This window comes from Marmota flaviventris, chromosome 10 (genome assembly GCF_047511675.1).
Source record: "Marmota flaviventris isolate mMarFla1 chromosome 10, mMarFla1.hap1, whole genome shotgun sequence".
In the NCBI taxonomy this organism is placed as follows: domain Eukaryota; kingdom Metazoa; phylum Chordata; class Mammalia; order Rodentia; family Sciuridae; genus Marmota; species Marmota flaviventris.
In genome coordinates this window covers 36358548-36422546 of record NC_092507.1, presented here as the reverse complement: position 1 = coordinate 36422546, position 63999 = coordinate 36358548, and the positions used below count along the sequence as shown (strand labels likewise).

General features: G+C 40.8%; 2 protein-coding genes and 1 pseudogene across 2 annotated transcripts; 2 read left to right on the top strand and 1 right to left on the bottom strand.

The window, feature by feature from the left end:
* Positions 1-7709: 7709 nt before the first annotated feature.
* Positions 7710-17686, top strand: LOC114084155 (cytochrome P450 4A11-like). The gene is made up of 12 exons (XM_071618732.1): positions 7710-7898; positions 9137-9278; positions 9935-9979; positions 10469-10596; positions 12439-12560; positions 12921-13075; positions 13484-13590; positions 13677-13867; positions 13969-14102; positions 14961-15025; positions 15171-15247; positions 17518-17686. Exons 1-12 carry the CDS (start codon positions 7710-7712, stop codon positions 17684-17686), a joined length of 1524 nt encoding a protein of 507 aa, XP_071474833.1.
* Positions 17687-22052: 4366 nt separating this feature from the next.
* Positions 22053-38831, top strand: LOC114084154 (cytochrome P450 4A11-like). The gene is made up of 12 exons (XM_071618731.1): positions 22053-22241; positions 23485-23626; positions 30860-30904; positions 32196-32323; positions 33221-33342; positions 34051-34205; positions 34630-34736; positions 34823-35013; positions 35115-35248; positions 36149-36213; positions 36362-36438; positions 38663-38831. Exons 1-12 carry the CDS (start codon positions 22053-22055, stop codon positions 38829-38831), a joined length of 1524 nt encoding a protein of 507 aa, XP_071474832.1.
* A 17674-nt stretch (positions 38832-56505) lies between these two features.
* LOC114094035 (mitotic spindle assembly checkpoint protein MAD2A-like) lies at positions 56506-57155 on the bottom strand (annotated as a pseudogene).
* Between the last annotated feature and the right edge of the window lie 6844 nt (positions 57156-63999).

The following is a 63999-nucleotide window of genomic DNA, read 5'->3' as shown; positions in this document are numbered from 1 at the left end:
AAGCAAAGAAGAAAGAAAGAAAGAAAGGCAGGGGGTGGATGGATGAGGTGGTGGTGGAGAGAATGGGATTTATAGAGTTCTGCATAATTTCATAGTTATTTTGATCTTCATGCCTAATTTTAAATTTCTGTGAGCACCCTTATTTTGTTTTCATTTTGGTTGCTCACATGTGTGGATAATGAGTAAGTTTAGGCACACGTGGACGGCCTCCCTTTGGGGAGTCCAGCCAGTTATTGTGGTTTTTTCTTGTGAAAAAATACACTAAAGATAATTTATGACTTTTAGGGATCATTCTAACTCCCCAGACCTCTTCTTGGGACTTAAAAATTGCCTCTCTGCACACACTGTCTCAAGCCTTGGCTGAAATGTTCCCATCCTCCAGTTAGCCGTCACTGAGCAGACTTCTCGACCCCACATCGCTCCTCACTGACTAACCTGATTCTGAGACAGGCAAGCTAGGTTTCAGTCTGCTGAGTTGAACAGACATAACAGAAAATTAGGAGTCAAAAAGTGGACCCAGTCTTCAGGGCTATGGAATGAAGCAATCTCCAGGAGATGGGAGGCTGGGAAGTCAGCTCAGCCTCCTGAGGCAGAAGGAACAAGGACGGCAAAATCAAACCCAGAATGACAGTCTGCCCTGTTCTGAAAATGAATTTGGTGCCTTCCCAGATGGTGGTGAGGGGGCAACACCTGTGTAGCATACTCGCTAAAGTAACCTAAAGTTATCTTCACCTTATTAGCATGATAAAAACCACACCCCAAGAGGAGACTAAGACGCAATGAGGCAGGCATTCCTTGAAGAGGCTTGATGAAGACAAACATGGGTGCAACTAAACCACCCCCTCCATGGGATAAAATCAAGGGAATGGGTTCCTGCCTACCTTCCAGATGCCATCTAACCTGAACACCATTGTCCTTTGAGCCAGCCTGACACTCTTGGTCAACACTACATCTCCCTCTTGCTTCTGCAGAAGCCCCCAGTGAAGAGCCTTGGTCCTGTTATACTGTCCATGTGCCTGATTATTCTGGAAGAGAGCACAAGAACCCATCATGCCCGGAATACTTTGGTGTCCAACACCCACCCCTCTTCAGAGATCCCAATGGTGAGCTCCAATGGCAGAGATAGTTGACCCGGACCTACCTTCAACTGACCAACCTTCAGCATTTAATCGAATAAGTGAGCAATTCAGCCTTGCTAGGGTGAATCATAAACATCACATTCCACCCTTGGCAAGTTGTCATTTATATACATCTCCATAAACTTACTAAATTTGAAAATAAAGATTTGCTGTATAACCTAACAACTCTGAATGGTGCCTTTATTAAAAAATGGTTATACAAGACAGTAGAATTCATTTTGATATATTTATATAAGTATGGAATAGATCTTATTTTAACAGGACCCCATTCTTGTGGGTGTACACAATGGTGGGATTCACTATGTTGTATTCATAAATGGACATAGGAAAATTATTTCAGATGTATTCCACTGTCTTTCCTTTTCCTATTCTCCTGCCCTTCCCTTCATTGTCTTTGTCTAATCTACTTGAACTTCCATTCTTCTCCAACCCCCCTAACTGTAGGTTAGCTTCCACATATCAGTGAAAACATTTGACTTTTGGCTTTTGGGGACTGGCTTATTTCACTTAGCATGATAGGCTCCAGACTCATCCATTTACTGGCAAATGTCATTAAATCATTCTTCTTAATGGCTAAGTGATACTTCATTTGTGTGTGTGTGTGTGTGTGTGTGTGTGTATCTCACAGTTTTTTTTTATCCATTCATCTGTTGAAGGGCAAGGGCACCTAGGTTGGTTCCATAGCTTAGCTTTTTGTGAATCGTGCTACTATAAACATTGATGTGGCTACATCACTGTAGTATGCTGATTTTAAATCTTTTGGATATATACTCCATACCATTCTCTAGGGTGGTTGCACTAATTAGCAGTCCCACCAAAAATGTATAAGTACACCTTTTCCCCCACATTCTTGCCAACATTTATTATTAGTCTTGATAATTGCCATTCTGAATGGAATGAGATGAAATCTCAATGTAATTTAGATTTAATTTCCCTGATTGCTAGAGATATAAAACATTTTTTCCATGTATTTATTGACAATTTGTATTTCTTCATTTGAGAAATGTCTCTAGTTCTTTTACCCACGTATTAATTGGGTTATTTGGTATTTTGGTGTTAAGTTTTTTAGTTGTATATTCTCAATATTAATGCCCTATCTGAGGAGCAGGTGGCAAAGATATTCCATTATGTGGGATCTCTCTTCACAGTCTTGATTCCTTTTCGGGGCACAAGTTTTTTAATTTGATGTCATTCCACTTATTAATTTTTATTTTATTTCTTGTACTTGAGGAGTCTCATTAAGGAAGTTGGCTCCTGTGTCAACATGTCAGAATGGTGGGCCTACATTTTGTTTTAGCAGGTGCAGGGTTTCTGGTCTAATTCCTAGGTCTTTGATCCACTTTGAGTTGAGTTTTGTGAAGGGTGAGGGATGGGGTTAAATTTCAGTCTACTACATATGAATTTCCAGTTTCCCCAGCATCATTTGTTAGAAAGTGTATGTTTTCTCCAATGTATGTTTTTGGCACCCTTTTCTAGTATGAGATAACTGGATTTGTGTGGGTTTGCCTCTGTGTCTCCTATTGTGTTCCATTGGTCTCAATGCCTGTTTTGGTGTCAATACCATCTCTAATATATCTATGTAGTATAATATGAGGTCTGGTTTTGAAGCCTCCTGCTTTACTGTTTTTTTTTTTTTTTGCTAAGGATTGCTTTGGCTATTCTGGGTCTCTTATGTTTCCAAATGAATTTTATACGGCTTTTTCTAGTTCTGTGAAGAATGTCATTGGTATTTTCATGGGTTTACATTGATTCCATATAGTGCTTTTGGTGGTATGGGCATTTTTAGAAATTTAGTTTTTTTAAAAGTTTATAACAAAATGAGAAAATACATGCTGGAGACTTTAATCTTAAAACTCTGTTATATTTAAATTTTATATTAGATGTGTGCTCATATTATTACATTTATATCAATAGACAATAATATGTTAAGAAGAGGTACTGTCGGGCATGGTGGGGCATGCCTGTAATCACAACAGCTCCAGAGGCTGAGGCAGGAGGATTGCGAGTTGAAAGCCAGCCTCAGCAAAATCGAGGTGCTAAATGAAATCCAAAATAGGGCTGGGGATGTGGCTGAGTGGCTGGGTGCTCCTGACTTCAATCCCTGGTACCCTCTGCCCCCCAGAAAAAGAACAGATACTAGTAGAGTTGAGGAGGAGGATGGGGCAGGGAGGAGTAGGACTGAAAAACAAAACAAATAAAGAATATATTAAGAAAATAACACTTATTTGAATAGCATTTATTCCCAGTGTACATCAATTTAAGTGCTAAATTAAGCACTTAAAAACTAGTAAATTGGCAATCTCCTTGACAGATAAGGAACCCTGCTCTTAGAGAGGTTAGATAACTTGCTTAGGGCCATATGGCTTGTAAGTAGAAAGGCCATGAGGATTGGCCCTATGGCAACCTTGTTCCCTCAGGCCATATTTTATAATTACTTGTTAGCACATTGTTTCTCAGAACATGTTTAATCCCGTGATAGAAGCAGGCCCACAGCCTATCAGGAACCAGGCAACTTATACAACCCAGTTCACTTACATATGTTCCAATTCACTTTTTATCTTGCTCCCATGTATATCCTGAGCTCCAACTATGCCAAGAAAGCGCTGAGTAAAACACGGATCACAGAACATTAATACACAAAGCTTGTCTCATCATCTGCCTTTGACAATATTAATTCTGCTTATCCAAGAACATGGGAGGTCTTCCAATCTTCCAAGGTCTTCTTCAATTTCTTTCTTCTGAATTTCACAGATTTCATTGAAGAGATCCTCCGCCTATTTTCCCCAGAAGATAAGGCAAAGCCAGTGGATGATGTTCACTCCTCCCTTTGATATTCTATGACCTTCATAGTGTGAAAACCTACCTGTGCAGAGCTTAGGTGTAGCCATTTCAGAGGGACAAGAAAGATGAGGTCCTTCCCTTTAATTTTAGGCCGAAGAGGGAAAATAGGCAAGTAGACAGTTAAGTGTAATTTTCACAGACAGCAGAAAGTGCAGAAAGGAAATAAAGATGCTGTCACCAGAGAGGACCTGCTTGAACAGGGCAATATGGGAAGGCTTCTAGTTGGAGAGGATGTTTAAGGTGAACCTGGAAGGATGATACGGTCTGAGGGGGTGAAGAGTCATGGAAGAGCACTCTGGGGCAGGGAAGCCAGCACAAAGGCTCTGGGGTGGGAAGGCTCTTGATGTCTTTTAGGAGCTGCCCATGAGGAGACAATCATCTGAGAACAGGTTGGAAAGACCAAAGGGGGGTCTGCAGGACAGATGCTAAACTAAATAAATAAACTCAAGTAGTAGAAAATGAGGAGTTAGATTTGATATGATGCCCTTGACTCTGACACTTCTTTTGTGACTTTGAGAAAATCAATTAGCGTCTGTGTGCACTAGTTCTCTTGTCTGTAAAATAACATTAGCAACACCTGGTAAACTGAGGCACAGGTATGCTTTGCAAAGTCTAAGCACTGTACAGATATTTGTGAAGCTTCTCTGTGTGCCAGCACTGCGCAGGGTGCTGAGGTGAAGGAACCTCACTTTCTCAGACTAGCTGTGTCTGTCATGCCAGGGAGAAGAGGAGGTACAGAACGTCCCCAGCTGATAAAAACAGAAACAAAAACAAAAACATGAGAGTTCTTTTCGTGCCTTTCATCAGTTGAGAAAAGTAGCAAACATTTAGTTTTCAAAAATGTTTGGCTGGAATATTCAGCCTTCGTATATGAATAATTGTGAGAAATGTAAAATGGCATCACCATCAAACTCAACTTTATGAGAATTCTGAAAGTAGGAAGGGCCTGGGGTAAACTATGCACAAGAGTACCTGTTCCAAGCTGCCACCTCAGGATCCATGGCCTCTTCCTCTGCTTACCTTCACTTTTAAACTGAAACCAGGAAGCACCCAGAAACATTAAGAAATATCAACTTATATTTTAAAATGTGGCATCCAAACATTAAATTTGTTGAAAGACTGAAAGAATAAGAAGGATGATGAGCTAACCAGTCCTAAGTTACTCCCTCTCTCACTCATCAAATCAGAAAGTATTAACTGGGCATCATCAGTATGTGCGGGTCTCTTCCTCATGCTATGGGGAAAATCAGGAAATACAATGTCTAGTTACAACCCTCTAGGAGTCTTTGGTTGGGGTGTACATAAAGAAAAAAGATTGCAAAAATATTTACTGGTGAGAAATCTTCACATGCCAAACACAGTTTGACTGACACCTCAGATCACACCGCACATGTAGCTCTGTATTCTGCTCTTGTCACTTATTTTGTAATCATTGTTCATATCCTGCTAAATTCTCCATCAGAATCATTTTCAGTGACAAGGATCTAGCCTCATGGTTGGCCCTGTACCTTCTCACAAAGGGTCCTTGTGTAGAGAATCTTGCATTTGTGCCAATATGTGGAGTAGATCATCTGCCATGTGTTTGTGCTACATGGAAACACTGAATGAACATGGTGGACAAGAAATACTCCCTGCAATGTTGGGGCATGCCCTAGAACTGTCCCTCCAGCTAATTATTAAATTCACTTTAAGGGTCAACAGCAATGTCTTTGGGTCTCAATGGCCTGGGATAGAATCCTGGCTGTGCTTTGGACCAGCTGGTTGAACCTGGGCAAGAAGCTAAGCCCTTTCTTCCTTAGGTTTCCCATCTGTACTATGAGATGTTTTGTTTTTAAAAACTGTTTTTAGGCTTGTTGGGAAAGAAAGCAGGTAAAGATTTGATCATTACCCTGAACACCAAGTGCTCACTACTCTAAGACCTAAGAATGGAAAGGAATGAGGGAAATGAGGAAAAAGTTGAGAGAAATGTGGTGTGAATAGTTACATGCTCCTCTGCCCTTGGGTGCTGAGAGGACACAGGATCAGAGGACAAAGAGAAGAACTGTGCCTCTTCTTAATTAATGAATCACCCATCATGATGTCAGGCAATGAAGGAGGTGGTGGAAAAAAACATGTGGATGAGTGAAGGGGTCAGGCCAGAAGGAACCTTGCAGCTGCTGGGAGAGCCAGCTTCCCCCGGATTCTTCCTGAAGTATCTTGTGCTTTACTCTCTGAATCCTGCATGTTTGGTTTGATCTTGGAGAATTATGAGAAGTGAGAGTAAGGGTCTTCAAGATGTGAACCTTCCCTAATTCCCCATGGTGTGTTGGAGACTGATCTTCCAGAGGCCACCCACCCTCAGGTGGTCTCCTATTCCTTCCCCGACACCCTGTTCTTCTTAGTGTTTTCCTCACCTGGTGGACATTTCATTGCTCCACTATAGCTTTATCCCATTTTCCTATACTGATGTCATTTTCTTCATTTACTCACAAGACAGCGAGGCTGAGAAATTTTCTTGAAATTGTTGAAAGACTGAAAGAATGAGTTGCACTCAAGTGTAATTGGGAAAAAGGATTAATAGCCTTCTTACAAGGAAGACACTGAACTCAGAGAGGATAAGTTGCCAGGCCTCAGTCTCCGGAGTCCCTCTGCAGTGCTCCACTCAGAGCGTGGTCACTCTCTATACAGTGGATAAGGAGAGACTCGGGGAATATTTCTGAAGCAGCTGGGACTCACACACTGGAGTTGAACAGTTGGGCTCAGATTTGGTTGCCAATAAGAAAGGATTCTAATCCCACCACCCACTTTCTTTGATCATTTTCCTCTGAACACCTCATGTTACGTCTTTGGAATAATAATTTTTTCATCAAACTGAATGTTTGATGGATTAGGCTAGGAATTTCTTCAAGTGTGAGTTATTGTGTCTTCTTTACATAGCTTGACCCACTAACTACTTCCTATCCCATAGTTGGTACTCAAAACATATTTGTGTGCAATAAGGAGTAGGGAAAGTGAGTCTGTGCATGGCCTTTGCCTCTATCAACTGATAAGACTTTGACCTCACTGTTTCCCAAGGTGGATCTTTCAGGTTAATCAGTTCTAGAGTCAGGTCAATTTCTGTCTCACCCTGCTCCCTCCCACCTGTGGGTAGAGCAATCATCCCAGACTTAGGCAGGGCTGGTCAGGGTATCTTAGTGACTGTGAGGAACAGTGAGTGATATAGAAGCTTCTGCACCATGAGTGTGTTAGCACTGAACCCCATCATTTGTTTTGAAGGCTCTTTTCCTCTGAGCATTCAAAGCAGGTGATGGGGGTCAGTGCTAAGCCTTCCATTTACCTCTCTGTAATAATAAACTTTTCATTATTAAATAATGGCAACAGCACAACACAGCCACACCTACTAAATGTTAGATTAGTTACCTCTGAAATTCTCAAAGTCTGGGTTCAGGTCTGTTCTTTAAGCAGCTCTGGAATGCAACTAGCATGCAGCCTAACACATAGTTGGTGCCCAACAAGAATATGTCATCAGTATGGAGAAGGGGAAATGGGTGTGTGCATGGCTATTGCCTCTGTCCACTGATAAGGTTTTGACCTCACTGTTTCCCAAGGTGAAACTTTCAGGTTAATTAATTCTGTACACTGAGATCAAGCCCTGCCCACACAGTTCACTCTACCACAAGTGGGTGGGACGTTCCTTCCAGACTTAATCAGTGACAAAGGGACAGTGAGTAATACAGAAGCTTCTGCACCATGAGCATGTCTTCACTGAGCCTCACCAGATTCCCGGGCAGCATCTCTGGGCTCCTCCAAGTGGCCTCGCTGCTCAGCTTGCTTCTGCTGCTGTTCAAGGCAGCCCAGTTCCTCCTGCGCAGGCAATGGCTGCTCAAAGCCCTTCAGCAGTTTCCATCTCCACCATCCCACTGGTTCTTTGGCCACAAGGTAGGAAGAAATGGGAAGGGGAGTAGGAGGGAAGGGAGACTGCAGCCCAAAGACTGGCCAGGAAGTGCACAGGACAAAGCCTGTTGCAGGCAGGACAAAGCCTGTTGCATGCTCTAGGCATCTGAGGAACACCCAGATTACCTCTCAGGCTTGGCCCCTTCCAGCACCAGGAGCTCACTCCTTTAAAAGAAGCCTGTCTTGCTGTTACTCACCTCTGTCACTCACTCTATCACCATGCAGATCTGACATCTGTCCTTGCAGCCTGGCACCTTAGAGGACTGTTGTTTGTTCTTCCTGAGTCTTTTCTTCTCAAGGCCAAGCACACCTAGACTCCTCAAAGATCCTCCATCTCAGAACCAGCCTTCTACAGTCTTTCCTGCCCCATTCACAGACTAGGATACTCTTTGTCTGGTCCTGAGTTTGCTCTGAAACACAGATATCAGTGTGATGGAGTCACTATCCTGAGGAGATCATTCTGGGATAACAAAGGGCAAGAATATCAGGACGTGTCAGGACACAGGGAATCAGCTACCTCTGCTCAGGTGGAGGGACCAAATGGATAGGTTTGCCCCCAACTGAGGATGTCTCTAGAATGTGTGTTTTGAGGGGCAAATATATGTCATGGGTATAGGAGACAGGAATGGCAGCACATTTTTTTTTTTTTTTTTTTTTTTTTTTGCTGGTGAGGGTGACTGGTTTTAGTGTTAACCTCCAAACAAGATTTGTTTATCTCTCCTTCAAAGCACCTTGAATGTGAGGTCGTTGGGATTTGGGCACACCAACACTGTCTTGTACCCCAGTGCCCAGAGCAAAGCCTTGCACCTTGTGTAGAGTCAGAGGAAGGAGAGAAAGGAAGAGCCTGAGGGCAGTGGAGGGAGGGGGTCAACTTCCTGCACTTCCAGCCCTGAGGGAGCACACAGAGCATGATAAAGGGCAGCAGGGAGAGAAGCTCTGCTAGGGATTGTGCTCTGAACACACTCAAGAGGAGGTGGAGGATGTCCACACAGACAGCTGAGGCTCTGACCCCCACAGCTCTGCTGAGGCACACAGCTCTATTCTCCAGGGCCACAGGATCCAGCTTAGGGCAGCACACGTAGGTCAGCAGAAACAGTTCCAAAATCCTGAGTTCTGCTGAAAGATCCAGAAATATGTCCTGATGGTTATGCTGCCCTTCACTACAGTCCCTAAGCCAGAAATAAAAGATGATTTTTAAAACATTGTCTTTCCCCTAATATCAGATCCCAAAGGACCAGGAGCTACAATACGTTCTGAAGTGGGTTAACGAGTTCCCGTGCGCCTTCCCACAATGGCTGTGGGGCAGCAAAGTGCGCGTCCTCCTCTATGATCCTGAATACATGAAGGCCATTCTGGGGAGATCAGGTGAGAGTGAACCCCCTCTCAGCAGGTTCAGTTTTTCTCTTTTGAGATCATATCTGGGTCTCTGAAAGTCCAGGCAAATTGGGAATTCATAAGTCGATGTGAATAATCTACCTACTGCTTTCCCTGGATACACCTACTACATGGGCAATAGTACTTACTTCATAGTGGACATTAAAATAGCTTGTGGCACTATTTTTTTGTCTTTTTCCTGTCTTTTTTAAAAACAAATTGAGATAATCAGTGAGGTATATGAGTTGTATCTATTGAGGTGATTTGTTAGGTATATTGACTGTATCTGAGAATCAAACTTCATATCCAAGTGACCTTGGTTTGAAACCTCCAATTTCCCCCGTTTAGATAATAAGCTCTCTAAGCCATCACTCATTGTTAAAACACCCCAAGGCTCAATCATATTCTGTGGCATTGAGAACAGCTTCTTATTGTAGTCGTGCTGGTCCAAGGAGCCTGTCTTCCTGAGCCATTTTACTGTCTCAACAGAGACAGAATGGGATGGGAGGCAGTGGGAGGTGACATGGGACAAAATGCCAATTGATAGTCATCAGTCACTTATGACAGCCCATGGCCTCAATCACAATTGCCCTGGGTCTGTATTATTTGTTTGCTGTTTGTAACTAATCCCATTACTTAATTTTCAGATCCAAAAGCTCGGAGTATATACAGACTTGTGGCTCCCTGGATTGGTATGTACATCTAAGAGTGGGCACTCTGAAATTAAGGTTGGCAAAATCTCTCTCTCTGATTCACAGAGGACAAGAGTTGATGAGCCACTACTGTGATTGTCCCTAAATGAAGCTTCATTTCTTTTAATCTATCCAGAACCCCATCCCTTCTGCAAGCTCTTGTGAGTCCTCCTGAGGCTCACTCCTTCCATGTCTCCTTCTAGATACCTCCAAACAGTCTCAGCCTGACATGGACTTGGGTACCTCTTTTTCCTGCCCACAAATCCTTTCTGCTTCTTCTTTGCAGCTGTCATAATCACATCAGATACACCAGCCCAACTGGGAAATTCATATTCCCAAAAAGTTCCAGTCATTACTGTCTTTGTCCAAAGAAATTCTGCCCTCTGGGTTCTCTCCCCCAAGAGTTCCACTATTTGTCTATCTTAAATTGTCCCCACTCTCCATCTCTCATTGCCCACTGACTGATGCACACAACCATATATGACCCAGGGTACGGTTTGCTCCTGTTGAATGGGGAGACATGGTTCCAGCACCGCCGGATGTTGACCCCAGCCTTCCACTATGACATCCTGAAGCCCTACGTGGGAATCACAGCTGACTCTGTCAGAGTGATGCTGGTGAGTCTCTCTCTTTCATTCCCATTCACTCACTCAAGGCCCACACTCAGATTCCACAGCCTAACAGCCATCAAAAACAGTCACATGGAACAACAATCTCAGGCCATTACTGTGAGAGTCAGTTCTTCAAAAGTTGAAGGAGCAGAGTGGACCCGAAAGCAGGATATAGTCACTTCCTTATGGTCCAAGGCAGACAGCATCATGGTGGATATAGACTCCTCTTCATACTTCCAAGTTTTCAGCACAGTGAACTGCAGGAGGAGTTGATCCAGCTTAGCACTGCCGATCCCGGGGTAGGATTCTCTCAGGGTGGAGTTGAGGGCTTCCATGTGGACTTGAGTGACCCATGTATTGATATGGACACCAGGTCCACATCTCACAGTGAACCTGCCCCTCCATCACATCCATCTGAACTCAGATGAATGATCTGACAGTGCTCAGCAACTTTTCTTTTTTTTATTGGTTGTTCAAAACATTACAATGCTCTTGACATATCATATTTCATACATTTGATTCAAGAGGGTTATGAACTCCCATTTTTACCACGTATACAGATTGTAGATTCACATTGGTTACACATCCACGTTTATACATACTGCCATACTAGTGTCTGTTGTATTTTGTTGCCTTTCCTATCCCCTTCCTATACCCCCTCCCCTCCCCTCCCCTCCCATCTTCTCTCTCTACCCCATCTACTGTAATTCATTTCTCTCTCTTGTTTTTTTCCCTTTCCCCTCACATCCTCTTATATGTAATTTTGTATAACAATGAGGGTCTCCTTCCATTTCCATGCAATTCCCCTTCTCTTTCCCTTTCCCAACCACCTTCATCCCTTTTTAAAGGTAATCTTCTTCTCATGCTCTTCCTCCCTGTTCTGTTTTGAGTTGCCATCCTTATATCAAAGAAGACATTTGGCATTTGTTTTTTAGGGATTGGCTAGCTTCACTTAGCATAATCTGCTCTAATGCCATCCATTTCCCTGCAAATGCCATGATTTTGTTATTTTTTAATGCTGAGTAATATTCCATTGTGTATAAATGCCACATTTTTTTTTATCCATTCATCTATTGAAGGGCATCTAGGTTGGTTCCACAGTCTAGCTATTGTGAATTGTGCTGCTATGAACATTGATGTAGCTGTATCCCTATAGTACGCTCTTTTTAGGTCTTTGGGGAATAGTCCGAGAAGGGGAATAGCAGGGTCGAATGGTGGTTCCATTCCCAGCTTTCCAAGGAATCTCCATACTGCTTTTCACATTGGCTGCACCAATTTGCAGTCCCACCAGCAATGTATAAGTGTACCCTTTTCCCCACATCCTCGCCAGCACTTGTTGTTGTTTGACTTCCTAATGGCTGCCATTCTTACTGGAGTGAGATGGTATCTTAGCATGGTTTTAATTTGCATTTCTCTGATTTCAGCAACTTTTCTTGAAGGATAATGAAAAGAATTATTTTCAATATGTGGCTCGTGAGTCCCAGAGGTTCAATTTGCTTAACATTATCTTGTCCTCATATTTGGTATTCTGTTAGTTTTTAAGTTTAGGTCATGAATTTGAAACCTAAAAAGTGTCTCAGGGGCTTTCATCAATCGAATGGTCAGAAGTGATTGCCTAAAATTCTAAATTTAATAATCTATTATGTAAATGTTTGTTTCATTTTGTAATACAAATTTCTGAGAAAGAGGCAGCAGAATACAAATATTTGCTTGAACTCTTCATTTGCGAAAATTCATGTGACCCTGAGATTCAGGAAAGAATACTTGGAGATGCAGGGAAAGAGAGTAACCTAGTTAGCACAGGCCTTCTGAGGAACTGAATAGGGTAATGACCTTCTTCCTCCCCAGGACAAATGGGAGCAGCTTATTGGACAGGACTCCCTAGAGATTTTTCAGCATGTCTCCCTGATGACCCTGGACACCATCATGAAGTGTGCCTTCAGCCATCAGGGCAGTATCCAGCTGGAGAGGTCAGTGCCAAACTGACCTCTTGTTCTAACTAACTGGTATAAATTTACCCCAGAGTCAGTGATGCCTCTTGAATGCTCATAAATAAAATGGGAGATTCTTATCCTGCTCCTAGGCCAAGCCCTGATCCCTGACCAGACCCAAACACGCCCCAGCCATAGGTCCTTGGTTCCTGCATGGGGTAGAAGTCTGGTTATCATGCCATCTTCTAAAGTCCCAAAGCTCATAAGAGATGTAACACAGATACAAGGTGTACCTCAGTGTTGTCTGTCCACAGCATTAAAGGAATCTCCCAATAGAAGCCACACTACTTCCAGTCATGTGGCTCCACAATCCAATCTGTTCTGCAATCTCTCCATCAGGAATTCCAAGTCCTACATTCAGGCTGTTGGGGATCTGAACTACCTGTTTTTTTCTCGTATGAGGAATGTCTTTCACCAGAACGACACCATCTACAGACAGACCTCTGATGGCCGCTTGTTCCACCATGCCTGCCAGCTTGCCCATGAGCACACAGGTTCTGTCTCTAATCCTGTCTACTTTCCTTTACCAGGTTCAGTCTAAGAGGTAGGGCCATGGCCCCTGAGACAGAGGCAGTGCACCTGCTAACCATGGAAAGAAACTAGGACACCCTTATGTTGGCACTATCCTACTGCAAGTGTTAGGAGCTGAGATGTTAGTGTGTCAGGTACAGCACAATGCCAGTATCATCACTTAAGCAGTGTTGAATGAGACCTATCCCACCAGCATTCAACAGGGACTCCCATGGAAGGTCGGCCTGCATCAGATGGTGCTAGACTCCCACACACCCACTCACCTGTGCATCCTGAGCTCCACAGGACACCCAGATTGTCATAGGGGTAAAATGGCTTATTAGGGGTTGTTGTAACTGTGTATTTGCCTGGTAACTCCTATCCTGGGACAGATCAAGTGATCGGGCAAAGGAAGGCTCAGCTGCAGAATGAGGGAGAGCTGGAGAAGATCAGGCAGAAGAGGCACTTGGATTTCTTGGACATCCTTCTGTGTGCCAAAGTGAGTATGTGGTGGGTGGAAAAACCAGAGGCTTTGCCTAGGAGAGGGAGGGACAAACCCTGCTCTCTCATCCATGGCCTCCCCAGATGGAGAATGGGAGCAGCCTGTCTGATGAGGACCTGCGTGCCGAGGTGGACACCTTCATGTTTGAGGGCCATGACACCACAGCCAGTGGTATCTCCTGGATCTTCTATGCTCTGGCCGCACACCCTGAGCATCAGAAGAAGTGCAGGGAGGAGGTCCAGAGCCTCCTGGGGGACGGAGCCTCCATCACCTGGTGAGTGAGAGCTCAAGAGGTGGGAGAGCCCTGCCTCTGGTAGGGAGAAGGTGCTGGTCTTCCTGGGCCCTGCCTGCCTCTCAGGATGGCCTTCACCTCAGGGACCACATGGACCAGATGCCCTACACCACCATGTGCATCAAGGAGGCCCTGAGGCTCTATCCACCAGTACCAAGTGTGAGCAGAGATCTCAGTAAACCTATCACTTTCCCTGATGGACGCTCCCTACCCAAAGGTATGACCTTTCTATACTTACCCATTCACTCTCTAAGGAAACAATGGATGAGAGATCCACCTGATTTTTAGTTTTTATTAACTTTTCTCAGTCTCCCTTTCCTCCTCTATAGAAAGCATAGTTACTCTGAAATTTTGATGAGTCTTACGAAATGCGGGATTTGGAGCTTGAAATCAGAAAAAAATGTCAACCTCTAGATTAATATCAGCCTCCAGATATTATCCTTGTGATTATCAGTACTTGAGAAGAGCAGGGTAGAGAAAGAATCATACAGAGTTGAGAAGATATATATATATAAATGCCTCAAGGCAAATGAAAGAGATCATGAAAGCCCATGTTACAAGTCAATGTGGTCCTTGGAATGTAAGGATTGGTCAGGATCATAGAAGGGAGAAGCTGATATTCCTGCCCTGTTAGGAAGCCACCCATTGGCTCACCCACCATTGTGTCTGACCATTGCTCTGGCACATGCCAGCTATGTGAATATGAGAAAGATAACCTCACTGAGACTCCAGTATCTCATATGAAAATGGGTGTAGACCAGTGTATTCTGAAGGGCACTCATGAGGGTTGGTTGAGAGCATGTCTACTCTCCACAGTTTCATGGAAGGTATTGGATGGCTGTGTGTTGTCACTTCATTTGGTGTAAGCAGTGAGTCTCCAATATTTTCTTGTTCTTATTCCTAGGCTCACAGTTTTCTTTCCTTACTGTCACTCAGATGCTTTGTAAAATCATTCTACTCAAAGTGACGATTTCGGGACCCATGCAACTTATGTGTGCATGTTTTCTGCTGTTTGAGAGACCAGACCTATAGCCCAGTAGGGTAATTAGTCATCTGTCTCCTAACTGTCCCACAGGTTTCATGGTCACACTCTCCATTTATGGCCTTCATCACAATCCGAAGGTGTGGCCAAACCCAGAGGTAGGAGGCCTTGTGGGGAGGGAAGGGGATGATTTGTCATGACCAAACCCTCTTCTTGCTCCCACATCTGTGGATCATGTCCCACCATGATTGGAAAGCAGGGACTTGATCCCAACTTGTCCTGGCCCTGCTGCTCTCTCTGCAGGTGTTTGATCCTTCTCGATTTGCACCTGGATCTTCTCGACACAGCCACTCCTTCCTGCCCTTCTCAGGAGGATCAAGGTGAGATGTCCCCTGAGTGCCAGTGGGGTGGGGAGAACGGAGAGTCTCTGTTCAAGACCCAATATATTGATTCCCTAGTGTTTTTTAGGCTTCTTCACGTAGGCCCTTGTTTGTTGGCTTTTGTGGGTATAAGTTGTTGTGTGTTTGTGCCTGTGCCCCAAAGACAGGACACACTGTGGAGAGTTTGACCCACTGCCCTACCCAAAGGCCAACCATCTGGTGAGTTAAACACCAAAATAATAGAAGTTTGGACCACAAGTTTCATTGTGTCTTGGTGTTTTATTCGTTTGGATTATGAATTTTCAGAATTAGATTTGCATATACAATTTACATTTCAGGTGCTTGGTTTCCTCAATTCTCAAGTATCTTAAGAGGTAGATTTCTCTTTCTTCCACATTTTCTATGAACTCATCCCTTTTCTGCTTAATTCCTCAGTGGGCACTTGATGAATCATTGAAATATTCCCATATATTTAGAATTACACCTTGTCGTTCTTACTGTAAAGCTGTCCGTATAGAGTTTGCAGTCTGTTGTACAGGGGTGGACACCAATGAGTGTGATTTCAAGAAGTTTTGGCTTCTGCCCTCCAATTTTTGGTCTCATATTAATATTCACAATGGGTGTTCATGTTCCCAGTCAGCAAAATTCTACATTTGGAGAGGGATCTCTACACAAAATCCATGGTATAGGATGAGGAAGCTAAATGCCTCAGAGAAAACTCACTATTCAGGCAACACAGAGCACATACTGTCGTACACTCAAAAACACACCTGAAGTTGCAGTTGAGCTGGACAGGCCATGCCAAAGGGGCTGTTATGAAAGCCCGGCAAGGCTACAGGAATCAGCCTGTGAAATACACATTACCATAAACCTACTAAATTGATTAGTAGGATGATGTTGCTGAGTCAAATATCTGTGAATTTTACAATGCTGAATCAAATTTCATAGAACAGGCATAAAATAAAATTGTCCATGGAGAAATCATGTATCTTAGATAAAATTTATTCTGGAATTGATAACTTCCTATTAGATACTGGCTACAAATTATGGCACTTACATTGGAGGACAGGAGACTATAAGGTAGCTCAGTTACTAGGTAGGAATTCTCTGAGTGTCCAAATGCATTTCATTTTTACAGTTCAATTAATCTAAGTTATATGAAAGTATTAAAAAATTGTGTGTCTCTGTGCCAAGTCCTGTGCTCTGAGGCAAGTGTCTGCTCTCTGTTCAGTGAGAACAGAAAGGTGTTGTTCAGAATCAGACAACTGCAATTGAGACAAATATCACTCTTTCCATAACTTTTTCACTTTCTCATCACTCATTGAACATGATGCAAGTTTCTTTGTCCCTGGCACTGTTGGAGGCCATTGGTTGTGGTGGCTACTTGAATAAAACACTGATGGTAGCTTGGGAGAGAGAGGGACAGCCAGCAGAGGGTTAAGGGTCATCTGGCCATTGTCCTGAGCCTCGAGGATGTTCAGGCAGAGTAGAAGGAGGACATCCTCAGCAACCTCAAGAATATGAGTGGAAGCAGGAAGTGGGGCTGGACAGGTGAGAGGTGGGTGAGGCAGTAGCCCACAGAGGGTGTACAGGGAGGTGAGGCCTTGGATACTGCCCTTACTGGTGGAGGGCATGGGAGTAAGGAGGGAGGGGAGTCAGGGAGACCAGTGAAGCCAGGAAGAAGAGACTGAAGATGGCAAGAGGGATATTTCTGGAGTACAAGTCTAGAGATGCTGGTGGATGCAGGCTGGAGCCTGACCACTGGGTGGGAGGCAGATGGAATCAGAGCAAACAGATCCCCAGCACAATGTCCTAATAAGATGATTCTGACATCTGATTCTGCCATCAGAATCCTTTGACGCCAGAGATATGATCCCGGGGAGTGTGGTCCACACATTCCCATGCAGTCCAGACCAGTGATAACCACGCTGATGAACCAGAAACCATCAGTAGAGAGACTCAACTAGCCAATGACTTATTCTTAAAATGGAAAGTGTTATTAGAGTTGATTGTTCAGTGTGCTAGCCTTACCTTACCTTAGCAGAGATTTCATGTCTATGAATGTAGAAGTGGGGTCAGAGCTTTCCATAGATGAGTAGGGCCTTGTCAAAGGGCAGGAGAGTGTGAATCCAGGCTAGAAGCAGAGGTGTTTGCCACCTCTAATTAAAGGAGGTTTCTGAATCTTTGCTCTTATCAGGAGCACAGGGTTCAAGGCCTCCCTAGCTCAGAGTGGGGCCTGAGACCACTTTCTTTGTCTCTGCCTGGTTCAGGAACTGCATTGGGAAACAATTTGCCATGAATGAGCTGAAAGTGGCCGTGGCCCTGACTCTACTTCGTTTTGAGCTACTACCAGATCCCACCAGGGTCCCTGTACCCATGTTACTCCCTGTGATGAAGTCCAAGAATGGAATCCACCTGCATCTCAGGAAGCTCCAATAATTCTGGTGGAAGAGAGGACATGTCTGCAGGCCAGCTGCTTGACATTTTGTGTTTCTGTCACCTGTTCTTGTACACCTTCCATTGCCCCCAAACTGCTTTCAATCTTTTAATCTGCCCTTCTCCCACATGCCCGCTCTCCTGCCTCCTGTCCTATCTGTTGGCCCTCTGTCTCTCACCTAACCCCAGGCTCCCTACCTGCTTCTTTTTCTATCTGTCTCTCACCTGCCTGTATCTCTGTCCCCTGGTCACCTGCCTGCCCACCACCCTGTCTGTCCTTTACCAATCATTTTCCCTTGTGCTGCTTGTCTGTCCATCTGAGTTTACTACTGTTCTATAAAAAATGACAACAACCTCAGTTGGCTTTGTATGACAGAAATGTAGTTCCTTTTGGTTCTGAAGATCAGAGTTCTAACATGGATCCATTGTGGTGTACCCAAGGTCATTGGAGTACCACAGCACATCCAGGGCCATTGGTGTGCCTCTTCCTTTTGTCATTTCCATTACTTGGAGCTGCATTGCTGGGCTTCAGGACCCATGGTCAATATTCAAATCCTGCAATACCTTTAAATCTCTCTACTTCTGTCTTCACATCAAATCTTTATCATAAGGACCTTTTTGATAACAATGTGCCTACTGTGTTATTAAGACATGATCATAGTTCTCCCAGGGAGTTGAGGATGTGTACATAAATGAGCCATTATTCATCCTAGCATACTTCCTTCCTGATTGTCACCCAATCTGTCCATGTATATCTCTCCTGAAAATCTATTATATAAACCTTTTCTTCTCTCCCTCCTGCCATAAAGTTCACAAATTTTTATGAAGTGTCTGCCTTCCCTTGAAAGGAAATGGAGAGAAAAGAGATGGATGAATGGGAAAAAAGAAGAAACAGGTACCTTCTGATGAAGTGGCACCCCCTTTCTCCACAGAAAAGCCCTCTTCACCATGGCTGATATTAGGAGTGTCAGCAAACAAATCTCTGCAAAAGAGTCCAATGTAGATAAACTTCCTATTTTCGTGTCGCCCTGTTTTACTTGGCCACTGGCTGGGAAGATACCAGCACTCCAGGTGCTGGACACCCCCTTACTAGTTTTTCACAAACAAATCCAGTATAGTACTTTGTAGAACTGTGCAAACAAGACCTCTGGCCTTGATCTGGGCTTCACAGAGATGTCTATATTTTTAAGAGAAGTTACCAATTGGGCTCCATGGTAACAGCTGGAAGGGGGAGGAAAGAAAGGGGAGAAGCTCTCCCCTTCTCAGGTGTTGAAGGGTTAACTTGCCCAGAACAGTGAAAAAAAAAGCTGCTTTTATGTGAACTTCTGCAGACTGTGAACTTCTGAGCCCCTCCCCTTACATGCTGGGTATAAAACTCTGAAACTCCCTGAACTCGGGGTTCAGGGGATTGATTGATTACAGCAAAAGCTGTGCTCTCTGAAACCTGGCTGCAGCCAAATAAAACTGTTTCCTGTTATCTTTGGTGCCCTGCCTCATTTGTCCCTACAACACTGAGGAAGGAGAAGATGACATCTGCCTGGCCAGATGCATGCCCACGTACTCCAGGTGGCCTTGTTCCTGGGACCCCCTGATGTCCCTTAACTGCCCATGGGTTCTGTGCAGCTGATCTTAGAACTCCCTTGTAGTATACAGAAGCTCACATCTGTTGGGGTAAGAAAACAGGCCTACATTTTATCCAAGAGTTACTACTCCTCAGGTCTTCTAAATATCACCAAGATAGACCCTGAACTGAGCAGCAATGCCACATGGTGGTGCCCTGCACCCTGAATGGCCATCCCCAAACCAATCCTAGCCTATTGACTGGAAACCATAGACTGAGGTCTGTTTGTAGTGTGACACCACCTTCTGTTCTCTAAATAGGCTTCTCCCCGGGTGGGGTGGGGTGGCCAGCAGCCAGGGTCCTCCTCTCAGGTTCCTGGTTGCCCTGGACAAATTCAGCCCTGCACTAAGAGGAACCAGAGAAGGCAGGCTGGACATGAAATGCCTGTTCCAAGGATGAAGGAAGGAGAGAGATGGGAGTGTCCTGAACAGGCTGAATGGCAGTCTTCTGGCATCAGGTGGGACAGGAGGGCTCATGCTGGCCATGCTCAAGTACAGATTTGATCATTACCCTAAACACCGAGTGCTCCCTACTCTAAAGAAGACAGAAGAATGGAAAGGAATGAGGAAAAAGTTGAGAGAAATGTGGTGTAAATAGTTACATGCTCCTCTGCCCTTAGGTGCTGAGAGGACACAGGATCAGAGGACAAAGAGAAGAACTCTGCCCCTTCTTGATTAATGAATCACCCGTCATGATGTCAGGCAATGAAGGAGGTGGTGGAAAAAAAAACATGTGGATGAGTGAAGGGGTCAGGCCAGAAGGAACCTTGTAGCTGCTGGGAGAGCCAGCTTCCCCCAGATTCTTCCTGAAGTATCCTGTGCTTTACTCTCTGAATCCTGCATGTTTGGTTTGATCTTGGAGAATTATGAGAAGTGAGAGTAAGGGTCTTCAAGATGTGAACCTTCCCTAATTCCCCATGGTGTGTTGGAGACTGATCTTCCAGAGGCCACCCACCCTCAGGTGGTCTCCTATTCCTTCCTTCTCACCTGGTGGACATTATAGCTTTATCCCATTTTCCTATACTGATGTCATTTTCTTCATTTACTCACAAGACAGTGAGGCTGAGAAATTTTCTTGAAATTGTTGAAAGACTGAAAGAATGAGCTGCACTCAAGAGTAATTGGGAAAAAGGATTAATGGCCTTCTTACAAGGAAGACACTGAACTCAGAGAGGATAAGTTGCCAGATCCTCCATCTCAGAACCAGCCTTCAACAGTCTTTCCTGCCCCGCTCACAGACTAGGATACTCTCCTGAGTCCCACTCCAGTGCTCCACTCAGAGCGTGGTCACCTGGATCATATAACAGCACGGAGCATATGGAGAGTCTCAAGGAATATTTCTGAAGCAGCTGGGACTCACACACTGGAGTTGAACAGTTGGGCTCAGATTTGGTTGCCAATAAGAAAGGATTCTAATCCCACCACCCACTTTCTTTGACCATTTTCCTCTGAGCACCTCACATTATGACTTTGGAATAATAATTTTTTCATCAAACTGAATGTTTGATGGATTAGGCTAGGAATTTCTTCAAGTGTGAGTTCGTGTGTGTTCTTTACATAGCTTGACCCACTACCTACTTCCTAGCTCATAATTGGTACTCAAAACATATTTGTGTGCAGTAAGAGTAGGGAAAGTGAGTCTGTGCATGGCCTTTGCCTCTGTCAGTTTATAAGAGTTAGACCTCACTGTTTCCCAAGGTGGATCTTTCAGGTTAATCAATTCTAGAGTCAGGTCAATTTCTGTCTCACCCTGCTCCCTCCCACCTGTGGGTGGAGCAATCATCCCAGACTTAGGCAGGGCTGGTCAGGGTATCTTAGTGACTATGAGGGAGAGCAAGTGATCTGGAAATTTCTGCACCATAAGTCTTCAAACCAGGTGATGAGGTCAGCGCTAAGCCTTCAATTTACCTCTTTGTAACAATGAACTTTTCATTATTAAATAATGGCAATAGGTTCTCACAACACAGCCACACCTACAGAATGTTTGATTAATTACCTCTGCAATTCTGGGTTCAGGTCCGTTCTGCTACACCAAATAGAATGTAGCCTAGCACATAGTTGGTGCCCAACAAGAATATGTAATCAGTATGGAAAAGGGGAAATGGGTGTTGAAAGGAAAGTGACCACAACACTCAGAGCAATCAAAAGATCTTTATTGCAGCAGTGCAACAAAGAGAAAGGAAAGAAGGAAAAAGAGGGAGAGAAAAGAGAAGAGATGAACAGGGAGAGAGCAAGAGCAAGAGAGAGACAGAGAGCGTGCTTAAGAAAGATAAAGAGCAAGAGAGAGAGAGCAAGAGAGAGGGGGGCCTGGCAGGAGGGAGTTTTTATAGCCCAAATCTAATGGGGCCTCTGGGTCTGCAAGCTGCCTTGTTGGCCCAAGGAGGGTTGAGTGTTCAGCCTTGAGCAGGGTTGAATGTTCAGACTTGAGGCAAACAGGTGATAAAGGACCAGATAGAGGGGGGTTTGAGTGCGTGGGCTATCTTGCAGCCAACATCTGTTCAGCCTGCCCTGCAGACAACACAGTTCAGCCTGCTCTGCACCCAACAGGTGTGTGCATGGCTATTGCCTCTGTCCACCGATAAGGTTTTGACCTCACTGTTTCCCAAGGTGAAACTTTCAGGTTAATTAATTCTGTACACTGAGATCAAGCCCTGCCCACACAGTTCACTCTACCACAAGTGGGTGGGACGTTCCTTCCAGACTTAATCAGTGACAAAGGGACAGTGAGTAATACAGAAGCTTCTGCACCATGAGCATGTCTTCACTGAGCCTCACCAGATTCCCGGGCAGCATCTCTGGGCTCCTCCAAGTGGCCTCCCTGCTCAGCTTGCTTCTGCTGCTGTTCAAGGCAGCCCAGTTCCTCCTGCGCAGGCAATGGCTGCTCAAAGCCCTTCAGCAGTTTCCATCTCCACCATCCCACTGGTTCTTTGGCCACAAGGTAGGAAGAAATGGGAAGGGGAGTAGGAGGGAAGGGAGACTGCAGCCCAAAGACTGGCCAGGAAGTGCACAGGACAAAGCCTGTTGCAGGCAGGACAAAGCCTGTTGCAAGCTCTAGGCATCTGAGGAACACCCAGATTACCTCTCAGGCTTGGCCCTTTCCAGCACCAGGAGCTCACTCCTTTAAAAGAAGCCTGTCTTGCTGTTACTCACCACTGTCACTCACTCTATCACCATGCAGATCTGACATCTGTCCTTGCAGCCTGGCACCTTAGAGGACTGTTATTTGTTCTTCCTGAGTCTTTTCTTCTCAAGGCCAAGAACACCTAGACTCCTCAAAGATCCTCCATCTCAGAACCAGCCTTCTACAATCATTCGTGCCCCACTCACAGACTAGGATACTCTTTGTCTGGTCCTGAGTTTGCTCTGAAACACAGATATCAGTGTGATGGAGTCACTATCCGGAGGAGATCATTCTGGGATAACAAAGGGCAAGAATATCAGGACGTGTCAGGACACAGGGAATCAGCTACCTCTGCTCAGGTGGAGGGACCAAATGGATAGGTTTGCCCCCAACTGAGGATGTTTCTAGAATGTGTGTTTTGAGGGGCAAATATGTCATGGGTATAGGAAACAGGAATGGCAGCACATTTTTTTTTTTTTTTGCTGGTGAGGATGACTGGTTTTAGTGTTAACCTCCAAACAAGATTTGTTTATCTCTCCTTCAACGCACCTTGCATGTGAGGTCATTGGGATTTGGGCACACCAACTCTGTTTTGTACCCCAGTGCCCAGAGCAGAGCCTGGCACCTTGTGTAGAGTCAGAGGAAGGAGAGAAAGGAAGAGCCTGAGGGCAGTGGAGGGAGGGGGTCAACTTTCTGCACTTCCAGCCCTGAGGGAGCACACAGAGCATGATAAGGGGCAGCAGGGAGAGAAGCTCTGCTAGGGATTGTGCATTGAACACACTCAAGAGGAGGTGGAGGATGTCCACACAGACAGCTGAGGCTCTGACCCCCACAGCTCTGCTGAGGCACACAGCTCTATTCTCCAGGGCCACAGGATCCAGCTTGGGCACAGCAAAGGTCTTGAAGACAGCACACATAGGTCAGCAGAAACAGCTCCAAAATCCTGAGTTCTGCTGAAAGATCCAGAAATATGTCCTGATGGTTATGCTGCCCTTCACTACAGTCCCTAAGCCAGAAATAAAAGATGATTTTTAAAGCATTGTCTTTCCCCTGATATCAGATCCCAAAGGACCAGGAGCTACAATACATTCTGAAGTGGGTTAATGAGTTCCCAAGTGCCTTCCCACAATGGCTGTGGGGCAGCAAAGTGCGCGTCCTCGTCTATGATCCTGAATACATGAAGGCGATTCTGGGGAGATCAGGTGAGAGTGAACTCCCTCTCAGCAGGTTCAGTTTTTCTCTTTTGAGATCATACCTGTGTCTGTGGAAGTCCATAAAAAAAGTGGCCATTTATAAATAAATGTCTGAATTATCTACTTACTATTCTCCCTGGATACACCTAGCATATGGGCAATAATACTTTATAGTGGACATTTAGAACAGTTTGGGGTAATGATTTCTATTTATTTATTTTATTTTCTTTAATTTATTCTGATTTGTTATATATGACAGCAGAATGCATTACAATTCATATTATACATGTAGAGGCCAATTTTTCATATCTCTAGTTGTTCACAAGGAAGTCACCATGCCTGTCTTCATACATGGGCTTACGATAATGATGTCCATCTTATTTCAGTGTCTTTCCTACCCCCATGTCCCTCCCATTCTCTCCCAATTCTTTGCCCTATCTAGAGTTAATCTAATCCTCCCATGTTCCCCGCCAACCCCATTATGAATCTGCATCCTTATGTCAGAGAAAACATTCGGCATTTGTTTTTTTGGAATTCGCTAACTTCATTTGGTATTATATTCTCCAACTCCATCCATTTACCTGAAAATGCCATGATTTTATTCTCTTTTATTGCTGAGTAATATTCCACTGCATACACACACACACACACACACACACACACACACTCACACACACACACACACCACAGTTTCTTATCCATTCATCTAATGAAGGGCATCTAGGTTGGTTTCACAGTTTGGCTATTGTGAATTGTGCAGCTATTCATATTGATGTGGCTGTGTCCCTGTAGTATGCTGTTTTTATGTCCTTTGGGTATAGACCAAGGAGTGGGATAGCTGGGTCAAATGGTGTTTCCATTCCCAGTTTTCCAAAAAGAATCTCCATATGACCCTGAATACATGAAGGTGATTCTGGGGAGATTAGGGGTGAGAGTGATCTATTTTCCATATTGGCTGCAGCAATTTTCAGTTCCACCAGCAATGTATGAGTGTGCCTTTTCCCCCACATCCTCGCCAACACTTATTGTTGTTTATATTCTTAATAGCTGCCATTTTGACTGGAGTGAGATGAAATCTCAGTGTAGTTTTGATTTGCATTTCTCTAATTGCTAGAGATGTTGACCATTTATTCATATATTTGTTGATTGATATACATATCATCTTCTGAGAAGTGTCTGTTTGGTCCCTTGACCCATTTATTCATTGAGTTATTTGGTTGTTTTTTTTTTGGTGTTAAGATTTTTGAGTTCTTTATATGTCCTAGAGATTAGTGCTCTATCTGATGTACGTAGAACTTGTAGTAAAATTTGCTCCCATTCTGTAGGCTCTCTATTCACCTCACTGATTGTTTCTTTTGCTGAGAAGAAGCTTTTCAGTTGAATTCATTCCATTTATTGATTCTTGATTTTAACTTTTGCTCTATAAGAGTCTTATTAAGGAATTCAGGGCCTAATCTCACCTGATGGAGATTTGGGCCTACTTTTTCTTCTATTAGGTGCAGGGTCTCTGTTTAATTCCAAGGTTCTTGATCCACTCTGAGTTGAGTTTTGTGTGTGGTGAGAGATAGGGGCTTAATTTTATTTTGTTGCATATGGATTTCCAGTTTTTCCAGCACCATTTGTTGAAGAGACTATTTTTTCTCCGATGTATTTTTTGATTCTTGATTTTAACTTTTGCTCTATAAGAGTCTTATTAAGAACGTCAGGGCCTATTCCAACATGATGAAGATTTGAGCCTACTTTTTCTTTTATTAGGCACAGGGTCTCTCATTTAATTCCTAGGTCCTTGATCCAACTTGAGTTGAGTTTTGCGCATGGTGAGAGATAGGGGCTTAATTTCATTTTGTTGCATATGGATGTCCAGTTTTCCCAGCACTGTTTGTAGAAGAGACTATCCTTTCTCCAATATATGTTTTTGGCACCTTTGTCTAATATAAGATAATTGTAATTACGGGGGTTAGTCTCTGTGTCCTCTACTCTGTACCATTGGTCTACCAGTCTATTTTGGTGCCAATACCATGCTGTCTTTGTTACTATTGCTCAGTAGTATAGTTTAAAGTCTGGTATAGTGATGTTACCTGCTTCACTCTTCTTGCTAAGGATTGCTTTAGCTATTCTGGGTCTCTTATTTTTCCAGATGAATTTCATGACTGTTTTTTCTATTTCTATGAGGAATATCATTGGGATTTTGATTGGGACTTCATTGAATCTGTATAGTGCTTTGGTAGTATAGTCATTTTGACAATATTAATTCTGCCTATCCAAGAACAAGGGAGATCTTTCCATCTTCTAAGATCTTCTTTAATTTCTTTCTTGAGTATTCTGTAGTTTTCATTGCAGAGGTCTTTCACCTCTTTCATTAAGTTGATTCCCAAATATTTTCAATTTTTTGAGGCTATTGTAAATGGGATAGTTTTCCTAGTTTCTCTTTCTGAAGATTTGTCACTGATGTACAGAAATGCCTTTGATTTATGAGTGTTGTTTTTATATCCTGCTACTTTGCCAAATTCATTTATTAGTTCTAGAAGTGTTCTGGTGGAATTTTGGGGGGTCTTCTAAGTATCAAATCATATTGTAGGTAAATAGTGCTAATTTGAGTTATTTTCCTATTCGTATCCCTCTAATTTCTTTCATCTGTCTAATTGCTCTGGCTAGTGTTTCAAGAATTATGTTAAATAGAAATGGTGAAAGAGGACATCCCTGTCTTGTTCCTGTTTTTTTTTAGAAGGAATGCTTTTAATTTTTCTCCATTTAGAATGATATTGACCTGGGGCTTAGCATAGATAGCTTTTATGATGTTGAGATATGTTTCCATTATCCCTAGTTTTTCTATTGTTTCAAACATTAAGGGGTGCTGTATTTTTTCAAATGCTTTTTCCTTCATCTATTGAGATAATCATATGGTTCTTATCTTTAAGCCTATTGATGTGATGAATTACATTTATTGATTTTTGTATGTTGAACCAAACTTGCATCTCTGGGATGAACCCCACTTGATCATGGTACACTATCTTTTTGATATGTTTTTGTATTTGATTTGCAAGAATTTTATTGAGAACTTTTGCATCTATGTTCATTAGAGATATTGATTTGAATTTTTCTTTCTTTGATGTATCTTTGCCTGGTTTTGGAATCAGGGTGACATTGGCCTCATAGAATGAGTTTGGAAGTGCTCCCTCTTTTTCTATCTCATTAAATAATTTTGGGAGTATTGATATTGATTCTTCTTTGGAGGTCTTATAGAAATCAACTGTGTATCCATCTTGTCCTGGGCTTTTCTTGGTTGGTAGGCTTCTGATGGCATCTTCTATTTCATTGCTTGAAATTGATCTGTTTAAATTGTGTATATCATCCTGATTCAGTTTGGGCAAATAATATGACTCAAGAAATTTGTCAGTGCCTTCAATATTCTCTATTTTATTGGAGTACAAATTTTCAAAATAATTTCTAATTATCTTCTGTATTTCTATAGTGTCCAGCATGATATTTCCTTTTTCATCACAGATGTTAGTAATTTGAGTTTTCTCTCTCCCTCTCTTCGTTTGCATGGCTAAGGGTTTATCAATTTTATTTATTCTTTCAAAGAACAAAACTTTTTGTTTTGTCAATTTTTTGAATTGCTTCTTTTGTTTCAATGTCATTGATTTCAGCTCTGATTTTAATTATTTCCTGTCTTCTACTGCTTTTGGTGTTGATTTGTTCTTCTTTTTCTAGGGCTTTGAGATGTAATGTTATGTCATTTATTTGTTGACTTTTTCTTCTTTTAAGGAATGAGCTCCATGCAATGAACTTTCCTCTTTACTGCTTTCATAGTGTCCCAGAGATTTTGATATGTTGTATCAATGTTCTCATTTACCTCTAAGAATTTTTAATCTCTTCTTTGATGTCTTTTGCAACCGACTTTTCATTCAATAGCATATTATTTAATCTCCAGGTATTGGAGTAGCTTCTATTTTTTATTTTATCATTGATTTTTAATTTTATTCCTTTGTAATCTGATAGAATGCAGGGTATTATCTCTATTTCTTTGTATTTGCTAAGTGTTGCTTTGTGGCATAATATATAGTCTATTTTAGAGAAGGATTCATGTGCTGTTGAGAAGAAAGTGTATTTGCTCATTGAAGGATAAAATATTCTGTTTGTCAGTTAAGTCTAAGTTATTGATTGTATTATTGAGTTCTATAGTTTCTTTGTTTAGCTTTTGTTTGGAAGATGCATCCAGAGGTGAACGAGGAGCGTTAAAGTTACCCAGAATTATTGTGTTGTGGTATATTTGACTCTTGAACTTGAGAAGAGTTTGTTTGATGAATGTAGATGCTCCAATTTGGGGAGCATATATATTTATAACTGTTATGTCTTGTTGGTGTATGGTTTCCTTGAGCAGTTTAAAATGTCTTTCTTTATCCCTTTTTATTAACTTTGGCTTGAAGTCTACTTTATTTGATGGGAGGTTGGAAACCCTTGTTTGTTTCTGCAGTCCATGTGAGTGGTCTGATTTTTCCCAACTTTTCAGTCTGTGGATGTCTTTTCCTATGAGATGAGTCTCTTGAAGGCAGAATATTGTTGGGTCTTTTTTTTTTTTTAAATCTAATATGCTAGTCTATTTTTTTTCTTACCATGACTCAAAGTGGTGTAGGGAGGGAGAGCATGGGAGAAAGATTACCTCTAGATACGGAAAAGGGGTGGGAGGGAAAGGGAGGGGAAGGGGAATAGCAAGGATGGTGGAAGGTGATAGTCTATGTTTTTTTATTGGTGAGTTTAGGCCATTAACATTCAGGGTTATTACTGAGACATGATTTATATTCCCAGCCTTTTTTGTTTGTTTTTAGTATTTAACTTGACTTGGTTTCTCATTTGATTAGTTTTTCCTTTAGTGTAAGACCTCCCTCTGCTGATTTTCATTGTTGTTTTTCATTTTTTTTTCATGTAATATTTTGCCTAGGATGTTTCATAGTGCAGGCTTTCTAGTTGTAAATTCTTTTAACTTTTGTTTATTATGCAAGTTTTTTTATTTCATCATTAAATTTTAAGCATAATTTTGCTGGATATAAGATTCTTGGTTGGCATCCATTTTCTTTCATAGCTTGGTATATGTTGTTCCAGGATCTTCTAGCTTTCAGAGTCTGGGTTGAAAAATCTTCTCAAAATCTAATTTGTTTCCTCCTATATGTATTCTGATTCATTTCCCTCATGGCTTTTAAAATTCTCTCCTTATTCTGTATGCTAAGCATTTTCATTATAATGTTCCTTGGTGTGGATCTGTTGTGATTTTGTACATTTGGTGTCCTGTAAGCCTCTTGTATTTGATTTTACAATTCATTCTTCATGTTTGGAAAATCTTCTGATATTATTTCATTGAATAGATAGTTCATTTCTTTGGTTTGGAACTCTATTTCTTTCTCTATCCCAATAACTCTTAAATTTGGTGTTTATATGCTATCCCATATTTCTTGAATGTTCTGTTCATGGTTTCTTACCATCTTCATTGTGTGGTCTACATTCTTTTCAAGATTATATATTTTGTCTTCATTATCTGAGGTCCTATCTTCCAAGTGGTCTAATCTCTTGGTGATGCTTTCAACTGATCTTTTAATTTGATTTATTATTTCTTTCATTTTAATTATTTCTGATTGTTCTTTTAGAACCTCTATCTCCCTATTGAAGTAATTTTTTGCTTCCCATATTTGTTTATGTAACTCTTTATTGAAATGATTTTTTGCTGTCTGCATTTGCTTTCTTATATCATCCTTTAATTCACAGAACATTTTAATTATATACATTCTGAACTCCTTCTCTGTAATTTCTTCTGCTGTGCTGTCCATGGATTCTTATAATGTAGTATCTTGATTTGTTTGGGGGCACTTCCTTCCCTTATTTTTTCATATTGTTTGGGTGTCTTCCCTTCTAACAATGCAGATGTGAGGAATTTCCATTTTACCCTATAGGCTTATAGTGCCCCTACAGGGTTCCAATACCTCTCCTTCCAGGGGAAGGACAATGGTAAAGATCTCAATACAAACAATATACAACCTTAAACCAAACAGTTGCTATTAAGAGGTTTACAGTTTGGTTACAACATACAAAGTATTGTATATTGTAACTGATATACAATATACAGAAGTTCAGTTATTTTCTGCAATATGAACACTAGGTTTGCAAAAGTATTTACAGTTTTTGATGGTGGACAAAGAACTGGGGGTGAAATTTAGGATGATATGCTGAGGAGGCAGGAGGTGAGGATATGGAATTATTGTATCTTAGAAAGTGTGAGAGAGGAATCTAAAGAAGGTTAGTAGCAGGAGAAGAGAGAGGAAGTAATTTTGGGTGGAGAAGTAAGTGGGAAGACAGTAGAGTACATAAAACAAACAGACATAAATATTAAGAAAAATAAAAAATGTAAAAATAGAAGAAAAAAAGAATACACAACACAACTGTAATATACTATTCATACATCCCAGTTCTCAGTATCCTAATTCATGCAAAGTACTTGGTTTCACACATGTTGGGGACGTGAGGGCGGGAGAATAGAAGGAGGAAGAGATAATGTGCTGCTGGCGGCCACATTAGCTGCTCCTCTGTTGGCGGGGAAGGGACCCCAGGGGCAGCTCGGAGCAGGGCTGGTGCTCGGGTGGCAGAGGGAGGAAGTAGGAAGGGAGGCAGCAAGTGAGTGGCATCTATTGGGGAAGGAGAGGGAGGGACAGAGAGGGAGGGAGAGAGAGGGAGGGAGGGTGGGGGATGATTTTTATGTCATTTTTTTTTCTGTCTCTTTTAAAACTATTGAGGTGATCACTTAGGTATATCAGCTTGTATCTTTTGAGGTGATTTCTTAGGTATATTGGCCTGATCCGTTAGGTGTATTGGTTTATCTCCAAAAAGCATTCTTCATCTCCACATTAACTTTGGTTTGAAACCTCTAATCTCCTCCTATTTAATAATGGGCTAACTAAGCCATCACTCATTGTGAGAACACTCCAAGGCTCAGTCATATTGTTTGTCATTGAGAACATGTTCTATGTTCCTTGCCAGCTTCTCATTGCAGTCCTTCTGGTCCATGTCTTCCTGAGCCCTTTAGCTGTTGTAGCAGAGACAGAATGGGATGAGAGGAAGTAGGAGTTGATATGGAATCAAATGCCAACTGACAGTCATCAGGCATTCATGACAGTGCATGGCCTCAATCACAGTGGCCCTGGGTCTTCATTATTTGTCTCCTTCTTGTAATTAATCCCATTACTTACTTTTCAGATCCAAAGGCTCATAATACATACAGAATTGTGGCTCCCTGGATTGGTATGTACATCTGAAAGTGGGCACTTGAAATTAGGGTTGGTAAAATCTCTCTCTGACTCACACAGAACAAGATTTGATGGGTCACTACCATGATTGCCACTAAATGAAGTCTCATTTCTTTTTTAATTAGTGTTTTAAAAATCTATATGACAGCAAAATGCATTACAATTCATATTGCACATATAGAACACAATTTTTCATATCTCTGGTTGTATATAAAGTACTTTCACACCAATTCCTGTCTTCATACATGTATCTTTGGATAATGATAATCACATTCCACCATCAATTCTAACCCTATGCCCCCTTCCTTTCCCTCCCGTCCCTCTGCCCTATCTAGAGTTCATCTATTCCTATATGCTCCCCCTCCCTACCCCACTATGAGTCAGCCTCCTTATATTAGAGAAAATATTTGGCATTTGTTTTTTTGGGATTGGCTAACTTTACTTAGCATTATCTTCTCCAACACCATCCATTTACCTGCAAATGCCATGATTTTATTCTATTTTATTGCTGATTACTTTCCACTGTGTACAAATGCCACATTTTTTTAACCACTCATCTACTGAAGGACATCTAGTCTGGTTCCACAGTTTAGCTATTGCTGTGCTGCTATAAACATTGATGTGGCTGTGTCTCTGTAGTATGCTGTTTTTAAGTCCTTTGGATATAAACTGAGGAATATGATAGCTGGGTCAAATGGTGGTTCCATTCCCAATTTTCCAAGAAATCTTCATACTGCTTTCCATATTGGCTGTAGCAATTTGAAGTCCCACCAGCAATGTATGAATGTGCCTTTTTTTTCCCACATCCTCACCAACACTTACTGTTGTTTGTCTTCGTAATAGCTGCCATTCTGACTGGAGTGACATGAAATCTTAGAGTAGTTTTGATTTGCATTTCTCTAATGGCTGAGAAGTGTCTTTCAATCTAAACAGAACCCCACCCCTCCTGCAAGCTGTTGTGAGCCCTCCTGAGGCTCACTGCTTCCACCTCTCCTTCTAGGTAACTCCAAACAGCCTCAGCCTGACATGGACTTGGGTACCTCTTTCTCTGGCCCACAACCCCTTTCTACATCTCCTTTGCAGCTGTCATAATCACAACAGATATACCAGCCCAACTGGGAAACTCATATTCCTGAAAAGTGCCAGTCATTTCTGTCTTTGTCTAAAGATGTTCTGCCCTCTGGGTCTCTTACCCGAGTCCCACCATCAGTCTCTCCCACATTGTCCCCAGACTTCCTCTCCTCCCATTGTCCACTCACTCATGTACACAACCATGTATGGCCCAGGGTACGGTTTGCTCCTGTTGAATGGGGAGACATGGTTCCAGCACCGCCGGATGTTGACCCCAGCCTTCCACTATGACATCCTGAAGCCCTACGTGGGAATCATGGCTGACTCTGTCAGAGTGATGCTGGTGAGTCTCTCTCTTTCATTCTCATTCACTCACTCAAAGCCCACACTCAGATTCCACAGCCTAACAGCCACCAAAGACAGTCACATAGAACAACAATCTCAGGCCATTACTGTGAGAGCCAGTTCTTCAAAAGTTGAAGGGGCAGATTGGACCCAGGCAGCAGGATATGGTCACTTCCTTATGGTCTAAGGCAGACAGCATCATGGTGGATATAGACTCCCCTTCCTACTTCCAAGTCTTTAGCACAGTGGACTACAGGGGAAGTTGATCCAGCTTGACAGCAGGCCTGTGCAATGGCATCTTCAGTAGCACTGCAGATCCTGGGTAGGATTCTCTCAGGGTGGAGTTGAGGGCTTTCATGTGGACTTGAGTGACCCATGAATTGATATGGACACCAGATCCACATCTCACAGTGAACCTGCCCCTCCATCATACCCATTAGAACTCAGATGAATGATCTAACAGTGCTCAGCAACTTTTTTTTGAAGGATAATGAAAAGACTTATTTTCAATATGTGGCTCATGAGTCCTAGAGGTTCTATTTGCTTGAAATTTTCTTGTCCTCATATTTGGTATTCTGCCAGTTTTTTAAGTCTAGCTCATGAATTTAAAATTTAAATGGTGGACTATGAGCTTTTTTAGTAATTGAATGGTCATAAATGATTGTCCAAAATTCTAAATTAATAATATATTATGTAAATATTTGTTTCATTTTATTATAAAAATTTCTGAGAAAACATCGGAGTACAAATATTTGCTTCATAATCTTAATTTGCAAAAATGCATGTGACTCTGAGATTCAGGAAAGAATACCTGGAGATGCAGAGAAAGAGGTTAGCCCTACAAGCATACGTCTTTTGGAGAACTGAATAGGATAATGACCTTCTCCCTCCCCAGGACAAATGGGAGCAGCTTATTGGACAGAACTCCCTGGAGATTTTTCAGCATGTCTCTCTGATGACCCTGGACACCATCATGAAGTGTGCCTTCAGCCACCAGGGCAGTGTCCAGCAGGAGAGGTCAGTGCCAAACCCATGAGGTAAGGGATACTTGTTCTAATCAACTGGTGTAAGTTTACCCAAGATTTGAGTGATGCATCTTGGACATTTACCACATTAAAATGAGAGATTCTTATTCTGGTCCCAGACCAAGCCCTGATTCCTGAGCAGACCCAAACATGCCCATCCACAGGTCCCTGATTCCTGAATGGGGTAGAAGTCTGATTGCTTGTGTCATCTTCTTAAGTCCCAATGCTTGCCACAGTCTGGCTGGGCACAAATCCCAAGCCACTCAAGCAGGAAAAAACTTTATTTTCCGAACTCCCGCGAACGCCACCCACACGGCCCTCCTAGGCACCACACATCAACCAGAACTCCCTCCACCAGAACTTCGCCAACCAACGCTGAACTCCCCAGGCATCCCTGCGAGAAGTCCAAAGTAGCGGGCACTTGAGGCGGACAGCAGGGGTCTATATACAATTGAATATATAACCTGTTTCAATCCAGCATCATCTTAATGGCTTGCCTCTCAATCATTACTTCTGGCAAAATGCCAGGGGCCATTCCGACTCGGCTGTGGCTCTCAACAAATACTCATAAGGGATGTAACACAGATATAAGGTGTCAGTGTTGTCTGTCCCAATCATTCAGTAATCTCCATATAGAACCCACACTGCTTCCAGGTCATGTGGCCCCATAGTATGATGTGTGCTGCAATCTCTCCATCAGGAATTCCAAGTCCTACATTCAGGCTGTTGGGGATATGAACTACCTATTTTTATCTCGTGCGAGGAATGTCTTTCACCAGAACGACACCATCTACAGACTGACCTCTGATGGCCGCTTGTTCCACCATGCCTGCCAGCTTGCCCATGAGCACACAGGTTCTGTCTCTAATCCTGTCTACTTTCCTTTACCAGGTTCAGTCTAAGAGGTAGGGCCATGGCCCCTGAGACAGAGGCAGGACATCTGCTAACAATGGAAAGAAACTAGGACACCCTCATGCTGGACACTATCTTTCTGAAAGTGTTAGGAGCTGAGATGTTAGTGTGTCAGGTACAGCACAATACCAGTATCATCACTTAAGCAGTGTTGAATGAGACCTATCCCACCAGCATTCAACAGGGACTCCCATGGCTATGTTCTGGAGGGAGGCCTGGCCTGCATCAGATGGTGCTAGTCTCCCACACACCCACTCACCTGTGCATCCTGAGCTCCACAGGACACCCAGATTGTCATGGGGTAAAATGGCTTATTAGGGGTTGCTGTAGCTGTGTTTTCTACCTGGTAACTCCTATCCTGGGACAGATCAAGTGATCAGGCAAAGGAAGGCTCAGCTGCAGAATGAGGGAGAGCTGGAGAAGATCAGGCAGAAGAGGCACTTGGATTTCTTGGACATCCTTCTGTGTGCCAAAGTGAGTATGTGGTGGGTGGAAAAACCAGAGGCTTTGCCTAGGCGAGGGAGGGACAAACCCTGCTCTCTCATCCATGGACTCCCCAGATGGAGAATGGGAGCAGCCTGTCTGATGAGGACCTTCGTGCCGAGGTGGACACCTTCATGTTTGAGGGCCATGACACCACAGCCAGTGGTATCTCCTGGATCTTCTATGCTCTGGCTGCACACCCTGAGCATCAGAAGAAGTGCAGGGAGGAGGTACAGAGCCTCCTGGGGGATGGAGCCTCCATCACCTGGTGAGTGAGAGCTCAAGAGGTGGGAGAGCCCTGCCTCTGGTAGGGACAAGGTGCTGGTCTTCCTGGGCCCTGCATGCCCCTCAGGATGGCCTTCACCTCAGGGACCACCTGGACCAGATGCCCTACACCACCATGTGCATCAAGGAGGCCCTGAGGATCTATCCACCAGTATCAGGTGTGAGCAGAGATCTCAGCAAACCTATCACCTTTCCTGATGGACGTTCCTTACCCAAAGGTATGACCTTTCTATACTTACCTAATCTCTCCCTAGGGAAAGGTGGACCAAAGATCCACATGTTCTTTAGATCTTATGAGCCTCTCTCAGCCTCCCTTTCTTCCTTTGTAGAAAAGATAGTTACTCTGAAATTTGTATGACTCTTATGAAATGCTGGACAGAGAGCTTGAAATCAGAAAAATCTCAACTAAAAAATGCCAACTTATGGATTCAATATTAACCTACAGATATTATACTTGTGATTATCAGTACTAGAGAAGAGCAGGGTAGAGAGATAATCATACAGGGCCAATGAGTTGTGGTTTTTATTTTTTTTAATGCCTCAAGGCAAATGAAGGAGATCATGAAAACCCATGTTACAAGTCAATGTGGCCCAGAATCTAAGGATTTTCAGGTTGATAGAAAGGAGAAGCTGATATTTCTACCCGGTTATGAAGCCACCCATTGGCTCACCCAGCATTGAGTCTGATCCTTGCTCTGCTACATGCCAGCTATGTGAATATAAAAAAGATAAGCAACCTCACTGAAACACCAGTATCTCATAAGAAAATGGGTGTAAACCTGTGTATTCTGAAGGGTGCTTGTGAGGGTCGGGTGAGTTCATGTATCCTTTCCGCTGTTTCATGGAAGGTACTAGATGGATAGTATTCATTTCGTGTAAGCAGTGAGTCTCCGATATTTTCTTGGTCTTATTCCTAGGCTCACAGTTTTCCGTTCCTCACCTTCACTCAGATGCTTTGCCATGCCAACGCTACCTTCCTGTGGTAAAATCATCCTGCTCAAAGTGATGATATCTGGGACGCATACAACTAGTGTGTGCAGGTGTCCTGCTGTTTCAGAGACAGAGTTCCAGGCCACTGGCATAAATAATCTTTTTTCTGTCTCCTAACTGTCCCACAGGTTTCATGGTCACACTCTCCTTTTATGGCCTTCACCATAACCCAAAGGTGTGGCCAAACCCAGAGGTATGAGGCCTTGTGGGGGTGGAGAAGGGGATGATCTGTTAAGACCAACACATCCTCCTTCTTCCACCTCTGTGGATCCTGTCCCCTCCATGGCTGGAAAGCAGGGACTTGATTCCAATTTGTCCTGGCCCTGCTGCTCTCTCTGCAGGTGTTTGATCCTTCTCGATTTGCACCTGGATCTTCTCGACACAGCCACTCCTTCCTGCCCTTCTCAGGAGGATCAAGGTGAGATGTCCTCTAAGTGGTAATGGGGTGGGGAGATCAGGAATTCTCTGACACATACCCAATGTTTGTGATCCCCTCATTTTCTATGTGGCTTCTTCATGGAGGCCCTTGTTGGTTGGTTTTTGTGGGTAGAAGGTGTTGTGTGTCTGTGTCTGTGCCCCAAAGACAGGACACACTGTGGAGAGTTTGACCCACTGCTCTTTCCAATGGCCCACCACCAAAATACACAGAAGTTTTCCCAAGTGTCATTTTATCTTGGTGTTTTATTCATTTTGGAGAATGAATTTTTAGAATCAGATTTTCATAGGCAAACTATCCTTTGGGTGTTTGTTTTCCTCAATTGTAAGGTTTTAAGAGGTGGATTTCTTTTTCTTCTCACATTTGAATGAGATCATCCCATTTTCTGCTTAATTCTTCAGTGGCCACTGAAGAATTTTGAAATATTTCCAAATATTTAGAATTATAAAAACCTCGTTGTTCTTACTGTAAAACCATCTGTGTAAAGTTTGCAGCCTGTTGGAGAAGGGTGGATAACAGTGATTGTGATTTCACGCAGTTTTGGGTCTGACCTCCAATTTTTGGTCTCATATTAATTGTCACATTCAGTTTCTATCTGGCCAGTCATCAAAATTCTACATGTGGAGGATGATCTCTACTCATAGTTCATGGTATAGGATGAGGAAGCTAAATGCCTCTGAGAGAAAACTCACTACTAACTTGACACAAAGCACATACTGTCATGTACACTCACAAACTCACCTGAAGTAGCTGTTGAGCTGGATAGTCCCACACCACAGGGGCTGCGGTGAAAACCCAGCAATGTTATGGGAATCAGCCTTTGACATAAACCTACTAAATAATTAGTAGAAAGGTTTTTCTGGGTCAAAAATTCTGTGAATGTTACAAGTGTAGTCAAGTTTTGAAGAACAGGCATTAAGATTGTCCATGGAGAAATCATATTTCTCAGATAAAATTTATCCTGGAATTGAAAACTAGCTTCAAATCATGACACTGACGTTGTAGGGCAGAACAGCATAAGTAGCTCAATTTTTAGGTAGAAATGTTTACATTCTGTGTTCCATTGCATTTCATTTTATTTTTGTAGTTCAACATATCTGAGTCAACTACAAATGTATTGAAAAATATGTTTCTCTGTGTCAAGTGCTGTGCTCTGAGGCAGGTTGCTGCTCTTGGTTCAGACACCTACAATTGAGATAGACATCACTCTTTCCATAATTTTTTCACTTTCTCATCACTCATTGAACATTGATGCAAGTTTCTTTGTCCCTGGTACTGTTGGAGGCCATAGGTTGTGGTGGCTACTTGAATAAAAACTCTAATGGTAGCTTGGAAGAGAGAAGGACAACCAGCAGAGGGTTAAGGGTCAGCTGGCCATTGTCCTGAGCCTTGAGGATGTTCAGGCAGAGTGGAAGGAGGACATCCTCAGCAACCTCAAGAATATGAGCTGAAGCAGGAAGTGGGGCTGGACAGGTGAGAGGTGGGTGAGGCAGTAGCCCACAGAGGGTGTACAGGGAGGTGAGGCCTTGGATACTGCCCTTACTGGTGGAGGGCATGGGAGTAAGGAGGGAGGGGAATCAGGGAGATCAGTGAAGCCTGGAAGAAGAGACTGAAGATGGCAAGAGGGATATTTCTGGAGTAGAAACCTAGAGATGCTGGTGGACCAAGGGTGTGAGGGGAGGCTGGAGCCTGACCACTGGGTGGGAGGCAGATGGGGATCAAAGCTTATAGATCCCCAGCACAATGTCCTAATAAGATGACTATGACATCTGATTCTGCCATCAGAATCCTTTGACACCAGAGATATGATCCCGGGGAGTGTGGTCCACACATTCTCATGCAGTCCAGACCAGTGATAACCACGCTGATGAACCAGAAACCATCAGTAGAGAGACTCAACTAGCCAATGACTTATTCTTAAAATGGAAAGTGTTATTAGACTTGATTGTTCAGTGTGCTAGCCTTACCTTACCTTAGCAGAGATTTCATGTCCATGAATATAGAAGTGGGGCCAGAGCTTTCCATAGATGAATAGGGCCTTATCAAAGGGCAGGAGAGTGTGAATCCAGGCTAGAAACAGAGGTGTATGCCACCTCTAATTAAAGGAGGTTTCTGAATCTTTGTTCTTATCAGGAGCTCAGGGCTCAAGGCCTCCCCAGCTCCGAGTGGGGCCTGAGACCACTTTCTTTGTCTCTGCCTGGTTCAGGAACTGCATTGGGAAACAATTTGCCATGAATGAGCTGAAAGTGGCCGTGGCCCTGACTCTACTTCGTTTTGAGCTACTGCCAGATCCCACCAGGATTCCTGTACCCATGGCACTAATTGTGTTGAAGTCCAAGAATGGAATCCACCTGCATCTCAGGAAGCTCCAATAATTCTGGTGGAAGAGAAGAAGTCTTTGGGCCAGCTGCTTGAAATTTTGAGTTTCTGTCACCTGTTCCTGTGCACCTTCCATTGTCCCAAAAATGCTTTCCATCTTTCCACCTGCCCTTCTTCCCACCTGCCTGCTCTCCTGCCTCTTTGTCTCATCTAACTCTAGGCTCCCTACCTGCTTTTTTTCTATGTGTCTCCCACCTGCCTATATCTTTGTCCCCTGATAACCTGCATGTCCATTTCCTTGTCTGTTCCTTTACCTTACTTGTGCTGCTTGTCTGTCCATCTATGAGTTTCTTACTGCTGCTATAAAAAGTGAGAACAACCTCAATGGCTTTGTATGACAGAAATCTAGTTACTTATGGTCCTGAATAACAGAGTTCTAACATGGGTTGCCTTGAGTTGCAACCAAGATAATGGTGCTGTCACTGCACATCCACGGCCATTGGTGTGCCTCACCCTTTTGTCATTTCCATTATCTAGAGCTGCATTGCTGGGCTTCATGATCTATGGTCAATATTCAAATCCTGCAACACCTTTGACTCTCTCTACTTCTGTCTTTATATCCAATCTCTATCATAAGGACCTTTGTGATAACAATGTGCCCATGTGATAATAGAGAATATCATCATAGTTCTCCCAGGTCAAGGATGTGTACATTGGTTGAGCCATTATTCAGCCTAGCATACTTCCTTCCTGTCACCCAATCTATCCATGTATATCTCTCCTAATATCTATTATCTAAGCCTCTTTGTCTTTTCTCCCTTCTGCATAAAGTTCACAAAGTTGGATATAGTGTCTGTCTTTCCTTAAAAGGTGATGGAGGGATGGGAAAAGAAAAGAAAAAGGTCCCTTCTGAGGTAGAAGATGATATCTGCCTGGCCAGATGCAGCCCACCCACTCCAAGTGGCTTTATTCATGGGACCTCCTCATGTCACACAATTGCCCATTGGTTCCATGTAACTGATCTTAGAACTCCCTGGTAGTTCATTAAGAGAAATTCACATCTTTGGGGTAAAAGAATAGGCCTACATTCTATCCAAGGGTTAATACTCCTCTTAATTGAATCTTCTAAATATCAAGACAGAGCCTGAAATGAGCAGCAGTGCCACATGGTGGTGCCTTGCACCCTGAATGGCCATCCCCCAGCCATTCCTAGCCTATGGACTCAAACCATAGACTGAGGTCTGTTTGTAGTGTGACATCACCTTCTATTCTCTACATGGGCTTCTCCGCCAGTGGTGCCAGCAGCCAGGGTCTTCCTCCCAGGTTCCTGGCTGCCCAGGTCCCTGGACAAATTCAGCCCTGAACTAAGAAGGAACCAGAGAAGGCAGGCTGGACATGAAGTGTCTGGTTCAATATGAAGGAGGAAGAGTGAGGTGGGAATGTCCTGGAGAGGCTGAATGGCAGTCTTCTGGCATCAGGTGGGACAGGAGGGTTCATGCTAGCCATGCTCAGAGATCAGAGGTCAAGGGGAGCTAACTACCATCATGACACTCAGTCCTGTGAAAGCAAAGGAGAAGCTGTACATGAGAGCAAGTGTCAATGTCTGAGTCCAAGAAGTCGAGACCTGACCCTGACCCAAGAGCAGGAGAAGGTTAGAAGAGGGAGAAATCTGAATGTCCACATGTAATGAGTGACTTGGGTACTTATCACTTCCATACACATAAAATAGCCAAAATCGCTTGGAGAGTTGAAAGAGCCCACAGAAAGGCAGAAAATGTTTCAAGTTAAATGAAGATATCAGAAGAACTCCTGTATTCAACAACAAAAATACAACCATCACATGCAAAAAAAATAGGCACGGAATTTCAATAGACACTTCTTTCCTCTGAAGAATATGGGTATGTGGCCAAGAGAAGGACATAAAGATATGATCAACATCATTTGTTGTTAAAATAGTTATGTAAATTAACACCAGAATTAGACACTCCTTGAGGTGTGCTTTAAATTAAATTATTATATAAGGAGAACAAGAAATGTTGAATAGAATGTGCACAACTTTGGAAGTCTTATGCATCACAAGTAAAGGTGAGTTGGTACAGTCAACTAGGAAACAAGATAGAAAAAAATCAGGAAAAAAAGAAAGCTTGAAATAGAATTAGTATAGGATTCAGGAGTTTCACTACCAGGTGTTTACCTCAATAAAAGTGGCTACTAAAATAGATACTGGTAAGTTTATTGCAGTATTGTTCACAAGAACCTTATGCACACCCAATGTCCATTAAAAAATAAATGGATACCAATAAAATATTGCCTATGCAGTTAAATATTATTCAGTTTTGGAAATCTATATAGTCTGATACCTGGTATAGCATGAAGGGTCTTGACAAGACTATGCTCAGTGAAATAAGCAGTACACAAAATGACAAATCTTCTAGGCTTCCAGTCATCTCTAGTAGAATAGGTGATTTCATGAAGCCCCAAAGAAAGTTAGAAAATGTAGATTAGAGATTATGAAGGATTGGGGAAAGGGAGAATGGGTTGTTAATGCTTAATGATTACAATATTTCTGTTTGAGGTGATGAAAAAGCTTTTGAAATAGAGGTTATGGCTGTAAAACATAATGAATGCAATTAATGTCAGTGAATTTTAGAATACAAATTGACCAAATTATCAAAATTTCATTCTGTATATTTTACTATTAAAAAATTAATGCCAGAAATTATGGTTAACCTATAAAAAGAGAAAAAAACAAATATTTAAAATTAATGATGAAAAAGGAGACATCACAACAGAGCCACAGACGTATAAAGGATATTTAAGGTCTATCACAAACTGTTCTTGGGAAAAAATGGAAAATCTAGAATAAATGATTACATTTCTGAACACACAGACCAAATTGATTGTTGAGGACACAGAAATCCTGAACAGATCAATAAAAATTCAAAAGATGGAATCAATAATAAAATGTTTCTCTAAAAGGAAAAGACTTTGGATGTTCTCACTGATGAATTTCATCAAACTTTTAAGAATAACTAATGCAGTTCTTCTCAAATTTATTCCAAAGTATTTAAAAAGAGGAATCCTCCCTTCTAATTTCATTCTAAGAGGAAGAATTACTGATACCAAAATCAGATACATACTTGACCAAAAAAAAAAGAAAGAAAAATACACACCAATATCACTGATGTATATAGATCCAAAAATATTTTCTACAAAATACTAGAAAACCAAATTCAACAGCACGTAAAAATATTATATATTGTGAGGAAATGGGCTTTATTCCATGGGTACAAGAATGTTTCAAATCAATGTATGTAATGCATCGACAAAATAAATATGATTCATATAATTGTGTAAATAAATGGAGAAAAAACATTCAAAAAAGTTCAACTTCCCTTCATGACAAAAACATCAAGTAAATAGGGAAGGAATGTGTCTCAGTACAATAAGGACTATATATTATAAACCAATAGCCGAGATCAAACTGAGTGGGGGAAAAGCTACAATTATTTCCTCTCAGATTAGAAACGAGATACAGATGTTCACTTTCACCACTGTTATTCAATGTGCTACTGGAAGTCTTGGCAAGAGCAAAAGACAAGAAAAAGAAATAAAGAGCATTGTAGTCAAATTATCCCTGCTTGCAGATGATACAACTTTATATGTAAAAAAATATAAAGTCTCTACCCCTACACTGTCAGAACCAACAAATGGATTTGGGAAGGTTATAGGATACAAAATCAAAATAGAAAAAATCAGTACCTTTTTTAATACACCAATTATAATCTTCCTGATAGAGAAATCTAGGAAGAAATCAGATTCACATTAGATACTAATATTAATACTAATAAATACAAGAAGGAAATTTAATCAATGAAGTGATTTCTATAGTGAAAAATGCAAGTCATTGTTTAAAGAAATTGAAAGAGAGGGGATCCAAGATGGCGGAATAGAGGAAGTACTGTTTCTGGCTGCTCTGTGGAATTAAACCAAGAAAGCAGTTGGGTGGCGTCTGCACAAGGTCTCACCTAGATGGAATACAACATCTCAGAGTGTGTGATAGGACCCCTATACAGTGGATTTTCACAGGAACCATCAGCGCTCCGACCACCTGCACAGAAATCAGAGCCTCTGTGTTCCAGTAAGACTTCTGACTCCCAGACCCAAAGCCCACAGTTCTAGTTTACACACGGCTCTCAAGCCACGTAGCACAACCACCTATACAGATTGCAGAATCACATCGGTTACACATCCACGTTTTTACATATTGCCATACTAGTGTCTGTTGTATTCTGCTATCTTTCCTATCCTCTACTATCCCCCCTCCCCTCCCCACCCCTCCCATCTTCTCTCTCTACCCCATCTACTGTAATTCATATCTCCCCCTTGTTTTTCCCCCTTCCCCCTCACTTCCTCTTATATGTAAATTTGTATAACAATGAGGGTCTCCTTCCATTTCCATGCAATTTCCCTTCTCTCTCCCTTTCCCTCCCACCTCTTGTCCCTGCTTAATGGTAATCATCTTCTCATGCTCTTCCTCCCTGTTCTGTTTTGAGTTGCCCTCCTTATATCAAAGAAGACATTTGGCATTTGTTTTTTAGGGATTGGCTAGCTTCACTTAGCATAATCTGCTCTAATGCCATCCATTTCCCTGCAAATGCCATGATTTTGTTATTTTTTAATGCTGAGTAATATTCCACTGTGTATCAATGCCACATTTTTTTTTTATCCATTCATCTATTGAAGGGCATCTAGGTTGGTTCCACAGTCTAGCTATTGTGAATTGTGCTGCTATGAACATAGATGTAGCTGTATCCCTATAGTACGCTCTTTTAAAGTCTTTGGGGAATAGTCTGAGAAGGGGAATAGCCAGGTCAAATGGTGGTTCCGTTTCCAGCTTTCCAAGGAATCTCCATACTGCTTTCCAAATTGGCCGCACCAATTTGCAGTCCCACCAGCAATGTACAAGTGTACACTTTTCCCCACATCCTCGCCAGCACTTGTTGTTGTTTGACTTCATAATGGCTGCAATTCTTACTGGAGTGAGATGGTATCTTAGGGTGGTTTTAATTTACATTTCTCTGACTGCTAGAGATGGTGAGCATTTTTTCGTGTACTTGTTGATTGCTTGTATGTCTTCCTCTGAGAAGTGTCTGTTCAGGTCCTTGGACCATTTGCTGATTGGGTTATTTGTTTTTCTTATTGTTTAATTTTTTGAGTTCTTTGTATACTCTGGATATTAGGGCTCTATCTGAAGTGTGAGGAGTAAAAATTTGTTCCCAGGATGTAGGCTCCCTATTTACCTCTCATATTGTTTCTCTTGCTGAGAAAAAAAAACTTTTTAGTTTGAATATGTCCCATTTGTTGATTCTTGTTTTTAACTCTTGTGCTATGGGTATTCTATTAAGGAATTTGGAGCCCGACCCCACAATATGTAGATTAGAGCCAACTTTTTCTTCTATCAGACGCAGAGTCTCTGTTTTGATATCAAGCTCCTTGATCCATTTTGAGTTAACTTTTGTGCATGGCAAGAGAAAGGGATTCAGATTCATTTTGTTGCATATGGATTTCCAGTTTTCCCAGCACCATTTGTTGAAGATGCTATCCTTTCTCCATTGCATGCTTTTAGCACCTTTGTCAAATATAAGATAGTTGTAATTTTGTGGATTGGTCTCTGTGTCCTCTATTCTGTACCATTGGTCCACCCGCCTGTTTTGGTACCAGTACCTTGCTGTTTTTGTTACTATTGCTCTGTAGTATAGTTTGAAGTCTGGTATCGCTATACCACCTGTTTCACTCTTCCTGCTTAGAATTGCTTTTGCTATTCTAGGTCTTTTATTTTTCCAGACGAATTTCATGATTGCTTTCTCTATTTCTACAAGAAATGCCTTTGGGATTTTGATTGGCATTGCATGAAACCTATAGAGAACTTTTGGTAATATCGCCATTTTGATGATGTTAGTTCTGCCTATCCATGAACAGGTTATATTTTTTCATCTTCTAAGATATTTTTCTATTTCTCTCTTTAGGGTTCTGTAGTTTTCATTGTATAAATCTTTCACCTCTTTTGTTAGGTTGATTCCCAAGTATTTTATTTTTTTTGAGGATATTGTGAATGGGGTGGTTGTCTTCATTTCCATTTCAGAAGATTTGTCACTTATATACAGGAATGCCTTTGATTTATGCTTGTTGATTTTATATCCTGCCACTTTGCTGAATTCATTTATTAGCTCTAATAGTTTCTTTGTAGAACCTTTTGGGTCTGCTAGGTATAGAATCATGTCACCTGCAAATAGTGATAATTTAAATTCTTCTTTTCCTATCTTTATGCCTTTAATTTCTCTCATCTGTCTAATTGCTCTGGCCAGTATTTCGAGAACTATATTGAATAGTGAGAGAGGGTGAGAGAGGGCATCCCTGTCTTGTTCCAGATTTTAGAGGGAATGCCTTCCATTTTTCTCCATTTAGAATGATGCTAGCCTGAGGCTTAGCATAGATAGCTTTTACAATGTTGAGGTAAGTTCCTGTTATCCCTAGTTTTTCTAGTGTTTTGAACATAAAGGGATGCTGTACTTTGTCGAATGCTTTTTCTGCATCTATTGAGATGATCATATGGTTCTTATCTTTAAGTCTATTGATGTGGTGAATAACATTTATTGATTTCCGTATATTGAACCAGTCTTGCATCCCAGGAATGAATTCTACTTGATCATGGTGCACAATTTTTTTGATATGTTTTTGTATTTGATTTGCCAGAATTTTATTGAGGATTTTTGCATCTAGGTTCATTAAATATATTGGTCTGTAGTTTTCTTTCTTTGAAGTGTCTTTGTCTTGTTTTGGAATCAGGGTGATGTTGGCCTCATAGAATGAATTTGGAAGAGCTCCCTCTTTTTCTATTTCCTGAAATAACTTGAAAAGTATTGGCATTAATTCTTCTTTAAAGGTTTTGTAAACTCTGCTGTATACCCATCTGGTCCTGGGCTTTTCTTGGTTGGTAGTCTTTTGATGGCTTCTTCTATTTCCTCCATTGATATTGGTCTGTTTAGATTGTGTGTATCCTCCTGACTCAATCTGGGCAAATCATATGACTTAAGAAACTTATCGATGTCTTCACTGTCTTCTATTTTATTGGAATATAGGGTTTCAAAATAATTTCTAATTATCTTCTGTATTTCTGTAGTGTCTGTTGTGATATTGCCTTTTTCATCCCGTATGTTAGTAATTTGAATTCTCTCTCTTCTTCTCTTCATTAGCATGGCTAAGGGTCTATGATCTTATTTATTTTTTCGAAGAAGCAACTTTTGGTTTTGTCATTTTTTTCCATAATTTCTTTTGTTTCAATTTTGTTGATTTCTGCTCTGATTTTAATTATTCCTTGCCTTCTGCTACATTTTCTGTTGTTTTGCTTTTCCTTTTCTAGGGTTTTGAGATGAAGTGTGAACTCATTTATTTGTTGTTTTTTTATTTTTTTGAGGAATGAACTCCAAGCAATGAATTTCCCTCTTAAAACTGCTTTCATTGTGTCCCATAGATTCCGATATTTTGTGTCTGTATTTTCATTTATCTCTAGAATTTTTTGATTTCCTCCTTTATGTCTTCTGTAACCCATTGATTATTTAGTAACATATTGTTCATTTTCCAAGTGATGTAGGATTTTTCCTTCCTTCTTTTATCGTTGATTTCCAGTTTCATTCCATTATGATCAGATAAGATGCATGGTATTATCTCCACACCTTTATATTTACTAAGGGTTGCCCTATGGCATAATATATGGTCTATTTTTGAGAAGGATCCATGTGCTGCTGATAAAAAAGTATATCTGCTTGATGATGGTTGATATATTCTATATATGTCGGTTAAGTCTAGGTTATTGATTGTGTTATTGAGTTCTATAGTTTCTTTATTCAACTTTTGTTTGGAGGATCTGTCCAATGGTGAGAGAGGTGTGTTGAAGTCACCCATAATTATTGTGTTGTGGTCTATTTGATTCTTGAACTTGAGGAGAGTTTGTTTTATTAACATTGCAGCACCATTATTTGGTGCATAAATATTGAAAATTGTTATGTCTTGTTGGTGAATAGTTCCTTTTAACAGTATATAATGTCCTTCCTTATCTCTTTTGATTAACTTAGTCTTTAAGTCGATTTTATTTGATATGAGGATGGCCACCCCTGCTTGCTTCCGAGGACCGTGTGTGGGGTATGATTTTTCCCAACCTTTCACTTTCAGCCTGTGTATGTCTTTTCCAATCAGATGTGTCTCCTGAAGGCAGCATATTGTTGGATCTGTTTTTTAAATCCAGGTTACTAGCCTATGTCGCTTTATTGGTGAGTTTCAGCTATTAACGTTTAGGGTTACTATTGATATATGGTTTGTACTTCCAGTCATGTTTGATTATTTATCTTTGTTTTTAAAATTTGGTTTGTTTCTCCATGATTAGCTTTTTCCCCTCCCTCACTCTCACTTTACTGAGGCACTTCCCACTGTTGGCTTTGGTTGTTGTTTTTCATTTCTTCCTCGTGTAGTGTTTTGCTCAAGATGCTTTGCAATGCGGGTTTTCTGGCTGCGAATTCTTTTAACTTTTGTTTATCGTGAAAGATTTTTATTTCGTTGACATACCTGAAGCTTAATTTTGCTGGATACAAAATTCTTGGTTGGCATCCATTGTCTTTCAGTGTTTGAAATACGTTGTTCCAGGATCTTCTTGCTTTTAGCATCTGTGATAAAAAATCAGCCATTAACCTTATTGGTTTACCCCTGAATGTAATCTGCCTCCTTTCTCTGGTAGCTTTTAATATTTTCTCTTTGTTCTGTATATTGGATATCTTCATAACAATGTGTCTTGATGTTGGTCTACTGTGATTTTGTACGCTCAGTGTCCTGTATGCATCTAGAATTTGTACATCCATTTCCTTTTATATATCTGGAGAGTTTTCTAAAATTATTTCATTCAACAGATTGCTCATTACTTTGGATTGGACCTCTATACCTTCCTCTATCCTGATGACTCTTAAGTTTTTTTTTTTTTAATGTTATCCCATATCTCTTGGATGTTTTTCTCATGGTTTCTTACCAGCCTTTCTGAGTTGGCTAGACTCTTTTCAAGATGATATATTTTGTCTTCATTGTCTGACTTTCTGACTTCTACTTGCTCCACTCTGCTAGTGATACTCTCGTTTGAGTTTTTAATTTGGTTTATAATTTTCTTCATTTCTAGGATCATTGTTTGATTTTTTAAAAATAATCTCTATCTCCTGGTAAAGTTGCTTATTTGCTTCTTGAATCTGTTTATGTAATTCATTTTCAATGTGTTCTTTCATTGTTTGAATTTGCTGTCTCATGTCCTCTTTAAGATTCCATTCCATCTGTATAAGGTATTCCTTGAGTTCTTTATTTGACTATTTTTCTGATGCCTCTAGGTTCTCCTGTAGATTTAGGCTGTCCTGCATTGTTTGTGCTCCTTTTCTTCCTTGCTTTTTCATGCTGCTCATGTTACTTCCAGTTCTGTTTGACTGCTGAGTTACTGTTTACTCCTATAAATTTATTTTGGTTTTGTGTATCTCTGGGGTCTCTCCTTTGTGATGGGAGACTATGGACTAGAGATGATGAATTTTATTGCACTTTAAAGCAGATTCATTCATTTCATAAAATGTGTACGGATTCTGATGGCATATAGCGATCTCCGGTTTGGTCTTGGGACTTATGTTTATGTCGAGTGATGTGATGGTGTAGAGGTTGGTATTTCTTGGCAACCTTGGAAGATTGCTCTACTGACGAGGGATATTAACAGGAGAATGGTCCAGAGTATTTGGAGGTAGCTAGGGAATTGGTAGCACTATATAACGCCTTGGAACATTTACCTATACACATTTAGTAAATTACACATAAACAGCGTCGTAATGCTTGGGAGGAAAGATATTAGAAGTGGAGGGAAGAAGTCGCTAAAGAGAATGAGAGTAAATAGGTAGAATTCAAGAAAAGGGGAATAAGGAAATTGAAAAGAAATGAAAAGACAAAATAAAATAAAAAATAAAAATAAGAAAAAATTTAAAAAATGCAGTCTTAGAGTTCGATTAACTTCTCTTCCAGTAGGTGGAGCTGTGCCCACCGGGCCAAGCTTCTCCCCTCGATAGGCAGGAACCAAACCCTGTGAGGGGGCTCCTCCTCCCCCACTGGGCGGCTCTGCAATCACTCACGGGAAGGCGTGGGGGTCCCTTGAGATTTCCCCGCTGTGTGGAGAGGAGGGGCCCGGGGGTCACACACCTGCAGTCGCTGGTTTCGATGAAGCTATCCCCTCCACCGAATTCTGGTGACGTCAGTTCTCTGCCATGATGGTGTCTAATGCGAAGGGCAGCGTTCGTTCTCTTTGCTGGGTGTCCAATGCGAAGGGTGGGTCTGGTCTGACTCTTCCAGGTCCCATCTCAATTCTGGGCCCGCTGCCTATGAAGGCTCAGTTGGTATCACCTCAAAAGGTTCACGGAGTAACCTAAGAGTTGTTTCTCTATTCCGCAGGAGTGTCTGTAGCACTGAGTCACGGCAGTTTGGTGGCAAGACGCAATCAGCCAGAAACTGCATACGGGGAGCCTGAATTCACCCGCTCTGGGCTCGGTGTGGGCTCTGAGGGGCACAAACTGCTCACCTTAGGTCCACCTCAGCCCAGCATTACCAAGTGATCCTGAGCAAATAGCATTCAGTCGGTTTAAGACTCCCTTTGCCCATGCAGCTGAAGAGGTCACAGAACTGATTTCTCAGCGCCCGCTGCCATGTTGGATCTCGCCTGGCGATGATTCTCCTGGCCCTGCTCCCTGCTCCCTGCGTTGTCCATGCTCAGAGGGCACAGGACAAGGTGAACTCATTCCCATTATGAACCCCTAGTCCTGTGAAAAGAGGAAGCTGAACCAAGTAAAGTGTATTAGTCTGCTTGGGATTCTATAACCAAATGCCATAGAGTGGCTACTTACAAACAGAAATTTTATTTCTCACAGTTGTGGAGGCTGGAAAATTCAAGATGAAGTCACCAGCTTCTTGGCTCATTATTAGTGTCTTCTTGTTGTGTCCTTATGTAAGAACAAGGGAACTGGTGTCTCTTTTGTGAGGACATGACTCCCTTTCATGTCCTCAGTTTCTATTTGCCTCTCATAGATTCTAATTCCCACTATTATCAGATTAGTGATTACATTTCAATGATGAATTTTGGAGTGACATAGACATTCAGACTATCAAGCTAAGATACAGAAAGAGATTCTGGAAACAATGACATGTACTGATGATAGCAGACCATTGTGATGAGAATTTGCAAGCAGTAGTAAACTATGTGCATATTCCCTTTGCAATAATGCACTGTTCCCAAATAAATATCATTATTATTTGGAGAATTTCTCTCTGTATATATTTTAAGTTGACATATATGATGTCCAGAAATGGGACCAGAAGCAAGAGCACTCTTGGAGGGAATCAGCAACTCTAAGACCCAGCATAGTACTTATTTTGAACCTACCTTTTTTGCTTTGGTGAGCCTTCTCTCAGGTTGAGTCCCTGCTGGTAGAGTGAGATTATATGGGATCTGGTTTAGATAAGGCTGCACTGCACAAAGGACCTGGCATCAGTTTGTGGGATTATAAAAGAATTTTGTCTTTTTTCAGAAAACCCTTTGTGGTATATAAGGACACACTCCTGGGTTGACTACTTAGATTTCACAGAACTGCCTGGTATTCTTTGACAATCTCACAGGTTTCTAGGTGCATAGTTCATAGTTGTTTTGATTTTTGTAGTCAGCTTTCTCGCTGCTGTGAGTACAGGATCTGACCAGAACAAATGCAAGGAGGAAAAGTTTATTTGAGGGCTCACAGTTTCAGAGGTCTTAGTCCATAGAAGGCCAGCTCCATTCCTTGGGGCTCAAGGTGAGGCTGAACATCATGGTGGGAGAGTGTGGCCGAGGGAAAGCAGTTCACATCAGGAAGAAAGAGAGCAACTCCACTCTCCAGATACAAATATATACCCAAAGCCACGCCCCAATTCACACCCCTCCAGCCATACCCTTTCACTTCAGTTAATTCCATCGGGATTGACTCACTAAGAAGGCTAAGGCTATAACTCAATCATTTTTCCTCCAAACTTTCTTTCATTGTTTCATATATGAGCTTTTGGGGGACACCTCACATCCAAACCATAACAATCTCCATGCCTAATTTTAAATTCCGTTAGCACCTTTATTTTGGTGTCTTAGATGTATTGATACAGTTTCTATACGCCAGAACAACCTCTCTTTGAGGGTCCAGTCAGCTGTTATGGTCCATTCTTGTGTACATTTTTAGTGAGAAAATTATACTAAAGATAATTTAAGACCATTTTAGTGATCATTCCAACACCTCAAGCCTTTTCTAAGAACTTAAAAATTGCCTCTCTGTACACACTGTCTCAAAGCTTAGCTGAAATGTTCCCATTCTCCAGTTACCCTACTCCGAGCAGACTTCTCCACCCCACAATGCTGCTCAGTGGCTAACCTAATTTTATGATGGACATGCTAGCTCTCAGTCTGCTGATATGAACAGAGTTAAAAAGGGGACCAGTCTTTAGGGCTATGGGATGAAGCAACACTCTAGGAGAGGTGGGGCTGGGAAGTCAGCTCAGCCTCCTAAAGCTACGTGGTCAACAGAAATACCAAGAAGCCAGAGGCAGAAGGTCAAGGCATAAAACATCAAACTCAGAATGATAGTCTGCCCTCTTCTGAAAATGATAGACTTTATTTTATTAGCGTATTAAAATTCCACACCCTAAGTGGAGACTAAGATGGTAAAGAGGCAGGCATTGCTTGAAGAGGCTTGATAAAGAAGAACAAGGGTGCAACTAACCACCCCCACTTCCATGTGATGAAATCAAGGGACTGGGTTCCTGCCTACCCTCCAGATGCCATCCAAGCTGAACACCTTTGTCCTTTGAGCCAGTCTGATGCTCTTGGTCAACACTACATCTCCCTCTTGCTTCTGCAGAAGCCCCCAGTGAAGAGCCTTGGTCCTGTTACACTGTGCATGTGCCTGATTATTCTAGAAGAAAGCACAAGAACCCATCATGCCTGGAATACTTTGGTGTCCAACACCCACTCCTGCTTCAGAGACCCCAAAGGTGAGTCCCAATGGCAGATATAGTTGACCTGGATCTACCTTCAACTGTTTGAACAAACACCCAAACTTGTTTCTGCGTCCTAGCTTTGGTGGGTGTAGACCCCCAGCTATTCTGTCAATGAGGTCATCCCACAAGAAAACACTCCCTCCCCTGCCTTTGTCCTTTTTTCTCTCCTCCTTTCTATTGATCTCTTTTCAGCAACAGGGGATAATTTTCACCCACCCATTTGAGCTATAGCTCATCTCTTTGGAGGGTGACTGGGAGACTCCAGAACCACGTGCATCTAAGAGACCAGTGGGCAAATCCTACCCAGGATTTGATGGAGACCCAGATCCCCAGTGATATGCAGGAGCCTATTTGGTCTTTCCTTTCACTTAATTTTTGCTGTCTCTTCCCTTTTTTCTCTCCTTTCTTTCTGGAAAGGGAAACAGAGCATCTGATGGGTTATTCTCGCCACCCATCCTGTGACTTGGGTGTTACAGGTAGCAGGGGAATGAACTAGTCCAGCTTTGAGTCTCTTGCCTGGATGAGCCTTACTTTTCCAGTAATTTCACAGAATCAAAGTCCTCAAAGAATTTATGGGGTTGAAGTCTTTAAACCTCCCTGGGATTGAAGCCCCTACTGGAATTATCAAATGAACATCTTGCATGCTCTGAGTCTTCAGTTATAACTACAGTCTGAGGTTATCAATGTTGGAAACCCCAGAGGTGAGGTCTTAATTTGCAGGTGAAGGGTTGGAGGTCCCCATCTCTTTCTGGACAGCCAGATGTCCTTTTGATTCAGTATCTTTTTCTTTCTAATCATGTTCTTTCTTCCTAATGTTTCTCCTTGTCTTATTCTGTATCTTCCTATGACCTGTCTCATCCCCAGGGAGTTCATAGTCTTGAAACCTTCATAAGCTTGAGCTCAACATCTTCTCTGGGTTTGTGAGCTATTCTCTTCTTTGGTTTCTCTTTTCTACCTAGTATTTAAAGGATTTTGAGAGATTTGTTTCAAATGATGGGTTGGAATTTTTCTCACTGAGTATAAGGCTTGTACCCATCCCTGGGACACTGAAGTGAGGCCACCACCCCTATGGGCAGAGACAACATCTGACATGATAAAGGGTAAGTCTTGGGTACAACATAATACATTAACTGTCGTTTTATAAATACCCTGTCTTGTGATCAGAATTTTAGCATAAAGCTCTACCTTTTTCTGAGAAAGCCTTCCCTTCCTTTGAGGTCCTAAGAGCTTATAGCTACCTCATCACATGACTTCCCAAGTCTCTTCCACATGCCCTTTATGTACAGTATGGTGAGCCCAAATAGATTTCAAATCCCCTCTTCTGGGAGCATTTGGAGACCTCTTTTACCTCCCCTTCTATTGCTCTTGCCCCAATCAAGATGTTAATGCTACTATCAGAACTTCACCTCCTTTAAGGCATTCTGGGAACCTATTCTTTCTTCTTCCCATTAGGAATCTATAGCTATCCTATATAGTTTAATCATACTTTCCCTTCTTCAATGAGTGATATCCCCTATCTCTTGGTCCTTTAAAAGTCACTGGGGGTGGTGGTGGTTAGTGAACACCCAATGGTTACCACACCACTCTTCCCCCAATCCCTTGAAGAGCCCCGTAAAAAATCTCTATAAAATCAGAGGCTTTGAGAGGCATTAGACTTGCAAACATTTCTTGGGTTTGGTTTAATCAAGGACAAGCCCCTCTGTGCAATCAATGCTTTAATTGAAAGGGAGCTCCCTTGTCTATGGCCATACTACCCTGAACACACCCAATCTTATCTGAAAGAGAGCTCCCATCTGACACTATGGCTTTTTATTCCAATGGGCTATATTGATAACTGCTTAATATGTTTTGGTTGTCTCTTGTGAATCCTTTGAGATGGTTCTTATACCTCAATTCAGGGTTAACTGTAGAGGCTTACTTGCTCTGTGACCCTCTACCTTATATTTTTCTCTTTCTTAAATTGTCTTTACCAAGATAATTTGTTATTCAGCATCATTTTGAGTGTCTCTTATATCTTAACTAACATTGACTAAAACATAACATCTGCAAGTTAACTCTTAGATTCACTTGAGGACAAAGGGAGGGGAGGTCAAGTGCCTTTTTAAAATCCCAGCTGCTGTAGAGATGCTTAAACAGGTGGCCTTAAATTATTCCATTTTTGTCATGAATATTATTTGGATTCAACTCTCTTTTTTATAAACTGAATTTGTTTTACTATCTTACCCTGTCTTGTGACCAGAATTTTAGCATAAAAGTTAGATAAACTTCATTCGTGTATGTATGTGTTTTGGGTACATGTTCTATGATGTGTTTACATAATAAAACCTTCCAAGATGTTCTATTCAGATTGGCTTACAGATAAGTGAGGGCTCACATACATTAACACTGTAAAATTGATTCAGCAGAATTTTAGTTCACACACTATAAATCAACTTTTGACAAATGGGTTAATTTAAATTTGTTGGTAAAATACAGAAAAGAAGATATCTTCAGAATTGTCAACATTCATTTTTGCCTGTTGCTTGTCGGCCAGGATTGTGTTGTCTTTGTTAGATGTTTAATATGTAATGCCTGTTGCTTTCTATATATTTCAAGTACAGTAAATTTTGGGGTTTCTTTGACAAAGGAACAACTAAAAATAATGTTGTCTTATCTGATATCTTTGTTTTCACAGGTAATCTAAATTTAACTGTTAAAAACAAATCAAGTAAATGTTTATAAGAATCCTTTTTAATATAAAGTCTAAAGTTATATGATAGAGATAAAACATCTGAATTATTATAAGTAAGTTGAAATACTAAAGCATCAATGACTAAATACAAATCAATGCACTCTTATCTTGTTAAAATCTCCAAAATGATGATATATTTGGGACTGTTCAATGTGTTTTCATAAATTGTTGATATATGTAAAAACAATTCAAGACTGCTTTCTTCCTAGATGTTTACTGAAAAGTAAAGTTACCAAGAGTTAAAATTTTAGTTAGCATTCATAATCCTATATACAAAAGGAAATTAAGCTGTGTTTTTATATAGTATAAAATAGCATAAAGTATTTTATCTTATTGAGTAAAAGCATGATTTATCTGAATTCAGAAATTTTGTGAGAATTGTTTCAAAATGTAAATTTAGGGAATCAATAAGTAGGAGAGAAGGAAATATGAAGAAAGTTGTAGGTAGGAGGACAGATTTGTGGTAAGGAAGGTTAAAGAGAAAAGAATATTCTTTGGATAAGAAAGGATAAGAAAAGATTTTATCCTAAAACAGAATGTCAAAATGTAAAAATGAAGATAAGGTCAAAACCCCAGAGGTTAAAGCAAGTCACCAGGGGTCTGAGCACATCAAGAATGTTTATGGGGCCTGACATTTAGGAAAGGATATTTTTATGTATGATAAAGTTGGCTCTCATTTTAAAGGTTATGTAAGGAGTTTTCTACAAATCATTTTTGATGCATAGATATAAAAACAAAAGAGAATTTTCTATGTTTAATATAATTAAGATTTTCTTAAAATATATTGACCTATTCTTAGATGCATTTACAAAGACCTGGCTTGAAGTACAAAGATTATGTTTTATTGAGATCAATAAATATTGTGTCTTCTGCTATTGTTAGGCTTTAATTACTTAGGGAAAAGAATGTTAGCAAAATCACTGTTTACTTAGATACCTGGGTTTTTTTTAAGTTAATTTTATTAATACATTAGAGTTATACATAAATGAGGGATTCATTTTGACATATTCATAAATGTATATAAAATAATTTACTCCATTTCAAACCCCAAGACTATTTCCTTCCTTCCACTACTCCTTTCCCTGGTCACCTTCCTCTACTCTGTTGATCTTCCTTTTATTAATTTTTAAATTGTTACATTATAAGTTATACATAAAAGTGAAATTCATTGTGATATATTTATACATGCACATAGCATAGTTTGGTCAATTCTTTTTTTAAGACAAATTTAAAACATACATGTAACTTTATTCACCATTATTATTTAAAGCTTGATTTATAAACTATTTAAAATGTGTAAAGAGTTCTGTATTACAAGAATTAAATAGTACAATTAACCATTGCATCATGGGTTCAAGTTATATATATATTGAGACCAAACAATGATCATTTTTCCATGTGGGAAATATATAATAAATGTCAAAGGACCAAATAAAGCAGTTTTTCATTACTTTCAGGATCTAAACAAAGATTCTGAATGTCCAGAGCTCTTTTGCTGTATTATTTTATATTCAAATATCTCTCTATCTATATTCTGAGTCAAGTACCTTGACCAAAACATTTAGAATAATTAGCTTTGTAGCAAAAGATTTTCCATCCATCTACATTATTATGTTCAGAGGAATTCTTGTTGCAACACTGACAAAATCTGCTGGCTTCTCTGGAACGACATTCAGTGTACTCACTAATTAACCCTATGGCAGGTAACACAGGTACAAACATGAAATAGTTGTGCACAGTTCATCCAGGACGCTGCTGGCTCCCCAGCTAAAACTACCCAATGAAATACAACACATCTACTGCGGTTGACATGATTTTAGGAAAAGCACATTTGAGAATTATCAGACATTATCTTCTTCATCTCACCCTCAGTCACTGACAGGAGTTTTGTGGGCCACCATGCTGTTTACTTTGTGGATTGTGGTAGTAAATGAGCAGGGACTTCCTCAGAATTGGTAATGAACTGTGGTCCCGACTCTTCCCATTTTTCAGGTACAACCAGATCTTTGTATAAATCTGTAGATCAAATGAACAAGAAACTTCCCACAATGGTAGAAATGTCACTGTCACTGTGATCAATTCTTAAATGACATGTTGTAAATATGGTTTATAGTATGGTTAAGTGGACAACTATTAATTTAGATTACTATGATGTATCTGATCATTGAGCGAATTTCATCCTGAATAGCTTTCTGAGACTTCTCTCTGGGAGTACTGTTGTCTTTTGCAGATTTGTCACACTCCATGTCAAATTGCCACCTTTCGAGGACCTCCCCATTTTGAATTAACCAGATGACCACCAACAGCTTCTGAACTGAGCACTTGTACAGCCAATCTTTCAGCTGTTCCAAATCACTGTTGAGGTACTTTATGAGCTCAGGGTCAGTAGTTACCAGCAGGGTTAGACCATACTTCTGCACTCTAGTGAAGGTTTCAGAGGGATACATGCCACATTAATATAGAATAAAAAGAACTTGGCCAGGGTGATGCCTTGCTTCTGGGACAGCTGCTATGCCATGGTGAGGCTCCTACCACAATGAGCTCTCAGTTTGATCAATTATTTTTTTTAAATATTTTATTGGTTTTTTTAAAATACATGTCAGCAGTGGAATGTATTACAATTCTTATTACACATTTAGAGCACAATTTTCCATATCTCTGTATAAAAAGTGGGTTCATGCCAATTCATGCCTTTATACATTTACCTTGTTTTTTTGTATTACAATTCTTAATATACATATATACCACAATTTTTCATGTCTCTGTTTGTATATAAAGTGTGTTGACACCCAATTCAAGTCTTCATACATGTACTTTGGATAATGATGTCCATCACATTCCACCATCCTTGCTAATCCCCTGCCCCCTCCCTTTCCCTCCCACCCCTCTTCCCTATCTAGAATTCATCTAATCTCCCATGCTCTCCCTCCCTACCCCACTCAGTTTGATCAATTCTTAAACGACATGTTCTAAATCTGGTTTATAATATGGTTAAATGGACAACTATTAATTTAGGTTACTATGATGTATTTGATACCTTACCATATCTCTGACTAAAAGGTTTACATATTTGAGGACTAAATATGCTATATATTTGGACTTTGTATAATTATTATGCAAAAGTTTGTGGAGTTAAAGCTATATAGGTATAATGCATGAAAAATGACTAATGGATGCTCTTTTATGTAATGTGGATTGTACCTGTATCTTAAATACATAAAATGGTCAACAAGACTTTTGGCATTTCTACCATTTGTATTCAGGACCCTCAGATGGAAGGGAAAAGCCCTGCTGTTTAAAACCTGGTTTGTATCTGTTTGCTTAGATTGAATAAGCATTTTGTTATTGTGTATATATGAGAGGCGCTTGTATATCCTAATTAGCCTATTTATGATCATGAGCACTATTTCTTAAACTTATAAGAGGTCTAAAGCTATCCTTCGATTTTCTTTCGTGCTGCAACCCTGTGTAGACCTGCTGGAGGCAGAACCACGTAATTGCAGGTATCTTTCTGAGCCATGAATTTTGCTTCCAAAGTAAAAGCTAAGTTAGTATATATATAAAGGACTTTTGTGTAGCTGTGATGCTAAATATACTGGCTTCTTTGTATGCCAAATGTATTCCCAAAGTGTACAAGCCTTCTAAAATACAAAGCTTAGAAGAATACTTCTAAATACAATTTGTCCTCTAATCACAAATTGTCTTTTTCCAGGTTTATGTTTGTGTATTCCTAATTATATTATGACCATAATCTGAGCAAAGATTAATTAGACTTCCTAAATATTTTGCATTCTAAGGAATGCCACCCTGATAATTAAAAGATTGGACAGTATTTATCTAGGGAATCATCTATTAATAAGAACATTCTACTTCATTTTTAAAAAGTTTCATTTATCCTTGAAAAACAAGTTCAAATGGGAATGTATTTATGTCACTTAACGTTTTGTAATTGGGTAAAAGTGGCCTGTTGTTGATAGGTTATATGTGGAGGATTGTGTTATTTTTTGACTAGAATGAAGATTTGGATATATTTCTGGAGAGATAATAAGGAAAGTCTAATGGTTCTGGAATAATACTATCAGTCATGATTGTTATCTAAAAGTGCTGTGTACAATGAAAATAACTAAATTTTCTTACCATTTGCTAAACTTTCCTCAAAATTCTAACTGTGACTGTACTGTTTGTTTTCATCTTCCACAGTTTTTTACAGTTTCTTTTTTATTGGTTATATTTAGTTATACATGACAGAGTATATTTTGATACATTTATACAAACGTGCAGTATATCTTATTCTAATTAGGATTTCAGTCTTGATATTCACTGTGGCATATTCATATATGTACCTAGGAAAGTTATGTCCAATTTATTCTACTCTTTTTCCTATTCCTTTCCCCCTCCCTTCCCTTCATTCCCCTTTGTCTAATCCAATGAGCCTCTATCTCCTCTCCCTCCAACCTTTGTTGTGTGTTAGCATTCACATATCAGAGAGAATATTTGACCTTTGGTGTTTGGAGATTGGCTTATTTCACTTAGCATGAATTCTTTTTATGGCTGAGTAATACTCCATGGTGTATACATATCACATTTTCTTTATTCCTTCTTCTGTTGAAGGGCACCTAGGTTGGTTCCATAGCTTAACTACTGTGAATCAAGACACTATAAACATTGATGTGGCTGCATCACTGTAGTATGCTGATTTTAACTCCTTTGGATATATACCGAGGAGTGGGATAACTGGATCAAATGGTGGTTTCATTCCAAGTTTTAAAGAATCTCCATAATTCCTTCCAGAATGATTTCATCAATTTGCAGTCCCACCAGCAATGTATGAATGTACTCTTTTCCCCACATCCTTGCCAACATTTTATGTTACTTTTATTCTTCTAATTGTCATTCTGACTGGAGTAAGAGCAAATCTCAGAGTAGTTTTAATGTGCATTTCTCTAATTCTAGAGATATTGAACATTTTTTCACATATTTGCTGTTTGTATTTCTTCTTCTGTGAAGTGTCTATTCAGTTTTGTGCCCATTTATTGATTGGGTTCATTGTTTTGGTGTTAATTGTTTGAGTTCTTTGTATATCCTGGAGATTAATGCTCTCTCTGAGGTGCAGGTGGTAAGGATTTTCTCCCATTATGTACATTTTCTCTTAACTTTCTTGATTGTTTCCTTTGCTGTGAAGACACTTTAGTTTGTTAAAATCCCACTTATTGATTCTTGAGTTTACTTCTTGTGCTTTAGGAGTCCTGTTGAGAAAGTCGATTCCTAAGCCAACATGATGGAATGTTGGGCCTACATTTTCTTCTACTAGGCACAGGGTTTCTGATCTGAGGCCTGAGTCTTGATCCACTTTGAATTGAATTTTGTGCAGGGTAAGAGATAGGGGTTAAATTTCATTCTGCTACATGTGGATCTCCAGTTTTCCCACTTCTTGAAGAGGCCCTCTTTTCTCTAAATGTATGTTTATGGTGCCTTTTGTCTAGTATGAGATAACTGAATTCATGTGGGTTTGTCTCTGTATCTTCTATTCTGTTCCATTGGTCTTCATGTCTCTTTTGGTACCTATACCATGCTATTTTTGTTTCTATAGCTCTGTAGTATAATTTAAGCCTGGGATAGTGATGCCTTCTACTTCGCTTTTCTTACTAAGGATTGCTTTGGTTATTCTAGGCTTCTTATTTTTCCAAATAAGAATTGTGTGATAGATTTTTCTATTTCTATGGGAACATCATTGGAGTTTTTTTATGGGAATTGCATTAATTCTGTATAGCATGTTTGGTAGTATGGCAATTATATTAATAATGTTAGATATTAGAATAATGTTAGAATTAGATAATATTAATTCTGCCTATCCATAAACATGCGAGGTCTTTCCATCTTCTAAGGACTTCTTCAATTTCTTTCTTTACTGGTTTGTATTTTTCATTGTAGCGGTCTTTCACCTCTTTTGTTGAATAGATTCCCAAGTATTTTATTTTTTAAGGCTATTGTGAATACGGATAGTCTTCCTAGTTTCTCTTTCGTCTGATCCATCATTGGTGTACAGGAATGTAATTGATTTGTGGGTGTTAATTTTATATACTGTTACTTTACTGAATTTGTTTATGAGTTCTAGAAGTTTTCTGGTGGAATTTTTTTTTGTCTTCTAAATATAGAATCATGTCATCAGCAAACAGGGATAGTTTGAGCTCTTTTTTACCTCTTCTTTAAATGATTTCTTCTGTCTCATTGCTCTGGCCAGAGTTTCAAGGACTGTGTAGAACAGAAGTGATGAAAGAGAGCATCCCTGTCTTGTTCCAGTTTTTAAAAGGAAGGTGTTCAGATTTTCTCCATTCAGATTAATGCCTTGGGCTAAATATATATAGCTTTTAAAATGTTGAGGTATGTTCCTACTATCCCTAGTTTTTGTAGTGTTTTGAACATGAAGAGGCAATGCTTTTTCTGTACCTATTGAGATAATGTAATTTTCTTTAATTCTGTTGATGTGGTGAATGATGTTTATTGATTTCTGTATGTTGAACCAACTTTGCATCCTTGGGGTGAAACTCACCTGATCACAGTGTAGTATTTTTAACTTTGTTTTTGTATGTGATTTGCCAGTATTTAGAATTTTTGCATTTATGTTTATCAGGAATATTGGTCTGAATTTTGAAGTTTTCTTTCCTTAACATGTCTTTGGTTTTGGTATCAGGGTGATACTATCTTCATAGAAGGAGTTTGGATGGTTCCTTCCTTTTCTATTTCATGGAATAATTTGAGGAAGATTCACACTAGTTCTTCTTTGAGGATCTGGTAGAACTTGAATGAGAATCCATCCAGTCCTGGGCTTCTATGATGGTAGGATTTTGATGGCATCTTCAATTTCCTTTCTTGAAATTGATCTGTTTGAGTCTTCTACATATTTTTGGTTCCGCTTGGGTGGTGAATGTGCCTCTAGAAATTTGCTGATGGCTTCAACATTTTCTATTTTATTGTAGTATAAATTTTCAGAATAATTTCTGATTATTGTTTGTATTTCAGTGGTGTCCCTGGTGATATTTCCTTTTCCATCACAAATTTTAGTAAAAAAAAATTTGAGTTTTTTCCTCTTCCTTGGTTAGTGTGGCTAAGTATTTATAAATCTGATTTATTTTTTTCAAAGAACATAATACTTGTTCCATTGATTTTTTTGAAGAATCTTTTGTTATTGTTTTAATTTCATTGATTTCGGCTCTGATTATAATCATTTCCTGTCTTCCACTGCTTTTAGTGTTGATTTGTTCTTCTTTTTCTAGGGCCTTGAGATGTAATTTTAGGTTATTTATTTGTGGCTTTCTATTCCTTTAATGAATGAGTTCCATGCTACCAACTAAGAATGGAAACTCCTCTTTCTTAAAGCTCTTTAAGCTGAAGATGAACAATTTGATATAAATTTCAAGGAACAAGCCTCATGTCTGATAAGTGAGCCCCAAAGAAAACTCATCAAACTGCCTGATACTATAGCCAGAGACATTTAAACTGCAGGATGAGAAACTGATATCAAAACAAGACTCCATGTCTCAGTGAGATTCTTGCTCCTTTCAATTTTTCCTTGTCCTTTTTTCCCCCTCATTTGGCAGGATAATAGTGTAGTTAAAATTTCACAATATAGATTTTTGAACAAAAATGGCAGATTAGAGGAAGGCTGCACTCTCATGTTTTCCTGAGAATTGAAGCAGTGAGAAAACTGTTTCTGTGTGAGGTGGGCGACTAAGGGAATACCCTGAAAGTCAATAGTGAACACTCAGAGACTCAGACCTATAATTTCTGGTGCTTCCAACAGAGGACAAGAAAGAATACATGAGAGTCAAGCCTGTGGCATAGTGTTGCTGAGTCACCACAGAAATGAGAGGTCACATGAAGGGAAAGAGAGAAGCATCGCAGAAAAATTTGGCACAGGACCCCTGTAGACCAGAATAGCTTTGTGACCTTAGCTGATACAAAGTCGGCTTGGTGAGCTGGTGGTTGAAAATTGCTCCATCCAATCAGTGTCATTCAAGAACCAAGCTCAACCACCAGTAGCACTCTGAGGGGAGGGAGTAAATGCCAGCTACAGTGGTAACTTAGCAACAAACTATAATCATCTATGTTTTAAAAAATGATTATTCATGATCTCTAAACTCTCTTAACCAATGAGAAAAGTGGGTGAGAAGTAATAGGGAATAGACTAAAACTGAAGGCGTTAATGATAGCATACTCAATACTAACTTGTATTGGAAGAAGAGGGAAAGTGAAGAAAAACAGAAAAATGGGTGAGGAAGGGAAGGGAAACAGAAGGTGAAAGGTTAATAAAATAGGTACTTGTCACTCCGTTTTTCTGTATGCTTAACAAAACACTGTTGAAATCCTGAGAACTGTTTGCTAATCTTGTTCCCAGAATGTGCTGTCCCCAACTGCCAAACTGCAGAATGCACTCCCTCACTCGGTTGCAGGCAAACTGCCCACTCGCCCTGACCCGTCAATGAACTTCCCTCCCTGCCCTTTCCAAGAAAAGTATATAAGCTCTGCTTAAGCTGTTCCCAGGGCTCTATCTCTCTTGGCTCTAGTGAGCTCTGAGCCCCAGCATGCTGGAAATAAACCCTTTTGCTGTTGCATGAGACAGTCTCTTGGTGGTCTCTTCCTCTGACGTTTTGCCGGTCCCTTACAAAGGAAAGCAGAGAGAGGGAAGGATAAAAGAGAATGGAGTTGAGAAAGAAGAAAAAGAGATTGAGGAAAAAATCCAATTAATTGAAAAAAACCATAAAATTAGATAAAAATCATGAAAAAACAAATAATGAGAAAGACATTACAAAACACTTTACACAAAATGACTAATATAACAGCAATCATAGAAAGATTCAATTTCTCCACTGTGGATTTTACAGTGGGGCAACTTTTTTCTAGGTTTGCAATTTTAGAATCTTCAGATTTGAGAATGTTTGTGAGATATAATTTTCATACTATTTGCTGGTTCTCAGCTCTTACCCAAACTAGCCAAACTTAGTAGGGGAGTCTGTGTGCTGGGCTCTACCTGTTGCTTGCCTGCCTGCATTTATTGGGAAAGTGTTGTCCCTTTACAGGAAAATTCACCCTCAATATGACTGGGCTTTTCCATCAAGAGTTGGGAGTGTAACTTTAGCAGGAGCTGTTGGCCAATCCTCTCACTGAGAGTCTGTGGTCAATCTTGATTGCATTGCAATCCTCATTTCAAAAACCTCAGACTATATACTAGGGACAGTGTGTTGAAGGAGCCCAGGTAATGTCAGCAGAGTTTACAGTTACTTCTGGCCATGGGAGAGGTGACAAGACCTGCAGTAGTATGCTGCAGGTAAAACTTTCTACCCAACTCACACCTGACACACTTC

What these genes read in the sequence shown, in the direction of transcription:
- LOC114084154 (XM_071618731.1), top strand. Translation starts at nt 22,053, where the DNA reads ATGAGCATGTCTTCACTGAGCCTCACCAGATTCCCGGGCAGCATCTCT. An exon ending in ACTGGTTCTTTGGCCACAAG is followed by an intron (nt 22,242 to 23,484) that starts GTAGGAAGAAAT and finishes CCCTGATATCAG; the next exon opens with ATCCCAAAGGACCAGGAGCT. An exon ending in AGGTGTGGCCAAACCCAGAG is followed by an intron (nt 36,214 to 36,361) that starts GTATGAGGCCTT and finishes CTCTCTCTGCAG; the next exon opens with GTGTTTGATCCTTCTCGATT.
- LOC114084155 (XM_071618732.1), top strand. Translation starts at nt 7,710, where the DNA reads ATGAGCATGTCTTCACTGAGCCTCACCAGATTCCCGGGCAGCATCTCT. An exon ending in GGCAGTATCCAGCTGGAGAG is followed by an intron (nt 12,561 to 12,920) that starts GTCAGTGCCAAA and finishes TCTCTCCATCAG; the next exon opens with GAATTCCAAGTCCTACATTC. An exon ending in AGGTGTGGCCAAACCCAGAG is followed by an intron (nt 15,026 to 15,170) that starts GTAGGAGGCCTT and finishes CTCTCTCTGCAG; the next exon opens with GTGTTTGATCCTTCTCGATT.